Source organism: Hydractinia symbiolongicarpus, chromosome 5 (assembly GCF_029227915.1).
Source record: "Hydractinia symbiolongicarpus strain clone_291-10 chromosome 5, HSymV2.1, whole genome shotgun sequence".
Lineage (NCBI taxonomy): Eukaryota > Metazoa > Cnidaria > Hydrozoa > Anthoathecata > Hydractiniidae > Hydractinia > Hydractinia symbiolongicarpus.
Window position 1 is genome coordinate 12,850,280 of NC_079879.1, and position 72,089 is coordinate 12,922,368.

A 72,089-nucleotide genomic window follows, 5' to 3' on the forward strand; every position below is an offset into this window, starting at 1 on the left:
GTTTGATTCATTAACGCCCATAATATCGTAAAGCCGTTCGCTAAACAAATCATGCTCATAAATAGCCGTGTGGATAAAATTATCCTCAAAAATATATTTTGAAAATGAAAATAATGCCTTGATAGACGTGTTATATGTGAAATCAAAATTGTTATATTTAAAACTCTAAGAAATCGATTTAACGGAAAAGTAATTTGACCCGGTAGAACGTAAAAATGATCTCCCTAAATAACATGTCTAAAGTTCGCCTTGACCCGGTTGATTTCTGATTTATTCTATATTCCATATTAATATTACTTGCGCCAAAATGGTATCCAAAGTCGCAAAAATGCACAAAGTATATTTTTCATATAGACACGACTGCCAGAAAAGCCTAGAGAGTCAAAGACAGGGTATATTTCCTGATGTTCTACTTCCGTTCTTTCGTACAAGCATACACACCTCACATCAACAAGGAAAAAGTCGGAAAAAGTCGGAAAAGGTTGGAAAAAAAGGCAACAATTTTGTTTTAGTGATTAATATTTTTTACCGACCAATCATTTTGCCAACTTTTTTTGAGACTAAGCTTTTGTTTTTTGTTCTTCCATTTTTAGTGTAATAAGAAATAAAATGGCCTAAAAATAAGAGGTTCAAAAGATATAAAATGTTCAGTAAAAAGTGCCTAAGCTGTATACAAAAGCCTTTTTTTCCCGCAAAAAAATATTTAACAATTTTTTTCATATATCTCGTTTTTACGAATGAGGTATTTTAATTTAACTTATGCCTAGTCATGTTGCTAAGTGTCAAATAAATCATTATCGTTCCCAGATCTCTTAGAAAATTTAAGATTGGTAAGATACTCTTCGTAAACACAACAAAGAGTGCATTTGAAAACAACAACTCATGTCAAAGTAAAACGGAAGTAACTAACGAGTGAACACTTAACAATTGCTTCCTTGCCATTTCAAAAATATAAAGAAACATTTTTAAAATATCTGTTTTATCTAATTAATACAAATTATTTCTAATTAATCAATGGGATATCTTTATACACAATAGTCACATATGTGGAGAGGAATTCTAAGACGGAAAAATTTCTGTCGAGAAGAAGTCATTAAGAGTAGCGACGATTGATTCTTGACAAAGTGTCGTAAACAGAATCAAAACACTCTTTTTGTTGTGGAAATCAAATTATGACATCATCACTTCATATTAAAGATTTTTAAAACTCTTTTTTGTTGTGTTTTTAAACCTATTTCTTTCATTGACTGTGAAAATATTTGAGATTGCGATTATATTACGAACAGATTTTCTTTCAGGTTTTTAGGAGGGAACACGCATTGTTAGTTAGTCTTATGTCATTTAGTTCTGATGTGATTCCCTAAAGTTACCTAACAAAATAGATATTATATGATTCCTATTTCAATTTTTCATTATTCTTTCCCTAGTTTTTAGTACTAACTTTTCCTCGCGCGTTCATCTTAAAACATTTTGGCAAGGCCGTATATTAATAATATTTCCATAGCAACCATCTATTCAAGAGGCATGTTTAGATATCGGTCTGTTGATTTTCTGTCGCGCCAATGTTACTGTTGAGTTGGTGTATATGCACGCCAAGAGTTTGTTGTATTAAAAGTTTTCAATATGTTAACGTGTTACATATAAAAATTAATGGAAAAGCGGTTAACACTTTCGCGATAGCTGAAGGAGAAGGAACTTAGCAACTGTAACAACAATAACAACAACAAACAATAACAACAAATAAACAACCTCGCAAATTATCTTTAGTAAAATTGCAAAAAACCTTGAAAAGTTTTCGCTGACTCCCTTGACTTTTAAATGATTTTTAAAACAATTTCAGACCTTACTTCAAAAAATGCAATCCTAGTACAAAAAAATCAATGCTGCTTCAGGTTGAGATAACGGTATTTCATCTTGTAAAATCTTGTGTAAAAATTAAAGAGAAACTTGGTTGCAAAAATAACAACAACTTGATAATGGACAGCATCCAATCTCCATTGACGACATACTGTTCCCTTTTTGAATTATCTAGCCGCATACTTTCGTTTACGACGTAATGTATCTAAGAGGTTCGTAAACATTTTTTGAAACTTGAAAGGTTTTGTGGTACCGGAAAAAGCTGGAAGATATGTCTGTATGTTTAGCATTGGACCTGATGCTAGCTGCAGACCGTCCACGTGAGCTTGATCTAACATTCCCAGCATTTATCACTGCAAGAAAGAAGAAGCCGATGATCGCAAATGTAAAAATAATTGTTTCTTGATGATTAAACTAATCAAGTATCAATTAAATCAGTCATCAGGCACATGCAGTAGGTAACGCAGGCACATCAGTAGGAAGACAAAACACTTCATATTGGCACCGATAAATTTTGAATCGTTTAAATCTATGTTACCAAGGAATGGTAATTATTATCAAAGGTTGAGCGAGGCGTAATTAAAACCGTTATTGACACGTGGATGTGTATTCTCGTTTTGAATATAGCCCACGTTACTAATTTAGTTCATGTGATCACCTAAATTACATGTTGAGTTAGGTAATTTCATTTTCACTGTTGCAACATTTGCACATTAATAAAAATTTAGCTGCACTTATGTTGGTTGGACGTTGATGTTGTTGTCAAAGTTTTGGTTATCCTTATTTTTAGTTGCTGTTTTATTTTTTGTTATTGTTTCTTCTTTATCTTTTCGCAATGTTTTCATTCTGATTTAGTTAAAGGAGATCGTAATTCGATAATTAACTGAAGTTCAGTTCCTGGGGCATTGTATTAGAATGCATGTCCCATACGTTGTTTCCTTTGACACTTTTCGCTTTGTAAAGAAAAACACATTAATTGTTGAATGAAATACTTTGCATTAACATTTGTATTATACATAAATGTTATATTTAATAATTACAGAAATCGATATTAAAAACTTGCAGTTTTATAATAGTTACGTTGCTTTGGATAAAGTTCATGTTGAATGCTTTTACTGTTTGTTTGTTTGTTTTGTTTGTTTTGGACCAAAATAAATTCACCTTCAAAGCACTATCCTGTCATAGGACATTCACCGTCACAATAGCTGACAATACTTAATTCATGTAAGCGTTCACATATGACTTTTGATACATAGACACGCCTGAATCTTCAACTTGATTGATAACAAACTCTATTAGTTCATAGGACTTTTTAATGCATTTTCCGTCATATATATATAGCATAATTCGTGCTGTCTTGTGAGGAGATGCCTTTAGCTGTGTATTTCACGTCATAAGAGGAAGGAACTTACACGCTATTAGAGTGAAAAGGAAACGGACTTAGAATTCAAAGAATACTGGGAAGATATAATACAAGAAAAAGTATAACTACTAAAATTAGAGATGTACGCGTTGTAAATCATTTTTTTACATCCTATATAAACTCTTGTTGTGTTAAAAAATTTTAGTTGAGTGAAAAGTAGGATTGAGTTAACGAAGACAAGAAGTATTACTGGTTTCTGTCTATGGAAGGAATAGCTTTTTTTTATAATCGTTAATATGTGGCTACGGGGAAAAACACAACTACTGACAAGTTTGATATTGTTTTTGATCGTCAGGTATGTTTGGATTTTTATTTCTACTCGTTTTTTAACCCTCAACACGCGCTGTGGTTAGAGCGTTTGTGTTTACCTTGGATGGTATACATGCACTTTTTAACAAGGAACGTCTGTGCAAAATCAAGTGTGTTATTATTTCGCTGTTTTATTTATCTACTGTTATCACTGGGGACCATGTTAATAATAGTTGACTTCCTAATTATGTAAGGAATATCTACACGAAATATGTACGGCTGCCGAAAAGCAGGTAAAATGAGGGAGCTTATATTCATTTTATAAAGATGCTTTAGACAGGCTTGATCCCAGGTATGAAAGGAACTGGAGGACAGGGTATTTTAAAAAAAATTAATTGCGCATAAGTGGACGTTTCCACAGGCCTTACAGCTAGTCTGTTGTATCTATTTATGCATTTACTTAATGTCTGCTACTGTGCAAGTCATTGTTTATGAAACTTGTTTTCTTCCTTCTATGATAGTAATAAACTTGTTTTTTTGGACTAATTTTTTTTTCTTTCCGCAATTAACTTCTCATTAGCTTTATTTTCCGTTTTATTCAATGTTAGATGATATATCGGTCAGCAAAAATTAAATTAATGATAAAAGCGTAATCGCTTTAATTGTTCGTGGTAACGAGATGCATGCGCTTGTACTTAAAAACTAATTAATACGAACCTAAAATGTTTTCAAAGTGTTGATTGACAGGTTGTATGATTGACAACTGCTTGTCTGACATTTCCACATTTTATGTTTTTGTATAATAAGAGTTGTAATAGCGTTGGTTTAAAAATCATAAAGTGGTGTAATTGATATAAAAGATAAAAACATATGTATATTGAAAGAGACAATTACAAAAAAAGGAATCCTTTTAAGATAGAAACATTAAACTTGACTATGATTTTTTTTATGTCTTAAGCCTTGTTTACGCTGATAGACTTAGTGTTAACAACATTAATTAACCCTGAGAAATACCCATCCGTTTTTTGATAAGACTTTTTTTAGCCAAAAAAATAATTAACTTTCTAAAATATGAGTTGCAATTGGTGACTAAGGAAAAGACCTGATGGCTCACGTGTGATACTGTTGGGTATCCCGACTCATCCTTATTGTATAACATGGGAGCACGTTTCAACCTACTCTTTGGTACTGTAAGATTGCCTTGCCAGATTTTTGACCGTTGATCTACGTGATCCGTCATCAAAAAGTTAAACGATTAATACAAGATTTAAAGCATACATGACCATGACATCAACGCCTTTAACCCGCATAGCCCTCGATAGCGCAAATAGCTTAAAAAGGCATAAAAATTTTTACCATTTACTGACGCCTTGGCGCGGGTCACACCTGTACCGCCTTTCAATATATCATTGTTCGTGTACTTCAATTTCCATGGCGCAGTGTTTGATGGAAAGAAAATTGGAAATAACATGAAAAGTCCACGCTTTGACTCTTGCCGGCGTTTTAAGAACCTAAAGAATAACTAATTTTCGTTCACGTTTTTTAAATAAACACATCTCTCGTTTTTATTGTTACTATGGAGCGGGGTTTTTGTAAGAACAAAATATGTACATGGTTCTAGAAGTCCAAAACTTGAGAACATGGTAAGACTTTAAGGCCTTCTCAATACCAAGACGTACTGAAATACTCCTTTAAACTTTAAAAATTACAAAAGTGGAAAATTAAGAATAATTTACGAGTATTTGGAGGCTTCAAATTCAAAAAGTTAAGAACATTAAGAGAAACTATTCAAGTTGAGTGTTGTATGAAAAGCCAATATACATTTTTCGTGCCAAGAAACTTGTTGCACTGATAATTAAGTCTAGGTACGTGTCTGTTAAAGACACTGACAAATGATGCTTGTGACTGTACAAAAAAAAAACACGAATTAAAATCGCATTACTCGAAAAAAAAGAGGAAATGTTCATGGTCATTAGGACATTCCACTCAAAACGATTAAATTTATACACGGCAAGAAATTTTTTTTTTTAGTTTGAATCTGATCTATCCACCGCAAGAATTAATTACATTTCAAATTAAAATTCACATTCTTTTATGCTTATCATTCTCGTTCCCAGTGTTTATCAGCAAGTTGAAATTAGAGAACTGGAAACGAAATGAATATCCTATCGCTGGTTTAAAGCCTTAATGGTACTATACAAAGAAACAAAATAATTTCGCAGGTATAATTTTCTGGGACGCAAAATTTTTCGGATAGTTATGAAATAAAAAGTATTATAGAGTAGTTAATTTAGCAGAAAAAAAATTTCATAACCATGATCTTCTGATTTGTGCATGTCCTAGCCTAGTTGTGCCACATTTGACCGTTTCTACAACAGTCACGGGTGATTAAAACCATTCGCTAAAACATCAGAGAAAAAACGAGTTCACTGATAATGAAAACACGTTTATGAAGATCAATAGAAATAACCAATCAAAAATCACTAATTTGTTTACGACCGGACATTATTCTCCACATTATTCTTCCGTTATCCTGGTGGTAAGAAGATTCAAACTCAAATTCAGTCTTCTGGCTATTTACTGAGTTGGTTAAAGGAATTTTTTATAAGTAGAAGGAATTTTCTTTTGTAGTGTAAATAAATTGACTTTTTTTGATTTCTACTAGTTTTCTTGAGTGCTATTTTGAAAGATGAACTTAATGTGGCGACTTTGGCTGCAATCCAGCAAAAAACGCGATAATTGGCCGATTATGTATACACTGTAAATTTGGACAACAGGGCTTAGTTGAATGCGGTCGGGACTTTATTTATTTATTTTACTATTTTTGTTGTTGCTATTTCTATGACAATATTTTTTTGATTATACTGACTAATAAAACCCAACAAAAACAACAACATAAACTATCCAAAGTCGTTACAACTTGTATTTTTAAACTTTTCGGAAGTTCACAAAAATAAAATCGTGTTGTTTTTTAACCTCGATATCACGTTGTGAATACAACTACAAGACATAAATGTCAAGCTGCCACTTCTCCTTAAACAACAATTTCCTGTCTATAAATAAATCAAATACAAACTCAACCTTCCTTTTTGACATTTGGGCAGGCGATAGGTGTCGATTTCACGTTGTAAATGAGCTTTTTAAGCGATTTAAATAGAGCGTATTGGTTTTTGTTTGACCTTGAATATCCTTGAGTACATCCTGACAAATCAGAAAGGAAGAAAACGGACTTAACAGAGCTTCCATGTTGTTGATTTTACACCACCTACCAAGTATTATAAAATGGAAAGAATGCTTGAACAAAAAATCCACCCAAGGGATTCTTCATATTGAATTTTTTTTTTAACAAACTATGGAACTGAGACTGACCAGTAACTAGAATATAAATCCTTTAGGATGAAAATTTAAGTTTCTTCTTATTATTATTATTATTATTATTATTATTATTATTATTATTATTATTATTAATGGGCCAAAAAAATAAAGAAACAACCTTGATGGAAAGACAAATTTCTTGTCCAGCTGATAACACTAAAAAAATATTGTAACAGGAACCGGGATAAAAAAGTTGGAACCAATCACCATTATTTGCGTATATGTGATTTTTTTTTTAAAAAAAGAAATTTTAGATTCTTTCGATTTTGCGGTCAAACTACTGGAGCTATAGTAGTTTTTGTGTTCTACGGAAAATAATAGCTATGTCCAGAATTAATTAAGAAAGTGCTAAAAAAATATAACAAGTACAATACCATTTTGAGCATCTTTTATCTATTTTCGTCAATTTATCAATACCTCCATAAAAAAATTTGTATTGCCACAAAACTTGACAATGGTGGTTGTTAGAACATTGGGGGGAATGTTAGTATGAAAAATTTTGCATGACGTCACTCAGCCCAAAATGACGTCATCATGTTTTTTTGAGCCTAGAAAAGACTAAAATGATGAAACATAAATTTGGGGATGACAAAACCGTTTGCAACCGTTTTAAATGTGTAAAACCTACCTGATAGAAGCATGAAAAGGCTAAAGTATGGCTTCTCAGGTCCCCTCCTAAGCTCAAAGAGGGTTAAAAAGTGTTGGGCGGAATCTTCGGAAAAATTGTTTTTAACTTTGCAATTGGGAAACTTTATTCCATTGGTTACAAATAGAACTGCGCATAAAAAAATTAAATGAGCAGAAACTTTACCAACCATAAGTGTTTAAAGGTTTTCACCAGGCCACATATTCCCCAATCAAAGTGATTTCAAGCATAGTAATTGGCTGAGCAGCATTTTCGTGTATATATCATTTCTGTTTCTTGTTCATCACGATAGAATTTTTTTTAGAAAGTTTTTTAGTTGAGCGATTACTGTTCTTTCACAACATTCGTAGCTTTGCAGGACTCTAGTTGATAGTAGTACTAATAGGAACTAAAGAGGTTATCCTGGGTAAATAGTTTTAATAATAATAATTGTTTCTTTTATTTCTTCTAATTTCATGTAAACTTTAGCACATATGTTCCACATTAATGGAAAACGTTGTTTGTTACGCTTTTTTCAATGGTTTGTTAAGGAAAAATACAAAAAAAGCCTTTCTGCCAGAGACAATACGTGGGACGGTCTAGCCTAAAAGACCCCTGTCTGTTACAAAGTACATCGCGACGGCGAAAGGTCAGTCAGAGCATACTTAAGCTAGCCACAAATTGATTAAATTTTGACCAGTTCAAATTAAATTATGGTTAGTACTTAAAATATTTTGGCAACCTGTGCCAATGTCTGGGAAGTTTGAAGTAATGAAATAAGCATTTTTGAAAATAAGCTAATCACCCGTTACATTTACGCAAAAAGGCTTTTTACTAATTTTTGCAGGAAATATTTTTAAAACCGCGAAATTTTTACATGTCCTGATTAAATATCTAATTTTCTTTTAAAAAACGATGCATTTTGTTTTGGTCGTTAAAAAAGGAAGAAACGTCAAATCAAATATCTTTCTATTGACGAAGATTTTTTACGATCTAAATCACCCACGCATAAAAAGTCTCATCAATTTGACATCGTTAACCCACAGCATTGATCAACCCGCTAATACTCATTTTTTTCTGATTTTTCATAGCTACTTTTTTTTGTTTTTTCTCACATAATTCAATCCCACTCTAATTGCATGTCATCTAATGTTTCTGTATCAGCACGAAAAGTAAATTTAGCCTTGGTTAGTATCCGTTTTATTTTAAACGCAGGAACAGTTTTTCAAGTGTTATTTAGGATTTTTACTTTACAGAAAACACACCTGAAGTCACGGGTTTCTTTCTCCACACATTACTGGTAAATCCTTATTATTATTTCAGACTGTAGACAACAGACAATTCTTATATTTTTGGCACTGCAAACAATTATTCTTTCACATGTTATAAACTTGTTAATCAAAGCTATTTAGTTTTTGATTTGCTAATCTCAATCAATCAAATCGTCTGGCTTTCTTTTTTTTATTGTCCATAATCGGACCATCTTTTTTTTCAGACATTAAAATGTAATTACTTTAATTACTGGACAAGATCGAATAATTCTGCAACCTAAAACTTTCCTTGTTAGGATATGATTTTTAAAAACTCTATAGATTGAACACAGCTTTTCAGCATTTACTGAAATAACCAAATCTTTAGAGCGCGCGAGCTCGTATGAGTTAGGGAGAGGAAGAAGCGTAAGGGAAAAGGGGTAAGGGGTGAGGTTTAAGAAATAATGGGTGAGGGATGAGGGATGAGAGATAAAGAACGAGAGTATCTGTAAGTCGAAATTTTTAATAAATACCCATGATCTCAATATTAAGAGACATCACTATTGACGTCTACTTTTATGCTCCCCCTCCCGTTATAACCACGAAGCTACTGACAATTCTGCTGAGTGTATTTTTCGAAACGGATACCTGCTAATTTCTTCCCGGTGTATGATTCAATTTCTCAGTAAGAAGGTTCGGGTGGGTAGCAAGACATACCTTGTGTTCTTTTTGCGTCAATGTCGCGTTAATGCATCCGCAATTTTAGGCATGACTAACTTTCTTGTTGCATAAGCTCTTAAAAGTCTCATTTTCTAGGTATTGCATTGTATCAAAAATTTGTTGTGTCACTTAGGTTTATATTGAGATAAACTTTGCGTATGGTTTTAGCGCTATTCCAGAAATTTCTTTATTACATCCTTACCGCTCTTGATTGATGAAGGGAAACACTGTTGTATATATATATATATGTATTAATCTAGATATGATTTGATCAGTTAGATGAGGTAAACGATCCTAAAATAGCAGAGGAGTAATAGTATCGCGGAAAGATTTAAATGCCCCTTCAATTTTTTTCCATGGCTGCAAATTGATGCGGTGATAACGAGGAAAGAAGAATCGGGCAGAGATTTGAGGTCGGATACGCATAAAAAAAATTTTTCATTTCGCAAAATTTAAAATTTAAAATTAATCATTTTTATTTTTGAATTAAATACACCTTTTCCTTATGGAAATTTTATGCTTAACTTTTTATCAATCCCCTTTTAAAAAAAATTGCGCGTAGTTCTTTCAGTAATACGTGAATACAAGTTCTTTAGACCCTAACAAGACATGATTTAAAATCACGTATTCATTTTGGCACAAGTTTCTTCAACACTGTTAAGTTACTTTTTGTGGTTACAGTTTTGGAATGGAATACTTAGGAACTTTTCCTAATGAGGTTGAAGGTCGTATTGCCAGGGAGGAGCATTATCCCCTCTACAAATCACGATGACACGTTGACCTCCCTCTCTCTTCTCACCTTTACTCTACGTCATTTAAATTTCGTTTCCAAATCAAAAAAATTAGAAGGAAGATTTCCTAATATCTATACCATAGATCTGATTCACCATTCTAGCTCTTAAGGACGTCCGGTCGTTAATTACACGTAGTATATGATACAAGTATCAATGTTTGAAGTGGAAACACACACATTACATATAGCTGGACTATACACAGACACACATCAAACAAAACTTTACATGATGTGGAGAATTTTTTATTTATATATTGTCTACTTTGTTTGCAGGTCAACAACGTACACGATTCAGAGAAACAAAACACCTCCATCTCAAGTAAGTATCGTATTCCTTTTTTATTAATTGTTTCTTTCGATTTTTTTAATTGATTTATTGATATGTATTGTATTCTGTCTTATTTCTGATACAAACTTTATCAATGCAGCTCTTGACATTCAGACGTGACTTTCATCCGGTTCACGAATAAACTTTTTCCCACCTTTAGTTTAGAAAGCTTATAGAAAATATGCAGGGCTCAGCGTTTTTAATTTTTTTTGTGACACAGATTAATAACGTGATAAAGGGAGGGCTGAGAGTTAAAAAATGTATAATAAACTGATATTGGTTGTGTAACGCTATTGGTTAGTCATTCACACCTTGACACGATTGGTTGATGACGATATATAGGTATCAAAAATTGCGTAAAAAAATAAAACTGAATCAACCATGATTTTCACATATTGCGTTAAACATGGTAATATTAACTTATAAAAATTCGAACGTCTAATTCACCATTCGATAACTCAAACATTCGAATTCTGAAAATTGATAATTTTAACACTGGGAAAGCGTATACTGCATGTTCACCCCCCCATTCTTAAGAAACCATGATAATTATAACGAAATTTTCATTAAGCCAAATGAGATTCTGACTGTAATTTTTTCGTAATAAGATGCATTAGATTGTGGTTGTGTCTAAATGATAATACTCCTAAAATGCTTAATATACACGTTCGGAAAGAAAAATAACAAAGAAAAACTGCATTGTATAGAGTTTCGAAATGACCGACTCAAAAAAATGACACGGCGAGAAAGGAAGAGAAAATATGCAGTAAATAAAAAGCGATGTGTTTTTTTCAAAGGTGAAGGCTACGACATTGGGAAAAAATTACGACAAATTGTCTTTTGCCTATACAAATCCATTTCCCCTTCGTTTCAATCACCTTATACTTTCACACAGGATAAAAATTGTATTTTTGTACTCAATTATAAAACAAGACACGATCAGATCAATACTTACGAAAACAACAGCTATTTCCGGCAGTGACGTCACTTAATTATGTCTTTAAGCTCATAAATATAATAAAAACGTTAGAAGGTATAGCTCATTAGCATTTATTGATCCAAGATGAAGGTTGCTCAGTATTTGATTATAATTGGATTTCTGCCACTTGCGGTAAGTAGCTGTCTGTTTATTGGGTACCTTTTAACTTTCGTGGTTCGCAAGAGAAACTTTTTTCTTCCGGGCGATAATTTTCGGATTAAGTGAACACGAAGACCAGATTATCCATGTCGTAACAATCGTAATCCGTCGTAAGATCGGATTTAATCCTTTTAAGCTGGTGACTAATTTTGAAATATGTCGTTCATACACGATGTGTAAAAACAAAAAAAGTTAATTCCATATTTCATATTTAATTTTGTTATCACAACGAGTTATGACATTTTATATTAATCGTAATCAGCATCATAATAGTCAGTTATTTTTATTTCATAAATGCTGCTTTGAGAACAAATTTATAAGAATTTTTTTTTTTTTTAATTTTTAAGTATTTTTTAATGAGTCTTAATGTTGTTTGAGTTTTTTAGAAACTCAAACAAACACTTCACTTTGTTGCTCATCCCCTTGCAAAGTCATATTTAAATGCCTGCTTGCACCGGTAAGCTAGCTGCGCTGGCCTTACATACCTTTTAAAACAAGAAAAATTTCAAAAGCTATTTCTGTTGTTATAATTAATTCCGTTTTTTGCTCTTTTTCTTTTCAAATTTGCTCGCTTCGAGTTAGATTGCGTCGTTTTTAAAAAGATTTGACTCTCATGTTGGTTGTAACGATAGCGTGTAGTTAGCTAATCGTGTGTGTCCTTGTCCTCAATGCAAGAAATAGAATCATGAAATATTTCTAAATTTGACTTAATCTTAAACTTTAAAGCATTATATTGACATTATCCAAGCATCAGATCCTTCGAAGATATATTACTAGAATTAGGTTTAAAAAATTTTCCCATCCTTAAGTAATCTTCAGTGGTTGCAGTGATGAGTAAAGATGTTATCTTTGCGTGTTTTATTTACAAGAGGAGAAACCAAAATATCTAAAACAAGGAACAATCAGGCCACAACTCATTTCATCATTTATTGTTGATCGTATATATAGATAATTTACATATCCTGATTTTAAATCCTCCCTTTTCTTTCACAACTCAATGCCTTCCTCAATTATGTTAATTGACATTAATTGCGAAATGATGAAGCGAGGGCGTCTCCAAACGCATTTCAAGACAAAACAACACATCCCAGTTTCCCTTTATACCTTTGTCAGTCCTTTGTTTGTCCGACTTTTTATAGCTTCCTTAGGCTGGTCTTCTTCTGATTTCTCTCATATTTTTGCACAGCAAAAAGAATAATGATGTGGTCAAAAAATAGTGGTGTTTGCGATATAAAAAGAAGTCCTCGAGTTTCTCAACTTTCCTACATAACCACCTAAGGAATCGCTAAGCTTGAAAAGGTTGCAAGCATTTTTAAAGGGATTGGTCTCTATTCTAAAATAAGGTTATTAATTTTCTTATTTTTCTTTTTTATTTAGCAACTAGCTTTCGTCAGCCTTTTACGCGATCATTTCTACAATTCAAAAAGCGACAATGTCAGCACACCGTTTCGACGAATCACAAGACTATTTCATAAGCACGGACGCAGCCGGAAACATCTTTCTATAAGAAATCAGACGGTCGACACGAATGCAAATGATCGAGGTAAAGTGTTTGCTTGTTTATCCAATTAATAAAACTCAAATCGCAAGCGATTTTTTTACAAGTTATTTTTATCCATCCAATAACTCTTACATTATTCCAACTGGGTCAGTGTGTCAGAATGTTATTTACTTATTTATTCATTTATTTTTACAGCTCACTTAGTCATCGAGTCTGATTCATTTGGAACGGTAAAAATCCACAGCTTTAAGAGACCTGTGCACTACTTGTGTATAGGACCAGACGCCAGACCGACAGGAGTTCCAGAGGTTGGTTAAAAATCACTTTGTTTATACAACCCTATATTTTTATGCACCTAAGTTAAAGTGCAGTTTTGTAAGTCCGTCCTCTTAACATCTAGGTGCAACTTGATGAGGCATCCTTTGACATCAATGATTGTATATTTCGAGAATACACCCTGGGTAAACATCTTCAGTTTAAATCTGAAAAATACTACAATAAAAAAAACAATACTGGATGCTTGGCTTTCAACAAGTTTGGAAGGGGACGAAATGTGAGGATATCGAAATGTGGAAAGAGAAACACGTTATTTATGGAACGAAAACCACGAATTATTATAGATATATATAAGAATGGAAAGTTTAAGAATCAACTCTTCAAATTTTTGCGTAATCAACAAGGATAGAAGTGAGCTGTATTGTTACACAAGTAAAATATACTTCACTTACCTCCGTGTGATTGCAAGCCGTTGAAGTCCTGTAATATCCTGACTCGGCACCTTTTCAGCAATGTTAGTCAAAACACGCAAATGTATGATCGACTCGATATGCGACGATAAAAAAACGAAAGAAGCACGAATGAGGAAGAAGACAAAGATTATTCTGGAACCACTGCTGGCTAGTGGTTAATGTAGTAATTATTTCCACTTCGGTACCGAACCTTTTTAAAAAACAGGTTTTGGTAAATCACGCGGAAGTAATATTTATTTAAAAGACTTTAAATCCTTGTTTTTTAACCGTGGTTTTATCAACTTCATCCCTAGGTTTTTTATCAAATTCTGGGAAGAAGGTTGTAACACGCAACAGAAAGCTTGGCTTTGAAGACGAAAAATTTTATTTTAATTTTTTTTTTATAAAGATATAACTTCAGTGAAATATAATATATTTATGATCATTTAGACAGACCGTGGTGGTAGCTAGCGTAGTATTAATAATTATAATTTTACCCCCTTTTGAATTTCTCTTGAGGTCTCGGTACTAGTTGTTTACGAGTTCTCGATTTGGATTGGAGGTTATCTTGACAGTTCTAAAAGACATATGTCCGGCCCATTTTGCTCGGTTTGTTTTGCCATAATTTATTTTCATTATTATGTTTTTATGTTTTGTATAAAACTATTTATTTTTACTTGACTACATACTTCTTGCTTTATTTTTTATGTTTACAAGTAAATATTCGATAAGAAAATAATTTTCACACAGTAAACATTGTTGTCCGGTTGTTGTCTATCATTTGCACATAAAATTCTTACGAAAACATATAACTTCATAGGGAAATTTAAAAAAGGGTTTATCCCTTTATTAGACACAAAATTTATTATAGAACACGATAAAAAAGCATCTTTTAATCAATCTGGGTTTGAGTGTAACATTTAGGCTCTTTCTGCTACCAACTACCAAAGAATTTGCATGAAACCATCTTTGCTATGTTTTACTATCTTTCCAAATGCTTTGTTTGTGTTCAAACCACGGATGTACCTCCAAGATCTAACTCAAATCTATGCACGACATTTTTGGGTCTTCCAAAATTCGAAAACCCCCGGACCGAATAGGGTTACCAAAAGGAGTATGTAAAGAATACGTGGAAGGTTCAAAGGTGTTCGCTTTAGTTTCAGAATATTAGGATTCGATGGGCAGTAAATAAAAACTGACAACCCTACCGATGATTATGAAATTATAAACACCACGTCTATTAACATGTTGAGATCACATTGATCATATTTGCAAGTATCCCAGGGAGATTCAGAAATGGTTGGAGGAAAAAGTTTTTGACTACATGGATACCAGACATAATGCAAACAAATGCATCAAGGCGTTCTATGGAGGTAACTAAGTTACAGTACCTGCTAGGGATACGTATAGCATTGGCTGGTACATAGCCAATTTGCAGATAGTAAATGGTTTCAAATGGTTTAACAACCCGAACAAACTCCAACCCGAAACCCCATGATTACAAATTGACAGCGCTACCACTACATTTCCCCTGCAAAAAGGTTTATGGTCTGTAAAATGCACCAAACAGCGTGACTAGTTGCATCTAAGGCTTACCATAGGTGAAATAATTTTTGGGGAATTGATTTTCGCGAATAAGGCTAGGCTCCTGCAGAAAAAGAGCCCCATTTTGCCTTCAAGCATGCAAATTTCTAATGAGTTTTTACGGCATTATTTGGTTCGCGAATTTGATAAGTTAATTGTTGTTTTCTCGAAAATTAATTTTCGCGCATGACCGACTTTGGTATGTTATTTTCGCAAGAAGAAATTTTAATCAGATAAAAAAAAAAAAAACTTTGACAATAAGAGAGTGAACCTTTCCTGAAACAAAACCACAGTATTGCTAATAGGGCTTATTCAAAAAGGAACCTGAAGGGCGCTAAATCAAAGAGCGCACTGAAGAAGCTCATTCATTTCCTGTAACATGTCCCAACATCGGAAGAAAAAAGAAACAACTGTTCAATTATGTATATCTTTACGTTTTATAAACACTTTGCAAAATCAATAAAGTATTTTATCTGACAATAAATTCTTTTCATGATTAAAAATTACACAATACGTGCATCGTCACACCATCTCCATGGTCACGACCGTCCTTCAGTTACTACAACACCCTTTAATTATAGAAAATATTCAAAGCTTTTAAGCAACTTGTAAGAATTAGGCCTTAACTAGAAAAATGAATTATCAAAAGGAACCCTGTACAAAAATTTGAAGGAAAACCCTGCTAAACAGGTTAGATGGTTCAACGACTAATCAACTTGGTATAGCCCTTCAAAGTAAAAAATATAAAATCCCGACGAAACATAATCGTATCCATAGTAAGTTAACTAGTCTCCACACAACCTTATTAGTTGCACAAAAATACAACAGGCTAAAATAAAAACAAAATTAAAACCAATCTCCCCAGACCTGGCAAAGAAGAAAAACGATCTCCTAAAAATCATGAGCATCGATCTACAATACTCCAACAATCGGAATATAAAAAAATTGTTGCCTCGTGTACACAATACAATTATAATAAAGAAGGCAAACTTAAAATAGTTGATTTTTTTTCTCTGAACTTCTTCTCTGAGCTTTTATAGCGTATTTACATTTTCATTGATATGTGTACCCAGAATTTTCGTGTTGGTTGTACGGTGGAGGAGGGTTATGATCATATCTAGAGCGAAACATAAGATTTATGAGATGACCTTAACGCTTAAAATCCTAAGAAAAGTGTTCTTTTTTTGTGTATAAACGATGAACATATAGTAGAATAGCAGCGAATCAATTAACATTTTTACTGAATAAAAAATCGCTGAAAAATCACGTTCGAACTTTTTTAATTAAATGGAAGAATAAGAAACATTCCGTATTAACCGAGAAATAAATGTCCAATAAATAAAGCATGACAAATTTTGGACACCCAAAACCCTGTTTTAGTCAAAATTTAAGAATTTGTCGCAAAAACGAAAAAACGCTGTGTGTCGGTCAAAAAACAAAAATTCATCATTTTGATATTCAAAAGAACAGAATAAAGAATTCAAAATCTTATCTAGAAAATTAATAAATGAAACTTCAGCTTAGAAATTCGAGTTTTGCCTAAAGGTTTTTCGAGAGCTCAAATTCTAACAAATTAAGGATTTGGGATTTCTCAAAGAATTTAAAAGTCTTTTATGTAAAAAAACTACTATATATGTGACAAAGCAGGTTTCGGACAAGATGTGTGTAATAAGGTAACAAATCACACTAATTAACAATGCTCAAAATCATCCCCATTGCATCAATTAAAAGAGTATCAGGTGAATACACTTCAGTCAAATCGAGTTTGCCAACAGACTATTTCACACATTTCTTATGGTATACATCAATCATACGCCGAATTTATTGGTGCTGTGAATATAAGAAACAATTACAATTATAAGTTAATAAAGATTTTTAGTAGCTAAAACTTATAATTAATTCAAATTTTAGGATGAATACAGTTAGTATCTTACGCGACGTCGTCAAATTGTAGTGCATGTGAAGGAGTGTTTACACTGTACATAGGTGGTTCTTGTGCAGGTTCGTTAGGTGGAGAAGTGTGCTGGCTAGTCATTGATGTCGCATTGTCATCACCAGTTGAGTTGTAACTCATTTGGCGCGGTCTGTTTCTTGAAAAGTTAACCCGAAATTAGTCGTCAGTACAAAAAATATTAATAACAATAAAGACAGATTTTCACCGTTGAGCCGGCAAACAGCGAAAAAAATTTGTCATATAGGACTTATTATTTCAAACCACTCAAGATAGTGAATCGACACTAATAATCAAACTTTCGTGCAACCAGGCAATAGGAATCTGTCTAGACAAAATAAATACCTCATTCTTCTGAAAATAAGCCCATCCGCGTATAGGTCCACCCGCGTATAGGTCCACCCGCGTATAGGCCCACCCGCGTATAGGTCCACCCGCGTATAGGTCCACCCGCGTATAGGTCCACCCGCGTATAGGTCCACCCGCGTATAGGTCCATAGTTATGTTTTGTTTTATTTTTTGGCTTGCCTGTGAAAAAATACGGTATTTTGTAAATCCAAAGAATTAGAAAACAAAACAAAACAAGCAATCACTTTTAAAAAAAGCAAAAATGTCAAAATAGGCAGCCACTTATCTCGAAGATGTGCTAAAAAAATTTAACAATTACAAGATGGGTGCAGAAAAAAAAATGACACAAGCAATCAGTTTTGCTTCACCAGACGTAACCAAAGCAGTCAGGTACATCAACATGTTAACTTAGACAAAGATACAACAAAAACACAAGTTTGTTCATGTGACACACAAAATTATACGTACTCCAAGTCTCCAATAAGTTGTAGCTGTTCATCTAGCGATCTGCTTTCCTGAGGCGAACGTCTATTTAACCAAACAAAACAAAGCAATCAAATCTACGACAGTCCCAAGCCTCAGAATTATTACCATTGCTATGTTACGTTAACAAAAGTGACTTGTTGAAGATGCTTCTTCTTACTGACCGCTCTCTCAAGCACTCGTTTCTCATCTATGTACACACCGTAATGCCACACTTAAAACCATGTGACACCAAACCGATGGTTATGTTTTTTTGCGTTTGTGTGGCCACGCATACGACAAAATGATGATGAATGTTTAGAAACTGATAAGGTTAGAGATTTAACTGGTTATCCCGAAAGTTATGCCTACCTGATTTATAATGTTTAAGCTTTTATAGCAAAAAGTACAATACAAAATCAATCTCGACTCAATTTGACTCAAGCTGACCAGGAAAATCGAGACATACATGATCACTGTTTTTTTTTGTTCTATTAGCACTGTCCAGCCGAATTCCTGCTATGTCCGAGGAATTTGAAACATTAAATAACAAATAATAGCAAAAACGAAGAAAACATGATAAAAACAGCAACAGCAACAACAACAACAACAACAACAACAAACAACAGAGAAGTGCTATACCTACCCTGGCGGTGCAACATACGAATCACGAGGTGTGGAAAAGGGCCGCGGAATAAAATCATTAGGCTGTATACTAGAATACAAGGCATAGCTTTCAACATGGTTGAAAAAAAAGTTTTTGTAACATAATAATTAGTTGGTTTGGTGATATGTTTTCAAAAAACGGATCATGCATGTCTCGTGTTAGCTATAATTACTGACTGTGGATTCTACAAGAGAAAACAAGATGTTAGCCCCATATTTTTTTATAACTCCAAGGAACAGACTTTGTTGGAGTTTTAAAACGTGTGCTTTCAGAGAATAATCATTTCATCGCACAAAAGCATGTTTATCAATTCCGCAATGCCGAGCTATATGTAAAATTAAAAGACATTATACCTAAGCTAAGTTACTACAATTGAAATATTACGATAAAGTGTCTGTACAATAGGTTTGAAGTTACATTTATAATGTAGGATTGCTATTGTGTGGTTTTCTGTTGTGATATGGTGTGAGTGTGAGTGTGAGTGTCAGGGTTATGGTTTGTTAGTTTGTGTTGGTTAGAAAGTGCAAACTACGAACGTCATCAACTTACGAATGCAATGGAATTTTATCGTTGTAAGGTGGATGCTGGATGTTATCATCATAGCTGTAGAAAAATCAACAAAACAACAATTATTAAAAAAAATAAACGAACACATAATTGCATAACTACAAATGACTTCATTTGTAGAAAGTTCAAAAACAAAAAAGGACAAGCAAAGCTGATTTTACCGAAATGTTATTACATAACCAATATAGGGTTTGATTGAAGTACATGTTCACACTTACCCTGAATCATAATCCATTTTTCTGAAATATTTTGCCAACTTCACGCAAAGTATGATGGCTGGTATAAAGAAAAGCAAGCACCAGCCCAAAGCTAACCAAAAACCATTCTACAAAAAAACAGTTCGAAAATACAACTTGTTGATAATATGTGAGACATTAACGTAAGCAGAAGTACTGCACATTATTTAAAAGTATCAAATTAATTATAATTAGCTATAACATAGGATGATAATGGACTTTTTTGTTACACCGGGAGCCGCTTTCACATGCTTTTCCCTCATCACGCAAATGCGATACAAAAGCACCTTTGGCTGTAATATAAGTATATTCGCATCACAGAAGCTTAAAGCCCTTTGTTACAAACAAACAGTCGTGAAGGGGACTAAACCATGGCTTGTCGGGCGTTTCTAACAAAAAACAGCAAAGATAAAACACATCAATAGTACAGAGTACATCAATAAGTACTAGTTCCCTGTGAAGTACCGAAGAAACAAGCTGTGTGATATATACTTCTTTAAGAAATACAATATATTGAAATATTTGTGTGATTTTGGTTGACAAAACTTTGGGGGACGATTTGTAAGTAGAGTGGAATGTAGGTAGACCACAGAAGTCAAATAAATGTATTTAAAAAACGGCATATTTGCTGAAAATTGCTAAAACTTTGTTAAAATGTTAATTAATTTCAGTGCCTTTTGAATCTTGTACTTCAAAAAAAAAAACTGTATAAATTTCAATGTCAGTTATTTTCATATGGTCCTGTTTTTTTCCGTTACTTTTTCCTCTTGTTGTTTCATTTGTTTCATACTAAAAGTTTTCTACACATTTTCTGCAATAAAATTAATTGTTTTGAGTGCCTAAAAAGCATCAACAAATCGTAAAGTTTTTAACATATAGGAAAATTTCTTTTTAGAAAGCAACTCATATTTACTGATTGATACACGTGGCGATTAGTAGAAAGCAAATTAATCGACTCGCGTATTTTCAGCTCAAAGCGCACTTTAAATCAAAATTATGTTATTAATCTGCATATTAACAAATCACGATCAAGATCTATGCAAATTACGACATAATTAAAGTAACTGTTGTAGCAGTTTAATTAAAGATTCATTAAGAATCAGTAGGTGTCAAGACAGATACTCGAAACATCACACAAAACGCAACAAACTTGAAAAAATAAAATAAAATAAAGTATATAGGCATGGAACAACCCTCACCGTGTTCTGTACAACATTGTCGCATGCGAACGTGTGAACCCCATCATACAACTGTGCAACGGGTTTGCATTTAAACCAACTCTCTTTAAGCTACAAAAAAGAAGTGAGCTTTTCTTGTGTTAACCAAAAAAAAGACAATAACAAATAATAGCAAAGGTGCATGTTATGTTTTCTTACTTCTTTTGTGATGTAATCTGTTCCCTGAGTCAACCAACCCAGGATTCGGTCAGACAGTTGTTGCACCATCTAAAAAATAATTTAACTTAATTGAGAGACGAAATATACAGAAAAAAGAAAGTAAATAAAACAATTTTAAGAAATGAACAACTCCTTGCAACCACATACAGCATGGCATAAATCAGAACAACTTCGTACAATTATATATGAACAATATTGAGACAACAATTTAACTATGATCAACAACCACACAACTACGCATAACCAGCATGCAACCACATATCAGAACTACATAACTACGCACAGCCATCATACAACTACAACTAACCACCATATAACTACAAATGACGATCACTTAACTACAAATAACTAATATACCACTATGAATAACAACCACTTAACTACAAATAACTAATATACCACTATGAATAACCACCATACAACTATAGATAATCACATCACAACTACACATAAACTACCACACAATAACGCATAACCACCATACAACTACAAATAAACCACAGCACGAGAGCGCTTTCACATAAACATGCAACCAATAACATTACAACACCAAAATCATTAACAACAAGATATGACATAAATGTGCTGGTAAATCTTACTACGATGGAGAGCTTATTTCATAATAGCTGAAAGTTTTTGGCTTAAAAGTCTTATATAGCTGGTTAGAATTTTTGAAGTTGCAGCATACTTTCACAATTCTTAAACTAACCTTCTTGATTTCATCTTGCACATATGATGACGTGAGGAAAGTTTCTGAAGCTTTCAAGTCATTTAACAGTGATGTAGTTCCATCCTAAAATTTAGAAATAGGAAAAAATGATAAGTAAATGTAAAAACAAAATATAGTTCTTTAAAATAGTAAGCATATCTGGTTTCTATTAACAAGCAAAATTGAAGGATATTGGCATAGAATTAAAGATATCAGCATCAAATTAGAAGACATCGGGATAAAATTAAAAGATATTGGGATAAAATTAAAAGATATCGGGATAGAATTGAAAGATATTGGGATAAAATTGAAAGATATTGGGATAAAATTGAAAGATATTGGGATAAAATTGAAAGATATTGGGATAAAATTGAAAGATATTGGGATAAAATTGAAAGATATTGGGATAAAATTGAAAGATATTGGGATAAAATTGAAAGATATTGGGATAAAATTGAAAGATATTGGGATAAAATTGAAAGATATTGGGATAAAATTGAAAGATATTGGGATAAAATTGAAAGATATTGGGATAAAATTGAAAGATATTGGGATAAAATTGAAAGATATCGGGATAGAATTGCAAGATATCAGTATTGAATTAAAATATATCGGGATAAAATTGAAAGAGTAGAGAAAACTTACCTTGAGATTGGTTGCTTTTATTTCCACCTCCGTTACATTTTGTTTGAGAAAATTCTAGTAAACATAATGTTAGAATTAGTTAAGACTGATCAAATTAACTTTAAAACTATATACAGGGCAGGAGAGTTTAGGAGGCATTGAGGTCAAATTTTAGAAAAAAAAACACTGAAAACATTGTTCCATTTTAAAAATTTATTCCAACAACTTTAAAAAAAAAACATCATGTTCACCATAAACGATTTTAGGAGATTTTTAGACAAGTTATTATTTTGGGTCAAAATTTTAAGTTACTTGGGAGTTTTAAGGAGTGGCCACGATAGCCCAACAAGAAATCGACAAAATGTCGACCTAGATCCTTTTAGTTCAACTTACATATGCCAAAACTATGTTTAATGGAAGGCCTCTCCGGTTTTATTTTCACGCCTAAGCGAAAACCTATCTGGTATGTGAGCATGGTCGAAATTGAATAGTGAAGCAACACAGCAGATTTTAGGAAGAATTAAACACACAGTAAAGTCAAGGTGATTTAACCAAACTAATGTCACTGTGTATTCGTGACTTCACGTAATAATTTGTTTAGGACACTGCAATCAGGAGGATTAAAATTTTCATTACCATTTTCTGTTGGATGGTCGCTAGTGTAGTATGCTGGACATTTTCCACCTTTTTTGCTACATCTTCTATCTTTGTTTTCACGCCCTTAAAAAAACCGAGGTGTATGTTTACAGAGAAATAAAAAAACATTTACACTTAGAACATGGCCAAAGGAAGCCATCATGTTCCAGTTTTTAATTGTCTCATCTTTAGAAATATCACCTCACAAAAGTTTTGCTTTTGAAAATCAAATATCTCTTATACAAAATGCCCCTACATTTTCGTCTACAAACGAGTACACAGGCCAAAGAAAAACTATAATTTCAGACAGAAAAGTGACAAAAATTGATTTCAAAACTTTAAGTTATGGAACTAACACGTCAGGTTTACTACTTAAACACATGGCAGTAAGACTATTGGAAAAAATAGCATTTACAATCATAAAATTGCACATACTCTTAAAGTCGATTTGCGTTAACATATAAATTATTCGAACAACTGTTGTTCAACAATCGCACAACAATTGCTGTTACGACGCTGATGGAAACACATGCTGTATAACAAAGCGAATCAAGTTTCGCAAAAATTAAAACAAACTTTAACATAACAAAGTTGGGAAAGTAAAGTAGTAATTTTTATTTAATTCAATCATTCCAAACCTTGATTTAACTTTTAAGGGTATTATTAATATAAATATTGACTTACTGTATTAGAAATGCCCGCAGCAACTGTAGAAAGGTTTTGTGAAACTACAGTCAAGTCAACGTCAGTTATTTTTTCTTTTAACTATAAAAAATAAACATAAAATCAGATAGGAAGATTAAGATATAAAAATTTGACATAAATTTCTCTCTTTAACACACAAAACAACATTTTTTCTAATTTTTTGATCATTAAAATAGATATTGTGTACAGATAAACAGTAGCTTACTGTTGCAAGGAACTTTGTATAGTTTAAGTCATCGACACCAGAGTTAATAAATTGAGTTATACTGCTTTCAGCATCATTTGTTAAGATAGTTTTATCTGTCAAGTCGATGTTTATTTTCTTTATTTCATCATTAATATCTGGAACATGCTAAAAAATAAAGCAACTTACAATTTATAATAGCATTCAACGAATTATGCATGTGAAATATTACAGTTCTTACAATAAGGCAGATCACTTTATATGCATTATATTTTCCACAAATCTATTTTAAATTTTTTTTATAATAACTTTAAAACACAAATAAAAGTCAACGAGTATATTTCCATACAATGCAATTTTTGATTTTTTACTTTTTCTTTTACTCAAACTGATTTAAAATCTTAAAAAATGTGTTACATATTTTGCTTATACTTTGCTAAACTGGCAAACCTTTGCTTTTAATTAAGTTATACATAACTGTATATAACTGGTCCTATAAATCAATTTAGTTAATCATATGGCATAAATATGGAACATTAATAATACACAATATTTTCAGCTTTTCGGAGTTAATAGTTTTACCTCTTTTATGTCAAAATTTTTAGTGATATTGAAAAAACGGTCTCCATCCAATGCAGCAAAAAGAGGCATGTTATTACGGCAATTTTTGAGTGTTTGTGAGACCTTTAAAACTTCATCACTATCAGTCGGTTTAAATTTGTACAAGTCATCGATTAACTCTCCATCTTCCATATCACGACACACAATATATAGATGAATGCCCACCACGTACCATATAACACAAAACAGCATGAACAGGAAGGAGAATATAAACATCAATCCAACAGCCCTGAAATGGATTTCAAGATAAAGTAATGAATCACTATTTTAGCAAGGACACTTTACTAATTTGAATCAGGAACTACAAAAATCTTCAAATTATTTTAAACCGATTTGACAAAATACTCCTAACATATGAGATATCTGCAGACAATTTTTCTTGATTAAAAAAACTAAAATTAGATGTTTTTTGTTATACTTAGTTTACATCAAACAAAATAGGCTTTTCTGTCTTATAGAAAAATCATTCAGGGATGGTTGTCAGTTTTCGAGATAGAGAAAATTTGCCATTTGAGGACATCTGTTCCATCAAAGCACTCATTTAAAGCTTAAGTGGGAATTGAGGTAATTTTAAAATACTCATTAGATTTTAGCTTTTTGCATTCAGACATTAAAGTTATTGATAACTTTAATGTCTGAAAACTTGCCTTTCATCTTGTCCTTAATTATGGATACAAAACGAATTTCTTTGTCTGATAATTCAGGTATTTATTTTTAAGATGCATTTCTGATGTGGTATTTGGCTGAAAAGTGTGTTATATTCCTTATTTTTTGTTAGTCATCCATTTTTTCTGCACAGTACTATTAATTTCAATCTTGTAGCTATCTCACTAACCATTGATGTCCCAGGTTGCAATTACATCATCACAGGTTTAAATTCCATTTCAAAACACTCTCAAAGGATTTTTCTTTGAAGGAAGTTTTACCGCAAGCTTACTTCTCAAATTACTAGCAAAATATGCTACTGGTATTTGTGAACAAAAAATTTTTACAAGCAGTGAGCTCAAGAAAATAATTAAACTTATAGAAAACTACAGAAACTAAAAAATTGCTTTTGCTTCTACTACTTCGTTTTCTATATCAATGAAAACTAGACATTAATGTGTTAACTTACTTTAGACAAAGATTTTAGGCCAAAATTTTGTTTTCCTAAATTAACTCATACTCACGACATTAAGCAGTTCCCTCCACATGTGGCTACCTTTGTTCTTTTTGATGGCCGTCGATCCTTCTTATATCCACACGCTGCAAAAGTTAGTCCTAAGCCAATCAGAATGACTATCAGCGCCATTAAGCATGATAATCCAATATATGCATGCCACCTAAAGTCGTTATATTGTGTAATTACTACCTATCACTAGACTGCAGAAAAATGGTACGGTGAAAATGGTTTCAGACAGACAGGCAGACAAAAACTATATCAAAAACGGTTAATTTACATAATGATCCCAAGACTACCTTTCTAATGAGCAACAACATACACTAACCTGTTATTTTCATACTTATAATATTTTGAAGTTTTTGACGTGTATTCATCCTTATGTTTCAGGTGGTCTCTAGTCAAGTTAACAACTCCCTGTCAAAGAAAAAAAAATAAGTTAAAGGAATTATGCTCAATCTGAAAACAAAATAACATTTTTATTAAATTAACACTTAACTCAACTGAATTGGCAACATAAATTATAATAAATTAGTTACAATAACTTAATTTTATCATTTTCAAAGTCATTATTTTTAGAAAAAATTCACGGTTTCATTTCTAAAAGCACTTACATCAGTTATATCTTTGATTACTTTATTAAGTTGTGTCTTAACTTCACCCTCTCCCTTATTAATTTTGGTTCTTGCATCTAAAAAAAAAATCAAATACAACCAAGAGGAGTCCTTGATAAACAAAGGTAATGTTCTTTTATGAATGGTGAAGCCTTAATGTATCAACTTCATAGTTAATGATAGTCAACAATCCATGACTTAAGTAAATAAACACCAAAAAGTTAAAGCATTTGATAAGATGATAAGTAAATTTTTGCTGGGTTAGGTTTCTTATTCTTATTCATTCAAGATATTTTTTCTAATAAAATTGCTATAACAGAGCGTTTATAAAAAAACTCTCAGTGCATAATACTAATTTAAGCTAAGAAAATCGTGCAAGCACTGCCAATAGAATATTAGCAGTGCTTGCAGAATTAAAGAGACATTGATTCACACTATTTCCCTTTTGTGGGACAAAAACCAGGGATTAAGAGAAGCGAACACTTTGGCACAATACACTTATTTAGGAGATTTGAGTTTTCTTTTAAATCTGCTTTTAAAATTTCTTACTTTTAGAAAACAGTATCTTATTTCAGTTCTTACAACTAAGTTTTTTCTATTTATTTACATTATATTGTGTATATCACACATTTTATTCCGCATTTAAATTAGCACAGCATGCCACAAGAAAAAAATGAATTCAGAAAAAAACCCCACAAATTCATGTTTTTGATTTCCATTTTCTATATCATATTTAATGAATTTAAGTGTAAAGAAAGATTTAAACAATACAATACATATCATAAGTTACTACTTCACAACTCTGCAATTTTCGAGGTCCTATAAATATATTTCCCAATTCTACAGAGGATTAGAATAAAATATTTTAAAGTTATTTTAAGCTGAATTCACACTTAAAACGCAGCTCTTTTCAGCACATCATGACATTTGCGTTTTTTTTGTGTAGATTAATTTTTAAAATACTATGTTTTGTTTTTGAATACAATAAAAAAAAACATGCAAAGTGAAGGAAATTTATTTAGTTGCTTTATGGGCAGTGAAAAAACATTTTGGGTTATTCGGTTGCCAAAATAAAAATAATGGAATTTTGTCTGAGGGTGTAATTCTGAAGGAATAAAAATTTATTGAGCTAAATAACTAAGTGAAGTAAGAAGATTCCTATTGTTTTGGTGTGGGAAACAAAAATAATGTAAATTATAGCAACGATAACAGCCAGGAATTTCAACAAACATCTAAAGAAATTATAAGCAAAGTCTTGAATTAAAATTTATAGCAGAATATAACTTTATGCAGGACACAAATATTCAAATTTAGTCAAACGACAGCTAATAATGATATTCAATATCAACCTTGTGCTTACAAATCTTTCTTAGTTATTATATAGTTATTATGGTTATTTAAGCTTAAATGATGCTGTGTTTCTCTTAAACATTTTTAAAAGCAGATCATACAAAGAATAAATATTAATATTAAAAAAAAAAAGATAAAAAACCCACACAAAACCTAAATAAAGCCATACATTTTTCAGGAAATTATCAAAAAGTGAACATATAAAAACCTGAAAATTCACAAAAAATTAAGAAAAAAACTCCTCTGAATGAATTTTATATTGCCATACTTTTTAACAATATTTAATAAATGCTGGACTTAAATTTTTATTTGGTGCAAAGCCCAGAGGTATAACGGGAAAACATAGCAAGAGGTATGAGGCCCATGCCAGCATGTTACAAAGCAAAACACTGTGGCAAGTTTGGATTCAGTCCAAACTTGCTGCAGAGGCATGCCTCAAACCAAAGTATTATGTAACTTTGCGGCCATGCTATATAATAACTCTAAAACACACCACAATACGTACAATAATTAAGAATAATTGTAACCAGATATAACATGGGTCTTAACGACCCATGTTATATCTGGTGGCTAGCCACACTAAACTTCACAACTTTGATAATACTGTTTGAATGAATGTATTTGAACTACATAGCTCGAGATACTAAAACTCGGAATAACACACTGGACATTCTATAGTCAAATGAAATGTTTTTCCACATGACAATTTCTTGTAGCCAACACAATTTAGCCACTCACACAAGCGAGAAGTGTGTAATCCATAGACACACAAAAAATGAGGTAATCCATTTGCCATAAATTTACTAAAGCAAGGCCTGTTAACTCACCTTCACCTGACTATAAATTTCTGCAAGAACTTGTGACATCTTTTATCAATGACATAATGAAAAAATTGGGGAACAAATAAAGAAAAAGACTATTCATTGTTGTAAGTTGAATTAACGGGAAGGTCCAACATGAAGTAAACAAACTAATTTGATACATACCGTTGCGAACACTGTTTGATTTGTCAACGACTGTTGTAGGAATGTCATTAATTGTCGCTTGTCCCTGTTAAACGAAATTATTATTTGCATTGTAATGAATACATTTGATACATTTGACTAGACAACTACAATTCATTAATAAAGACTGAACTTAGGGTTCTTAGATCCCTTAAAGCAGTTCTAGGTATGTCAATCCATAATGGTTTACATTTTATGACTATTACCATTAATAATCTTACCTATTTTCTATCATAAAGATGAAAGTTTAATAACTAGTATCTAACCTACAAATTAAAACGTGATATTTGGGCAAAATGGTACAGCCTATAATACCAGTTCTCTTGTAATGGGTAATTAACAAAAGAACTACCATAAATACTGGTTACTCACTACTAGCAAACAATTGATAAAATGCACATAAAAATGATGAATTATATCAGTATTTTTCTATTCCAATACAATTAATAACACTCTTTTGTGTTATCTCAAGGTATCTTAGCTATTGGTAAAATAGTATTAAAGGCATTACGAGGAACACACATCTAACCTTTCATAATATTTATGTATATGAACTTCTAGTGAAGGACATCAATTGAAGTTTCTGGGGCAAAACCCACATATCCACAGAAAAAGACTAAGCAGGAGTAAAAGGACATTTACTGCAGGAAAATTTAAGTTTAGATCCAATATAAACTAGATCCAGAACGAAAGGTCATTGACATACCCTGTCCAACTGCTAGCATGAAAAATGTGATCATATGAGTGATAAATTTTATATGACAAAAACAGATTTCCAGTAGGCCATGTTGTTATTTAAATAGATGTAGCATTTCTAGAATTCATATCTTTAAAAATACAGTAATTAAGCAAAAAAAAAAGGGGGAGGACCATGTAGCAAACATATTGATTGTAAAACAAAAAATACCTTTTAAGGATACGGTAAACCCGAGACACATCCTCGGTATATTTAAAATATCTCCTCTGCTCGCTATATTAACCCTAACAATATATATATTCTGAAAGCCAAATAAAATATCTCCAGAGTGATGATAAAATATTTCCATAAAAAAAAATCCAAAAAGGAGATAAAAAATTATCTACATTCAGCCTTCCAGTTTATTTTGTTGAACACTCCCCTCAGTTTTTTCGGCTCAATTTGTACACATGTGTAGCACTGGAACTATATTCAGCAGAATTAAATAATTATTTATAAGGTTTTAGTTTTAAGAGAAATCGTTGAAATTAAATATTTTTGGTGAAAGATAATAGTATTATAGCTATAAAATTGTGATAGTGTTTCAAGAAAAATATTGTTATTATAGTCTAAAAATAACTCTTAAGTAATCATGTAAAAAAATTATAAGGGCTCTGCCACCTTGGACAATTTTTAAAATGCAAGCTGCTAACTTGAATCCTGACTATATAAGCTGGAAAAGCATTGTATAAAGCATAAGCAACCCTTTCTTTGAAAATTAAAAAAATAGAATCAAAAATAAACACAGCACTTACAATTTTTATGTTTCCAGTTAGGTCAAAGTCAATAGCTGTTTTAAGATTGTTGAGTTCAGCAGTGGTGTCTGGTAGGGTAGTGAAATCAATGTTAACGTTCAAGCTATCATGGATTGCTTGGATAGGATCACATTCAGTGGACATGCCAGCATTTACACAATCAGTCATAATTGTATTCAAATCATTTTTGATATTAGTCAAATTATTTTTCAGTGTATTTGTATGTCCTTCCAACTCATTTTTTAATCTGTCCACATCTTGCAACTGTTTATACATTGCATCCAGCTCTTAAAAAAAATAATAAAACAGATTTACATACCCAGCCCTAAAAAATTTTGATGTATCATTATTAAATGCTAAATATACAGTGCCAAAATTGAGCTCACACCTTGCTCGCTTTTATGAATAAAAGTTATAAAATAAATAAAGTAGAGTAAGAATGTTAAGAAAAAAGCAGTGAAGGTAAAGTCAATTGTTGTCAGCATGAATTACATGCTGAATTACATTACTTGCATGCACAAAAAATTGTTGTGCATGAAAAAATGCATGTCAATTTACGTAGCATAACATCTTAATTTATAAAGCCTTGTAGTTTCATTCTGCTATGGCAAAAAAAAACTGTTAAAGCTGTTCAGGCTCTTTTTTAAGTTTACGGGGCTCACAAATCTACTATGAAGTCCTAAAATTAACCTGTATTTTAATTATGTATAAAAAATTAAACTAAAACTAGGTTATAAAATAATGTTCGTTGAGATCTTTAGAGAACTTCTTTTTTATCCTTTAGCTATATCCCTGATTTTAAAACAAAAGTAGTAAAGTTATTATTGATAATATTAACCGACAAAAATATTATTTTATTATAGATTTTATATAATTATCAGAAGTCAAAAACCTTGAAATTCGATCAAAATTATTTAAAAAAAAAATTAAAGGATTCTATTCAGGCCTTTTTATACCTGGGGTTCCCTTTAAAAACTAGTTGATAGGGACTGTAAAAAAAATTAGGCAAAAAAAAAAAGATCTGTCATTTAAATTTTGATGTCAGCAATGACCCATTGATGGTCATAAATTTCTTTCACGATTCTTTTGGCCTGTACTTGTATTATGTGGAGTTTGAAACACTGAACAAAATAATGTGTAGGGTCATGGGGTTCCGACAATTCACTTGTTGCCTCTATTATGTAGAGCTTGAAATGTCTAACAAAATGGTGTGCTTTAGATTAGTGGTTGAAAAGATATGTGATTTAAAGGGTTTATTATGACTTCAGTAACCTATCTATACCGAAACGTGCGTGTTGACCCATCTTTAAAAAATTAGTGCTAATTTGGTCCAAGGTTATCAATGCAGGAGATGATGTCAGTTATTTTCATACGTTTCCAAGTTATTTAGCCTTAAACTTCAAAGTGCATTGCAATAGTTCCACTGATCATAATATACTTTCCTTTGACGTCAATATTGTTTTAACATAAAAACTTGGTAAATTAAAGAACAATTTTATAGGTGTTGTTTTATAAACTTTATTAAACGAAATTATAAAAAATTAAACATACTTTGGAAAAGTCAGAAACAGACACATGGAGGCTTAGGTAGTCCCTAGTTACCTGCAAAGGAGATGACATCAGTTATTTCTACCCATTTCCAAGTTATTAAGCCTTAAACTTTAAAGTGCAAAGTAATGATAATTCAGAGTTACTGACGTCAAACTATATGTATAACGGCAAGAAATAGCTAATATTTTTCAGTAAATAAATCAGACATAAAACATCCCCTTTGTAAAAGCCACAAACTGGCACATGAAAGTTTTGTATTACTATAAGAGATACTTTTTCTTTGCACAAAACTTTTATTAGATTATATGGGACAACTCTCAATAGAGGATAAGGATTGAAATATGAAAACCTTTAAGATTAGTTTAACCATATCTAAGTAAATATTTCTTTTAGAACATCAGATCTAGTCCAGGAGCTCTCAACATATATCAACATTTTTTATGTCACTCTTTTCTCAGAATTGTAACTACAATCCGTCTTCTGTATGACCATAGGAGTTTGAAACAGAAAGTCTGTAAGAATTTGAAAGTTACCTCCCGCAAAAAATAAAGTTAATTGCGTATGAAAGAGCTTGAAAGATTGTCTAGGAATTTGAATAAAAATTCTTGATTGGTTTTTTAGAATTTGGAATAAGAAGATTCACTAATTATGCATGATGTCATGAGTATGCTCTGCGATGGTGTTATATTTAACATTTTTGACAAGCCATATAGAGTTAAAAATGTTTACCATTCTGGTTGTTCACTTTGACGCATTTTACAAAAATTTCAATATTTAGTTACCATAATTATGCTCAATGTAACTCATGACGTCATAATTTCACATAATTAGCACAGCTTTATAGACAAATAAAAAGATTTATAGAGAACTTTCAAAGATCTTTGATATGTGCTCAACTTGATTTTTCGCAGGAGGTAACCTTTAAGTGGTTCCTTTAACGTACAGAGACCAAAGAAGGTCAGATAAAAAAGCTTTATTTTTATGTCATAAGCCCCAAGCCTGAATATTACATCACAACCTTTGGAAAATTTGGGTCTCTGTACATATCTGACCAACAGAAAGTCTCCTAATGGTCTATTTTCATGTTGTGAGCCTTCATCATCATCATCATCATCATTCTCGGCTTAACGTCCGTTTTCCATGCTAGCATTGGTTGGACGGGGTATATTAATGACCCTCTTCCAATCTGATCTAGACTGTGTTAGATCTAAACTCAACTTCCTCTGTATCAAGTCTGTCCTTATAACCTCCTGCCAAGTCTTTCTCGGTCTGCCTCTGGGCTTTTCCCCAGGAACTATCAAGTCTCTACACTTTCTTACCCAATTATCCTCCTCCATTCTTTCCAATTCCCTCAGCCAATTCAATCTTCTTATCTGGATAACATCTTTAATTCTACGAAGACTTAGCCTGCTTCTTAACTCATCTGAACTCTTTCTGTCTCTCAGACTGGCGTTACACATCCACCTAACCATTCTCATATCATTCCTTTCTAAACGGTCAAGATCTTCCTGCTTCACTGCCCATGTCTCACTACCGTACAACATAACACTTCTTACACAGGCCTCATACAACCTACCTTTTGCCTCAATTGACAGGACTCTGCTAGTCAACAAAGGAAGTAACTCTCTGAACTTTTTCCAAGCAGAACCTATCCTGCAAGTAACACTTTTTCCAACAACCCCTTCACTGCCCAACATATCACCTAAGTAACAGAAGTTCTCAACTATCCCTAACGAGCCACTGTTGTACATCATTAAATCTGGAAATACTTCATTCTCTATAATCTCACCTTTGCAATGCTTGCATAAAAACTGAATGTCAGCTCTTAACCTTCCACTAATACTACTGCACTTCTTATGTACCCATGCTTGCAAAAATTGAGTTACTACCAACCCCTTTCCTGCAAACTCCACAAAGCCACTTTCCAACTACAAGGTCACACTTGGCTGCAATGCTACTAATCATGACTTTAGACTTTGCTGTGTTTACCTTTAGCCCTTTCTTTTCTAGTCCTTTCTTCCACTTCTCAAACTTATCAACTAATTCTTCCATCGACTCTGCTATGAGAACCAAATCATCTGCATACAATAACTCCCATGGACAACCTGTTCTGAACTCCATCGACAGCGCTTGTAAAACTAGAACAAACAACAAAGGAGTAAGTACAGAACCCTGATGTACACCAACATTTACACTAAATTCATCACAAGTGAATCGTTAATCCTGACACGACTTCTAGCATTGCTGTACATAGACTGTACCATCGTAACTAGCCACTCATCCACACCTAATTTTCTCATAGCCCACCAAATAACTTTACGTGGCACTCTATCAAAAGCTTTCTCTAAATCTACAAAGGCAAAATAGAGATTCCTTCTCTTACCTAAATACTTTTCCTGAAGCTGTCTGAGTAAAAATATTGCATCTGTAGAACCACGCCCTGGAACAAAATCAAATTGCATCTGTTCTATATCAATTCTTTCTCTAAGTAACTTATCAATCACTCTTTCAATAACTTTCATTACTTGATCAACCAACTTCAAACCTCTATAGTTACCCCTTTTTAATGCATCACCCTTGCCCTTGAAACAATTCACTATTACACTCGACTGCCACTCACTCGGAATAGCACCATCCTTTATAATCTGGTTAGCAAGACTTGTAATAAGCTCAACTCCAATATATCCAGATGCTTTCACCATCTCTGCAACAATATCTGATACTCCTGCAGCCTTGCCAATCTTAAATTTTTCTAATAGCCTCCACTACCCATTCTGTCTTGATCTGCATAGCTGGCCCTTCTACAACATCATCATCAGACAAATTATCCTCGTCCCAATCAAACTTAGTGTTAAGCAACCTCTGATAATGATTCTTCCAAGCTACCCTTTTCTCCTCCTCTGTGCTAGCCAAAACACCTTCATCATTATGTATACACTTCTCACCTACAACATCTTGATTAGTCTTCTTCATTTGCTTTGCTATCTTGAATACCTCATTGCACTGGTCTTCCCTTCTTAACAAATCTGCAAATCTGTTTCTCTCTGCTTTTGATTTTGCCTTATACACTGCTGTATGAGCACGACGCTTAGCTTCTAAGTAAATATTTTTACTACCACCTGACTTCCCCTCTTTCAAAAGTTTCCCCTTTTCCTTTATACACTGGTCAACCTCATTATTCCACCACCAGGTCTGTCTATGTCTAGCTGGTCCTTTCGTCAACCCACAGGTATCATCAGAAGCTTCTAGAAGACAATTCTTTAAAGTAGTCCAAGTACTTTCAACATCACTATCACATTGACCATTGTGGGCTAACTGCTAAACTTTTGCACTAAATTGTCTTGCTATCAGCTTCCAGACTTTTTGATGGGGCCTGTACTTTCCCTTGGCTTCTTTAACACTCTTCAAGATAATATCACAAACCAGCAACCTATGCTGGGAAACACACTCTTCCCCCGATATAGCTTTCACGTCCTTCACCACTTTCTTGTCAGACTTTCTAACCAGGAAGTAATCCATCTGTGTCTTACAACCACCTGACTTATATGTTATCAGCCTACTCTGTCTCTTACTGAATGATGTGTTGCAAACCACCATGTCCGTTGCCATTCCAAACTCAAGCAATCTCTCCCCTTCCTTAGAGCTAAAATCACAGTCTTATCATAAGGGAATTCCAGGAAGAAAAGAACATGCAAGCTATACATCGCATACGTAAATCTATTATAGAGAAGTTGCACGTGCGTTTTATTTTTTTATTTTTTTTGGTTTATTTTACTCTTAACAGTCCCGTAAGTGGTGTAAAAGTGCTAAAGATATTAACAAAACACCTTGGTTTGTTGTAGGAAGTAATTTATAATAAATACCATATAATTAAATTTAAACAGCGAACGAAGAGATGCTGACTCGTGCCACGTTGCACTCACTGCGATGGTTTGCCATTTTGTTCGCAGTGCTGTTTACCCCCAACCTTGTCTCCAGGATTATATTTTCTCCATAGGTTATCTTTTATTCATAACGATGGTAAAACTGGGGATCGTTTTTTATTTATTAGGAGCATCTTCTTTTATACGGGTAAGAATTTTAAAATAAAATGTTTAACACACATTTAATTTGGCACACAGAGAAAAAACACAGCATTTAATTTACAAACATTTATTATTTATTAACGTATTTTTTAAATATAGTTCTTAATAGTTAAATGCTTTATGCATTGCTGTAAGCGGGAAATCAACATCTTATAATTTTTTTGTTATTTTTTCAGCTTTTTACGGGAGTAAAGAGCATATTTAGCACGTGCGATGAATCGCAAGCCTGGATAGTTGTTGCGCGTGTGACTGCATGCAACTTATGGAATTCCCTACATAGAACATAAAAATGACAGAAAATTCAGGTTCCTTCAAAAATCTGATCCAAAGAAAATCTCCAAAGAAAATCTCTAAAAAAAGGGTGACTATTTTTTTTAATTTGGAAGGAAATATCAATTAAAAAAATATTATATTTATTAAAGAAAGTATATACATAACACAAATACTTACTTTGGCTTTCAACTAGTGCTTTTGACAGAACCCCGCTGACATTTGAACTAATCAGGTTTTTCAGTTGTACTCCAATATTAAGTTGTATCCCAGGATTAGAAATATCATCAATCGCTGGCCGGATAATGCACGGTATAATAGTGTCACGTACATGTTGTGCAGCCTAAAAAGAAATGAGTTTTAAACAATTGTATATGCTTTACTCCATTCTTCTGTTTTACTTGCAACAACAAAAACATACAAATTACAACATTTAATACAAGGAGATATTCTTAGTAAAGTTTTGCCTGTATTGTTAAAAGACGGTGTTGGAAGCCGATATGAACAATAATTTGTTCCGATCTCAGAATGCACTATTTATCTTTCTATAAAAAGCCAAACATTGACTTCATTTTTAAAGGACACTAGTAAATTACCTGTAAACGATCTTATTTGTGACATTCCTTGTTAATGTTACTGTGTGAGGTTTCACCTCAATGAAAATAATCATCACTAATTTTAAATTCCAGATACTTAGAGAATTAAGAGGTTTTATCTTTAAACTTAAGTTTGGTAGCAAGTATTTTAATGTTCTTTGTTTCATCCTAACAGATTGCTGTTCCTCCACTTAAAATGTAGCCAAGCTATATTACCCAATACAAATACAGCATTGGAAGACTATAGAATACTAAGCTGAGCATGTGTGGCTTAAAATTTTAAATTAAATCAGATTTTAGTTGTAGATTATAGATTTGGTAAATCAAAAATTCTGCTATAATCGGTTTGAATTAGTTTGGAAACTAGCCTATTTTCGTCAAATAAAAAGAATAACTTATTAGACTTTTTGAAAACTGAACTAATTTCTAATGGAAATAGCAGCACTCTTATTTACCATGTTTATTTACCATTATTTTTTTATTTATTTATTGAAAGCATTGGACTAGAACTTCTTTTGGACAAATTTATTTTTAATAGGAGAGATCTATGGTGTGTATTAATTATAGCAAAAGGCAAAAAAATTGCTTTATGTCAATTTTTTTTAGTCAGATTAACTCACATCACAAAATCTTTTCGAGAAACATGTAGCATTTTTGCTTAGCCTCGCTGCAATAACTAAAGTACTTAATAGAGGAAAACTTATAGTAGATTGCATAACAAACATTTTTTGTGCTATGAATTCCTTACTTCAATGGTTGAGTTGGCAACACTTCGAACATCATTTAATGCCTGTTCATATGTCAGACCCACATCTTCAACAGTGGAATGAATCCTGTTATTTGTTACAAACATAAACAGTACACCACATCTATAAAGAACAAAGATTATTTTACTGTAGCTAAAGAATGTATGACAAAACAGGGGGGGCATCACATGTACAGGAATGTGCAGTCAAACCTACCTTCCTGCTTACCCCTGAAAGGCATAAGAATCTCGTAAGTAGTATAAAAGGTATAACACCTGAAGTAGATTATTTAAAATTTTCTTTAACGACTTATGTAAAACGTGAATAAAAAACTGTTCTGTTGAGAACAATATGTCATATAAAATTGGATTGGATTTTTAAGTTTGATGCCAAAAAACTTAGAAACAGGCTGATGTAACTGACGTCATCTCCTGAAGCCAGGTCAATCTACAATGTTGTCATCAAAAAAGTATTTAAATGTTAATATTTTGTCACCTGCTAGTCCAAAGTACATGTTCCTATAATGTTTTTATCAGTGTTTTAAGCCCGACACATTAGAGAAACAGGTAAACAAATTCCTTCAGTCATTAAATCTGCTAAAACATCCTATATTTTTTCAATTGTTCCTCTGTTTTAGTGGATATTTCCTTGGGTTTTATCGACTAGTTTTTAATAACGTTGACAAATCTCAAATAAGTATCATAGAATTTATTATATGTAAAATCATGTCATTGTAACATGCATATAAAGTAAAGTGTATTGAAAACAATGTGACATGGTAAAAAATAGAGCATTTGAAATGTAATGCTACAGCACAAAAAGCAAAATAGGACTATGTTTCACAACACTCTTCTTCAAACGTCAAAAAAATGTATAAGAAAGGTTGTGCATATCATATACTTACAACATGAAAATAGTTACAACAAGCAATATAAACGCCATTATGCCACATTTGGTGTGTTGTGTCGAACTTTTTGGATCTTGAAACATTTTTCCTCCACAATTTCCTGCACATCGACAGCAACAGAAACAAAACCCAATAATAGGCATAAACAATGCAAACAGCAATCCAAATGCTGCAGCGATAAGAATGGGTACTTCATAGTCTTTTATCTAAAAGTTATTTCAAAAAGGGCAAAATTTATTAATTTTTTAAAGAGGCAAGGCATTTTGTCATTAGTTCAACTGCACCATTGTTAAAATTCTTCTTCTTACCTTGTCTTTGTGATCCAAAATTTTATCATATTCAACTATAAAAAAATTAAATTCATTTTATTATATACATCAATAAATAATTATAGATGTGATGTAAGTAACTTAGTTTATATGAAATCAAATTCACCTAATATATCCAAAAACTAGATGTTACGAAGAAAAATTTAAACAAATGATTATTTCTTAAAAATTTCAAAGAAGGTTAAATTTTGTGACACAATTTTTTTTTTGGAAAAAAAGCTGGAAAAACGTAGGTAACCATTTTTTTAGATGTTTTGTCTACAAGTTCGTTAAATGCATGTGTTGCTGAATCGAATATTTTTACAGTACTAATCATATCTGCCTGCTTCATATATTCAAATGTTAGAAAAAGAGGGCTTTGCATGTGCATTCATGCAGATAATCCCATGCTCAGGTCACTATCAACTCTCTTGATACTGTACTTACTAATTGCTTATAAACTTTTTATCTGGTTGTTACAGAAAAATAGAGAAAAAGGTTGTGATTCCCACAACAATGTGAGCAAAAATATTCTTTTTTCAACTATGAACTAATCCTTTCTATCAGAAATCAGCAGAAATAATTTATCTAACTTTAAGGGTTAAGGCCAGGGAAAGTATTTTTTTGCACAACCTTGCACTCAGCTTATTTGAGGGTTTTGTTGCTTTTATACTCAAAACAATGCATTTTTTGCTATTTCCCTTTATTCTCCATTCTATCATAAAAAAGTTCACTGTTTGTCAATCTCCCCATGTATTAAAACCTGTTTATGGCAGGCCTAACCATGGTTATAGCTATAAACAATTAAGAGTTTTTTCAAATGACAGTTTCTACTCCCCTAGTTTAAAAGAAAACAATTAAAACTGCAACCTTTGATTTTTTTCAGTTCATAAAATGCAGGTACATTTACATTCTGTTAAGTGGGCATTGTGTTTTGTAAAGCTATCACGCAAAACAGATAAGCAGCTTTTCTTGGCCTAATCAATCTAAAAATGTTGTAATGTAATTTGGAATGCTATAAATATCTTTATTTCATATCAAACTGCAGCCTATAAATTTGGCAAGTAGAGAGAAGTCAAAAGATACTGTCAAATGAAGAAACTAACTTCTCTATTTAATCAGAAAATTAATGCTACAATAACTTTTAATAGCAAAATCACTTTTCCAATAAAAAATGTGACTTTGGACTTATCATTGGTAATATCAAATTGAACCCAACAATATTTCTTTTAGTTAACTCCAAGTTTCTCCACATCTTAAAAGAAGGCAGAAGGATGATAAATTTTAAGTAGTTTCTACAATTAAGATTGTCCACAATGAAATTACAAAAATTTTATTTTCAAAAGAGAAAAAAAAAACAACCCATGCAATATTAGTGATTAGTCAACTATACATGAAAGATGTGTCCCAGGTTGGAATCAAAATTATATTTCCAGATAAATTGATGACAAGGTCACATAATAAATAAACAAAACAAGGGAAAGAGCTTATACTATGTTAGGTATGTTCACTCTATCTATCTATCTATCTGTGTAGGACCATCATATATTTTAGCACAAGGAAATACATGCTTAACAACTCTGTGCTAAGTTTGTATACAGGAAATGTTTTAACGACTGTGGCAACTGATGAAATTACTATTTATTATTTCACTGTGGAAACACCCTAGCAAAGTCTTTAATGTAAATAACAAAGAAAATATATTGTTTTTCAATAAATTACTACTATCCAGGTGATAATTCTGGTTTAATAACAAAAAATCATACAATAGTGTCTGCCATTGTTTTTTATATATGCTAGAATATTTTTACCAGTTTAAATAATGAATGTTAAATGAAATAAATGCAAGTAAATGAAAATATCTTATAAAAGTGATGTTCTTGCTAACCAAAAAATAAGTATAGCTGCATAAAAAAATTGTGAAGGATTCAAAAACACCAGAAGATCTTAGGTTAAATTAAAATCATTTTCTGCTGGAATATGAATATATAACAAACATTATTGGCACTTATTAATTCTATAAGACAACCTTCAAGTAATGGGACCAGAATTCCATACAAAAATTAGGCTCTATTATGAAAATTCAAATGTCAAATGAACAAGACATCTTAACAAAATTATATTCATGATTTATAAAAATGGCACTTAAAGATCTATTCAATGGAATGGGATAATCAGCCTTGATTTGTACAAGTGGGTTAATGCAAGCTTTACAACTTCTAATTATAGTACTAATTTGTACAATTCAAGAACATAGAAAAGATTGGAGAAATAAGTAAACCTGTGACATTTTTTCTGTTAATTTCACATAAAAATGCAAGGTATTTAGAACATGGCCAGAACTTTGAGCCACTATTTTGACCATTTAATATTTCATGGATCTATTTGAACAAATCAGTAAAATATCATGCAATAAAAACTTACTTCCTTTAAACTCTTTACCAAAAGATTTTGGCTGCACAGTGTTCATAAACGAGTTTGCGAGATTAAAGAACGGTTGAAGACCTTTGGAATCATACTCCAGTGGTAAATGAGGTGATAATAGTTCAGCTTCATACTTTTTAAAGTTTGCTGTGTTATTTGTTGGCGTCTCACATGCCAGAATAATACCCGAATGTATCAGCACCAACAAGACATAATATTTCATGTTAACTTTTCTAAAAATAAACAACAAATATGAAAAAAATTTAATCCAATAATGAATCATGCCAATGATAAATCAATAAATGTTTTAAAAATTTTTCTCTTCAATGGTAAAATCTTCCTTCTTGTTTCCTTCTTTAGTATGGCCATAATTAATCGCTGATGTATTTTTAGTTAAAAGGACATTGTGCGAGCCACCTTCTAGCACATCCAGCCTGTGACAGCTGTTTTTTTTCAGCACAAATGTTTGCGAAAAGACTTTAAAACAAGATATAATTTTTAACAAACAACTTTAAAGTATAGGAATAATTTAATATCAGTTGATCTACTTGTTCATGGCTTTCAGCTACTGTATGAGAATATAACAATATAGTGTAAAAACACTACTTGAGACAGTCAATGATGCAAAACTTTGGTTGTTATAACACCTGTCCAACTTTTATAAAACAAGAGTTTATTTTGTAGGAATATATCAAAACATACAGCTTTTAACATGCTTTCTTTGAAATGTTATTAAACTTACTAAACCAAATTCAGTCTTTTTTAATTCATGTTACCAATACAAATACTGCCATAATGAAACAGGTATAGCATTTCATGTTAGCAGTTTTTCGCTGACATGAAAAAAGTTGAAGTCGAAATGCTGAAATTATACAATATACTTTTTTGCATGGAAACAATGTGAAAAGTTATTATTTTTTTGTTGTTTAAAATTTATAGAATCTATATTATATTTTAAATATTATTAAGTTAACAATTCCAATTTAGCTTTTAAAATCTATTCCTAAAATTCTGTAACCAAAATCTTTTCTATTTATGTATTCAATTAATAGCTGTATTCAGTTTGTATACAAAGTGGCTTTCAAAATCATAATTATGATAAGAATGCACAAAATAAAAAACTTTTTTTTTCCTTTCTTTATGCAAAGCTTTTGTTTATTTTTTTAATTTTTGTTTCATAATTTTTTATTGGTTAAACAACATGAGTACACCATGCAATTTGATTCAGCTGAAATAGGTAAAAAAAAACAACAACTAAATCATAGTTCCCACCTTTTAAAAATAAAACAACAATAATTAAAGTATATCTACCGTATTTTCCAGTAAACAACTCGCAGGTTATATCTTGATTTTTATGACTTCCACTGTTGATGCGGGTTATAATGTAGTGCAGATTATATGAAAGTTTTAATATTCAGTCATTTATTGTGAAATTTAAGGTTTATACATTTACTGGTGCAAGCAAGTCAAGGTTTCTCTTTTTTAACAGAATCTTTTGGGCGTTGTTTTTCGTGTATTTGTAGTACTGAGAGCCTTATAAAACAGAATAAAACAAAGCAGACATTGTGCTATTTGGACAGTATATATGTGTTGGTCTGGGAGAAAAGTAGGATACACAAAAGATTAATATAACTGCATGCACGATTCTATATGCAGTGACCTAACTTCACGCAATAAGGTTACTTTCACGCATTGAAATTGCTTTATATTTCTATTTCCTGCCAGTCCCTATTACAAGCTTATGAGCTAATTAAATCTGAAATTCTTATATATCTCGAGACTGAAAAGAGCCTTTTAAAATTTGTTAACTAAATTTTTAAGCTCTCTATATATATAACATAAATCTAACGTCACTTAATACCTCAGGTTCCCTTTAATATCAGTTTTTCTGATTCCACCATATTTTAGACCTACATATCTTATAAAAGAAGATATGTCAAAACAAAACACATTAATCTCATCCCGTTCTTTATTATAAGACGGTAAGTATTTCAACAATAACTTTTATAAAAATGTCAACATAATGAATAAAAAAAAAACAGAAAATGGTCTCTAATTTTTGCCATAACGGACCTCAGTTGTAAATCCTCTATAATTTGCCATAGTCACAATCTCAACACATTAAACAACCCACTCTAGCTAGTGTCCAAATGACATCATATGTGGAATATGGGTACACCTTAGTTTAAAACCTAAAGACTAAAACAACCCTTCACAGTATGTGTTGTTCAGTCATTTTTTGTATTAAGAAAAGGAAGTAAACAGACTGAATTTAGTAAGGGTTTTGCTGTAGGCATTATGGATATTTTTCATTTTCTGAAGAGATGATTAGTCTCATCACAGCATGAAAATTTAGTATGTTGTTGGCAGTAACCCTAAGTAAAACATATGCTAAAAATTGTTACTGTTCTGTTCAAAATCTTTTACAAAAAAAATCATTCCACTTTTCTTCGTTTTTAATTCATAAGATTTTCAATTCTCAATAAGAGCATTGTAACAAAAGAAGGATTTATTTAAACAAGCATGCTAAAAACATTCGATTTTTATGTGATACACAATGTAATTCGTGAGATTTGATCATAATAATAATAATAATAATAATAATAATAATAATAATAATAATAATAATAATAATAATAAATATTTAAAGTGGCTAGCCAAGAAAATCACAAAAACCTATAGTTAGTGGATTGTTTCCACTGGGGGCCACTAGAACAAAAAAGAAACAAAAAATGATAAACCGTAGACTGCCTCAGCTCAATCAAACATAGTAACATTTATAATCTGTGAAAATTGAAAAGAAAAAGAATAAAAAACAAAAATTAAAAAGTTAAAAAGTGATCTCCATTAGCTAGAATTTGCCAAATACATTAGAGATGGAAGTCTTAAACGAAAGCAGACTTCCATCACAGGTCACTTGGTCTGGAAGATTATTCCACACTTTTGCAGCTCTAAATGGGAAGGCTTTTTTGCCAAATTCCGTGTTGACCAAGGGAAGTGTGAACCTGTTTTTTGAAGCTCCTCTTGTGATGATTATGACAGTTTTTTGTCATGATTGAATTGGGTATCACCACATACATTCAGACCATTTGCCCCTGCCCCCATATCACACCAAGCCTACAAAGCATACCAGACGTTTTTGTTGAATATTCTAGACTCTGAAATGAGATGACAGGACACAAAATCGTTTGTTTTGTGCCAAAAAACTAAGTCAAGAAGCCATCAATCCCAATACATCACATATTTAGTACATTTAACCCAATCAATCTGTTATTATCTCTTGATATCCAAATTTTACACGCTGTAAAGTCCCTTAGTTAAAAATAAGTGAATCACCATTACGTCATGGCATATAGGACATGATATAAACATAAACAAGAAAAGAAAGCTGACAGAAAGTGTTTCGCTGCTGACCTCGGTTTCTCTTTTCTCGGAAATATATCTGCGTTTGTTTGTTTCGATATTCCTGGGCAGCCTTAGCATACTAGACTTTTTAAATGAAGATTTACGAGATTGCAAGGTATACATGACCACAGATACACTTTAAGCCGCGTTGGCCACCACTAAAAATATATGAATTGATGTATTTGGGGTAATTGCCTACTTGGTATATTGGTTAAAAAACGGAACAAAAAGCATGATAGACAGTAATCATAACTATATAAAGTTTCATATGGGGGAGGCTAAAGGTTAATTCAAGATGCCTGTTATCTGGCTAAGTAACTGCATATATAAAGTCCTCATTGTCAGTTATCTAGCTAGCTATATCTCAAAATAAAAACCTTGGTGTTCTAAATTTTCTTTGCCAGATTTTCCGCATGTATACTATATTGTAGGCACTAGTCGATAAAGCCCGTGAAAAAATCCCATTAAGCCAGGATAAAAATAAAAAAAAGCATCATATGAATTTTCATGTTTTCATGTTGCCTCTATTGTGTAAAGCTTAAACTGCTGATCAAGAAAATGTATATATATATGATGATGTGCTTTTGATGAACGGTTAATGAAATATAACAGTTTAAAATTTTTGCTGACGTCAGCAATGACCAATTAAACCCTAAAAATTTTTTTTGGAAATTAGTATGCCTGTTGCTTTCATTGTATAGGTCTTAAAAGGCTGATCAAGAAAATGTATAGGATCATACTTTTGACAAACGGTTGGACATAGGTTTTTTGATGACATCATCAACCCGTCCATTCCGAGAAAGATTCAGGGGCCCAGTTTTAGGAAGCTTACCCAAATTGGTCCCAGGTGGTCCCTAGTTACCCACGCATTTAATGCTTGGGTTCTTTACAAATTAGACCATTAATTAAAAATATTTTCCAGATGATTTGCACAAGTTCAGTTTAAACAAAGCTTTCCTGATTTGTCCTTTAGAAATCTCAGCAATTACATTCTTTTAACAAGAATATAATCATCCCTGCAATTGATATGGAGGCTTATATTTAGACAGTGTTTTAAATTTATAAAGATATATTACGTTCTCTTGTTTTTATTTTAGTCTTTATTCAAAGGAGCATTTTATTTGAGCATGATTTTATTAACTATTTTTGGTTTATTATTATTATTATTATTAGTATTGGTATTAGTATTATTATTAGTATTATAGTCAAAAAAGCCCGTTGAAAAATCCGCTAAGGCGCAGAAGAACAATGGAAATATAGGTTGCTTTAGATTTTTTGCTGACGTCAGCAGTTTATATGCAAAAAGAAAATTGGTGAAATTTAGTCATTTGTTGTCTGTAATGTGTAGAGGTTGAAACGCTGATCAAAATAATGTATAGTATCGTATGTTTTTGACAAACGCCTAAGGAGATATAAGGGTTTAAAAATTTTGCTGAAGTCAGCAAAGTCCCTACCAAAAGTTTCATATAAAATTTCTTCACAAATTCGTACACACGTTGCATTCATTATATAGATCTTGAAACACTGATCAAGAAAATGTATAGGAACATGAACTTTTGACAAACGGTTGCAGAGATATTGGGGTTTGTAGGTTTTGTGATGACGTCATCAACCCGTCCATTCCGAAACGGATTCGGAGACCCAAGTTTGGGAAACTTATCTAAATTGGTCCCAGGTGGTCCCTAGCTACCCACGCACTGAAAAATCATTGACGTCGCCACCTCGTTTCCAAGTTATTTGGCCTCAAAGTTTTAAGTGCACTGTAACGGCTTCATTAATTTAATATAGGATATTGACGTTAAAGTAGTGTTATTGACGTCACACCTTAACGTCAGAAAATTTAACATATTTGACATGCATTTTTCGGTTACTCCAAAGAAAATTTCGGTAAGATCAAAGGGAAATGAACATATCCACTTTGCCTGTTACAGAGACACAGAACTGGCGTATTATTATATAGATTATTATTCAGCTGTCAAAAAATAAGAAATTTTGCTTAGTTGTTTTAACTGTTGTAGTTGTAAACAGTGTGGACAGCATTTCCAACCTTTTTAGCCGTATCTTTAAAACTTTGGAACTTACTCGCCTTTCAACATAAATATTGTCTTCTTTTAAAAAATAGACAATGTCAATGAGAAAATTCTTTCGCTAAAGACACATCAGCCTAAGTTATCTGCTTTAATTTTAATTTAGTATTTGTTGTATATATTTATACTTGCTATATTTTAGATTGTGAAGTTGAATTGAAAGGAAATATAAACAACTTAAAATAAGTACTATGACATATCCACCATTTTCATTAGACAAACAGAGATATGACCAGGTGAGACTTTTAATGATGGTTGTAGAAAATAGTGTTAAGTCATCTGCGTTTGTTTAGAAATTCTCTATTTTATTTCTGTACTCCGTAAACTAAACTGATGCACTTATTACACCTTTCTGTTGTTTATAACAATTCTTATTTTCACAGGACGACATCAAATTGCTGAGTTTCTTGCTTTTTTGTTTGTTTTTTATAAAATATATGACTACAGCATAGAGTATTAAAAGACTGATAAAATTACCGTTGTATAATTTTTATTTTCCTTTTCTATTTAGAGTACATATTTTGGACGTGTTCAAAGATGTTTTAGTATTGTGGATCCATCAACACTCTTTGTTAGCTCTGTATGTATATTTCTTTACAGGTTTTGTGACCTTTTTTTCTCAACCCAAATCCACTGGTCAGCTGGAAGTGATACAGACTGTTTTTTTTATTCTGTTTTTTTTTTTTTCAAGAGTCTTAATCTTGTGTTAGACAAATGTCATTTTCAATTTGTAAGATCAGGTAACTCAACCGATACTGAAAAAATGCCTTATAAAACAACAAATAACTTAAATGCTTGGGGATAAAATTTAGTTCCCTAAATTGCATTTGTTTTCTTATGATTGCATTTTCATTAACGCTTTTCTTTTAAAGGCATGTCAAGTTGATGACTGGTTAAAAATAGTTGTCTCTCTTTAGAAAAAGTTAACAGATTCCATGGCTCTTTTAAATGACTTTAATGAAGGAACATTACCTGCTGGTGTCACAGATGCACAGGTAGGAAATTGCTAAATAATTTGTTTATATTTAGTATTTTTCACATGGATATTTAATTTTTTATTTTTTTATTTTCTTAGTTATGGAAAGCAAGAAAAATAAAAGAGGTAAGGTGTTGTCTGTTTTGTTCTTATCTGTCACTTTTATTTGGTTTTGACTAAACATCTTTTGTTATTATAACCATAAAAACCTAATTAAGTTTTTAATGGATTGCTGTAATGCCTTGTCTAAAGGACACTGTATTTAATAAACATGTTGTTTGAGCTACAAGAGTCATAAAAGTGACTGAGCACTCAACTAGTATTAAACCACCTAAAACTGCTTACATTATTTTGAATGGTTCTATACTTAGCCATAGTTTGAAGGTACAACCTTCCATACAGGATTTAGTAAATTTCTGAATTTAGCATGTACTATTTGAACTTTATTGTTATACACATAATATTGATATAACAGCAGTCTTTGTTATATAAATGTTGAAAGTGAGTGACAAGCCACGCGCTTAAGCTTTATTATATGAAGGCAAAGCGTGTGATTTACAGCACGTTAAAATTACCAAGGCGTGCAATCTAAAAGAAGATAATGCGGCTGAAGATAAATTGTTCATCTTCTTTTATCGGCCATTTAGATAACTAGAAGGACACAACAAGGCTGTTTAATTCACTTTCGTTTTACTTATGGCTGAACCATACATTGAATTAAAATGGGAAATTCCCTTGCCCTCTTTAAAATTAATGGGAAATACCAAACAAAAAAATCAAGAAATGTTTTTTAAAAGTTTTATAGTTAAAGTTATTTTTTTTTAAAGTTATTTTTTTCATAAAAACTGATGATACACTTTCTTCACAGCCGTTAAAATTAGATTTTTTTTACGTCTGCAATAGAACTGCCGACGTGAGATACATTTTAACTGATTTATGTCGGCTATATTTTTATGTATTATTTATTATTATTATTTCTTTATTTAGAGTTGGTTTACATGCATAGTCAAAATAACTAATCTACGCCAACTAATAAAAAGTAAAAACTAAATACAATGTTAAAAACATTTGCAAATATATACGTCATTACCGACAAATAGAGCATTGACAGTATATGCTAGTGTTACCTAACAATGCTTTAAATTTATTCAAAGAGGACGCTTTTTTTATGGACACTGACAAGTGGTTCCATGCTTGTGCCGCTCTGACGTGGAAAGAATTTAAACCATAATATGTTGCGGACCCAAAATATATGGGTTAAATAAACGAGTGACTTGCAGTGGATTGAGAAAATTACGTATACGTGCAAGAGCTTTCGTTTTTTGCACACTTCTTTCACATGTAAGTTAAAACATAACTTTAAGTCAATATAAATCCCTAAAAGGTTGACGCTATCAGAATTCAAAATATTAACCATTCCTACAGAAAGAGATATACTTTCTGGTTGGTGTCGTGGAATGATCATTTGAAATTTTTTTGGATTTGCAACCATTCCATTCTGACCAAACCATTCAATAATACCTTTTACATCAAGATTTAGCTTTCTAATTACATTATCTATAGTTATCACAAACATATAGGGTGTGAAGTGAAGAGTAAGAAACAATAAAACGAATGTCGTTGATGAAAATATTAAACAAAATAGGGCCTAATACAGAACCTTCAGGAACTTTAAGCCAATCACTAAAAAGACTCCCCGTTTTCACTCTTTGTTTCCTATTTTGTAAATAGGGAAAGAGAAATCTAATACTATCCACGCGTACACCATACACTTCAAGTTTGGCAATCAATAGGTCATGAGAAAGAAAATCAAAGGCTTTTGAGAGATCCATAAGAACAGTACCAACTTTACCAGAGCTGTCCAATCAACTTTCCCAACTTCGTAACATATTGAGCAAAGCATGTTGAGGACTGTATCCCTTTCTAAATCCACAGAGGAATTTAAAAAGGCGAGGCTCCATAAAGGTGTAAAGTTGGTTTGGGACAAGCCACTCAAACACCTTTGACAAGGCCGGTAGCAAACTGATGGGCCTATAATTGCACTTTTCCATTGACAAGCCTTTTTTTGGACTGGAATAATGTCAGCCATTTTTAGCTCATCAGGAAAAGTTGAATTGTTTAATGCCTTGTTGAAGCAGTTTGTTAATGCATAAACATAATCATTAACAGCTAGTTTTAAAATTTTGATTGGAAATGGCCCACTCACTTTTTTATCATTCTCAAGTTTTATAATCTCTTTGCACACATGGTCTACAGTAAACTGAGAAAATTCAAATTTATTAGCACCCAGAGCACATTTTTCTGGGATATGCCTTATACTGGGATGAGAAGAGAAACTTTCAAGGATATTCAGTAACGTGCTGCTATTTGTTGACTTTTATTTTGGAACTGAAGGAATGTTAAGACTGTGAGTGATGGTGTTAAAATATTCATTAAATATATTAGAGATGGTCAGTTCATCTTTGATAATTTCACTATCTTCTAGCAACTGTAGCCTATTACCAGCAATGGCAGATTTATCGGAGAAAAAAGGCTTAACATGCTTTCCAAGAATCTCTTACTGTTAAAATGTCTGCCTGATTGAAATAGGACGCCTTTGCTTGACAATTAAGTTTAACAACCAAATTTCTCTGTTTGCAGTAATTTTGCCAGTCTACAGGATTTTTTGTATGATTAGCCATGTTTTTTAATTTTGATGTAATCATGATAGCCTGTCTGAGACTTTTTGTAACATAAGGTCGATTATTTGCACGAAGAAATTTGGTCTTTAATAGAGCATGCTTGTCTAAGATAAAGGAAAAAGTGCATTCAAAATCACTATAGCTGGAAACATTATTAATCAAACTATTGGAAAGGTCATATAGAAATGATACATTGCTAAAGTTTTTGTAGCATCTATAAGTAATCTTTTTAGGAGGCAATTTGGAAAAAGTCGTTCTTAACATTGTATGCACAAGCATAACCCTGTTTGAGTATTACAACACATCAAACTAGACCTCCTGTTTGCTAAAATGAGGTCTATACACGTACCAAAGGGAGACTTGAAACTGGTTGGTTTGTGCATGACATTGCTGAGTTCGTTATTCTCCAGAAAGTCTACAAAAATTGCGGTTTCAGGCGTACAATTAAAATCTCCCATAATTAATAAATGATCATAAGACGCAGAGTAAAAACATATGCATCGGATAAACTATTAAAAAAATAAACTAAATCTTGATGAGGAGGTCTGTATATTGACATAAGGAGCCATTTGCACTTTTTTAAATTCAATTCTAGTATTATTTGAAGATTGCAATTGAAAGAATAACTACTGAGTAATCTAGACGGAATATCATCCCTCACATATGTTAAAAGTATGTTATACATATGTTAAGGTTTTCTTGAAGTAAACGGGTACCAGTAACATTGAGATGCAGCTTACTCCAATTAAGGTGTTTTTTCGAAATAATATTCATAATATCAATGTATCCGATGTTTCTTTGTTGACATAAATGTTTCAAAGTTTTATTTACTAACTTGACTTTATTATTGAGATTATTATCTCTTTGGACTATTAAAGAGACAATAACATGTGACGTTTTGGAACATGTGCAAGCTCGATGATGTTATTTGCAAGTTCATCAGGACGTGATGTTTGTAAGTCATTTGTACCACAATGTAATATTAACAACTCAGACTTCTTATCTAAAGTTGGCTTCACATAATGTTGCATACACTTCACCCTAGCTCCACTGATAGATTTTAATACAACTAATTCATTTTTTGTTGACATATGATATCCCGCAACGTCTTTAACCACCGAGTCACCTAAGATTGCAACAACTTTGCGATTTTTTTCCGCAGTTTGATTAGATGAGTTATTTGAACTTAAATCTCTATTATCCAATGATTTATTCTTTTTTATTCGTTTTGTTCGTTTAGTAATGTTCTCCTAAGAGAGTTGAGTGCTATTCTCGCAATTATCGGTTGTCTGTTCTGTGTTCATTAAATCTGCAATTTCGCCGGTGTTAATGTTTGATGCAGTTTTTGTAAAATCACGTTGGGAATATTTTTATCTACATTTGTTGAATTGCGTAAATTTTTGATGGAATTTAATTTCTCGGTGTCTTGTGAAAGAAAATTTACCTTGTCAAGGATGATTGATTCCGTCAATGATTTTGTAGACTTTGATAATAATAACAACTCATTAATTATGTTGTTTTTCCTACTCGTTTCTTTTTCCGAAAAAGCCTTTGGTTTTCCATCATAGAGAAAAGTTTGCCGCTCATATTTGTGCATTTACATTGATGATTACCTGTATTTGCACTAGATTTATCAATTATCAAGGCTGACTGAATTTCACTCTTTATGAAATACCTGATTTTTTCAACAGCCTGATCAATTTTAACTTCAGCAAACTTGTTGTTGATGTATTCCATAGCACATTCATCAATACTTTCTTCTAATATAGATTTCTCATTGCTAGAATTCTCCAAAACTTTATTTATGATTAATTTTTGAAGATCGTTTTTTATAAAGCCGCCGTCTGCCATTACCATGTACTCAGTAAAATTTTAAGCTGGCAATAATCTAGAAAAACATTTATATCGCCGTTCTTCTGTCTTAAACTTTTAAAATGCGATCTAAAACAGCATTTGTATTGCTGCTTTTCGTTTCTAAGCTTTTAAAATGCGATCTAAAAAAACATTTCTATCGCCGCTTTTCATTTATAAACTTTTAAAATGCTATCTAAAAAAAATATTTCTAATCTAAATGATTAAATTTTTCTGTTCGTGAAGCTCACGAGCAGAAAAATTTAATCATTTACGAAGTATAATATTTAAAAAAATAATATTTAACTCAGAACATTTTAAGAGAAAATAAAATGATTAACTCAGGCGTGCTTTCTTTCTTTTGTCTACGATAAAAATGAATACTTTAGAAGTGTCATATTTCGCACGTTTAAAGTAAACTAGGCATGTGCCTGGTGATCGCACGCTTATATGACAAAGCCTGAACAGCATAAACCAGGGTTTAGTTCTTATGTTTCATTGAGATTAGCTCAAGCACAGAGTATTTAAATGCTTATCTTAGGTTAACAGATTTATGTGACTTTCATTAGTTTTATATGGACTATAATATTTAATTATTCTGTTATTTAGTGTAGTCTAATTTAGTCCTCTAAAAACATTCCTACAAAACCATGCAACCTTAACTAATATATGACCTATGCTAGGTTAGGTAAATGATTCTTTTAAGTTCCTAAAATTTCACTATCCTGTTGATTAAATCAGGCTTAACTACTAAGTCAGACTAGATAAGCAGTGACCTTAACATGTAAATTAGCTTTACTTTAACTCATTTTTTGTGTGACTAAAGATTTGTACCAAGATAAAACACTTATTTGCTAGATGCATAATCAAGATTACTTTTAGCACATTTTAGATCATGAACAGAATAGGAGGGATAGTCAAAAGGGTGAAGAAATGGGATGAGCTACTTAACATGCTTTGAAGTTTATATATAATTAATTGATGAGTCAGAAAACTGTAAGGGTCTTACGAATTTTGTGATTTACATTACCAAGGGATTTTAACGAATACACCTCTTTACAGTTTAAGTTGCTCGCTCATTTTAGATATTGAAAAAAGGAAGTAAACAGGGTGAATTTAATAAGGCTTAATAAGGAATATTTCTCATGTTCTGAAGAAATAATTAGTCTGACAGCTTAAAAATTTAGTATGTTAATGGCAGGAACCCAACTTAAACATATTTGAAGGAATTGTAACTTTATTTTTGAAAATATTTCACAAAAAAAATATTTCACTTTTTTTCATGGTCAGAGCCTTCCTAATTCATAACAGTTTACTTCCTTTTTTGAATTCTCAATAAGAGCGTTGTAACGAAAGAAAGATTTATTGAAACAATGGTTTACTGAAGCTGTGAACTTGTGTATTGTGAATGGTAAACAAAACGTGGTAAAGCACTCTTGTAGGTATCATAAATAAATTATTTTATACTTTCCAGTAATGAGTTTGTCTAAGAATAAAAACTGAGTGAATAATGCGTTCTGATTAGTTAAATTTTGCCGCGAAATTAGGTACTTTTCAACAAACCAAATTATTCAAAGTTAAAATCAGAACCAAACTGAAACTTCCCCATTAAGGATAAAATGCATGCGTAAGTGAAGATTGAAAGAGGAATAATGTGGAATTAATGATTGCGAATTTGCCTTGTACTTGCAAACTAAGTTCGCATTTTTTAAACTAGTTGGGGAGATCTTCGTCTTTTATTCCATATTTTACCACATGTTTGACTTATTTCCAATTGTCCTATAAATTCAGTACAAAATTTAATTTAGACTTTGAATGTAAATTCCACAATTTACACAATTGTTGAAGATCTATTCGCAAACTTTATTCCTACAAACTTTTCTTTCGCAAGTGATTTCTTTCCCCATGGTGTTACGATTTTCAGTTTCTAAAATTTTGGAGAGATTAAATTCTTTCTTAATCACTTTATGTTAAACTCTTGTGCAGGTTTATTTTATGCTTAAAATTGTAATCTCATATAATTATTTTGTTTTGTAATGATTTTGGAAATTAGCAAGGAGATTGGGTTATATATTTTTTATGCTACTTTCAAGAAAGACACACATGCTATTTTCTTTCCTCGACACATTTTTTTTAACATGATGACTTGAAACAGAAATAATATAGGAATTTTAATGTTTGTTTGATATTTCTGTAACCATTTGTTTGTTTTGATTTTTTTTTCCATTATCTTACTTGTCAAATGACTAGTCCAACTTTTGTTGTTGTAAAATTGCGCATATGCTAAATGACTTCACTAAGTAAAAGGTAGATGTCTAAAGATGTTAGAAAAAAATGTTTGCCATCATGATTTTTCTTGTAAACATGAATTAAGTTCCAATACTCTTCCTGTACAAGCATAGAAATATGATAAAAGGGAAAGAGATACAACAGCTATTCCAGATGTCGTACTAAGGTGCATCCCTGGATCAGGTGGTGCATTTATGAAAAATTAAAGTTCTTGAGGCTCGATTGTTTGTTTTGAGCCAATTAAGATAAAGAAAATGTTATTTTGAAAGGGTCAGGAAAAATTTGCAAAACTTAAATATTTTGTAATAGTTGCATGTGTTGCATAATTTAGTTGTTGAAACAACTTTTCTTTGTTTGGTAAATTATGCAAAAGTACCAAAAATTTGGGCAAGGCATTGAAAGAAGAACGTAAGCAAATGTCCATGAAAAGCATTTAATTTTGAGTGATGGGTAGAATAGTTAAAGGTTTTTCCCACATACAATGTAAACAGCAGTACTAAACAAACATACAGTGAGCTAGCTACCATGCCCATTGCAGTCTAATCATTTGCACATGTTTCAGAGTAGCTTCTGAAACATAAAAATAAATTTAAAATAACTTGAAAATAAGATAGATCACCATAGATCTTCAAAGACAGCCATTTTTGCATAAAAAATGCTTGATAATACAACACCAGGTACATTTAATGGGACACTTCATCAACACCAAACATGAACAGTTGGATTTTGTTCTTAAACTTTTGCTAGCCATATTCCTTAAGGGTTATTACAAAAAGAAAGAATAAACCATAAGTTTTGTATATTTATAAAGGATTTGTGTTCTGTGTTTCTTAAAAAAAAACATGTTTGTTTTTAAAATGTATACAACAACAAGAAATTTGGCAGCTTGACCTTTGATCTTTTTCTCCTCTTGAAAATTATGCAGGTAAATTAGTTTGAAGGTGAGGATAACTTATAAACTTTGGCAGAATTTATTGGAAAACTTAATTATTTTCCCAATCTTTTACGAGCAAAATTGTCAAAATTATACTAAAAGAATCAGTAGTTAGTTGTTTTGCTAGAAACTTGCAAAACGAACGGGAACCTAGTCACGTGCCTTCTCCCCATTGCTTGTTAGTGTTTTAAGTGGAAAAATATCGCATTGTGCCTGTTTCTCTTTTCTTTATTTCTATGGTACAAGTGAAATTTCAAAAGTCACTCTACCAAAAGACTATTTGTGCGTTTGGATACAGCTCGATAACTCTGCAAAATTGGAACTATTTGCCAAACTTAATGATTGCTTACTTTGGACTAAATTCTGAAAAATAGACTAATTTTACATCTGATATCAGTTATTTGGAAAGTTTATGTGAGCCATGAAATAAGACTTCTGAAGTGGAAATTAACATTTCTATAACAGTGGTAGGTAAGTCAGAAGAAAAAAATATTTTAGGAAAAAACATTTTACAAGAATTAATTTTTGAATTAAAATTATTTTGGAAAAAATTAAAAGATTTTACAAGAATTAATTTTTTCACAAAAATTTCCCCTATTTTTTAAATACTTCTTTTACAGGCAATCATACATCCTGATACTGGAGAAAAAATATTGATGCCATTTCGCATGTCTGGTACTATATGTTTCAATTTATTTTATTGTCTTTGCCTGAAATGTGAGGTGAAAATGCACTAAAAGTTGCATTTACATGGCCCTTAATAATAGTCTGCTCTGAAGGAACAGCAGAATATCACCTAATGTAATTAGGACAGAGAAATAGTATTTTTTAAAATTAATAACAGCTAGATTTTTTACAATTTTAAATATACAATTTTAAAAATGTATGAGCAGGACTTTTGATTGTTCCAAACTTTGAGACAAAAGCAAAGTTTTACACTATAAATCTCAACTACCCACATTCTTAATGATCTAATTGTATTTCCAACCTTCTTGTTTCATTAGCAGCTATTGTTATTTAAATTTTGTATAGTAATAAGTTGCTTTCATGTTTCAATCAAAGTGTGAACAGGGTTCCCACACCTTTTAAAAATCCTAAAATTTCCAGACATCTTGTTACTATTTTAAAAATTGTCAAAAACTCAATTTTAATAATAAATTTCTTTTGTGGAGTAAATGTCCATTATAATCTGTCTCAGTTAATGTAGAAATAAACAAATTGCATTGATCAGATTTCATGATGCAGAATATAAGTATTTTCCCCGTTAATCAAATAAATCTTCTAAGAAACAGCTAAAATTCTCCTGAATTCTTCTACATAACTTTAGAAAGTTTTGCCTAAGTAATGCTGTGTGAAGTAAATTGTCACATTTTATGCCCACGTCCACTCAGAGTTATAATTTTTTTAAAATAAAACCAAATTCTACTGTATTTCTGATGTTTTGTAGGATATGTCCCGTTTGGTACAGTGTCGGTAAGTGTTACTCACCTATAATTATTTTCATGAAACCCAAGAATACTCTCTTTGCATTGTCAGATTTTCATGACAATTTATTAGTCTCTATAATAATAGCCGTCATCTGTCTGTTTGTAACGGAAACACGAAATGCTATATAAAAAGGATGGGCAACCCTCTGGATTTTTTTACGGGTTGACGACTAGTTAATTATAATAGGATTGAATTGGGTTTTCAAACCAAAGGTTTTTCTGTTTACAAGAGAAGATATTTTACACGTTTGTCATTATTTGTTTAGCCTCGTTTCCTTACTAGTATTTTGGGAGAAAGTTTCGATGCCTTTTTCAACATAATTGATCAAAACTCTAAGAATTCAAAGTGCTTTTTTCATTTTCAATGAGAGATCAAAAAATGACTGTCTATTTAATTTTTTATTTTCGTACGACATTCAAGCACTCAAGCATTATCTAGATTGGAGCTCTATCATACATAGAGAAGCTCTATAAACAGAATAGGGTTCCAAAAATTAATTTTTGTTCTGTTTTTGTTTTAAAATTTATAATGTACTTCCAACAGGTTATTGGTATGCTCATACCGGGTGCATCTGTAAAGCAAGTCATTTTTTGGCAGGTATTTTTTGATTCTTTGATACTTTTAACAGACGTTTTTAGCGATGATGGATATGTTGTTAAAATATTTTATTGGAGATATTTCACTACAGTCGTATATTGCCATTTCACAAACAGCAACCGCAAAAACGTACCTTTGAAAACAATGTTTTTATACTGTATTATACTATATTTTCATCAGCAATAACCCCCCCCCCCCCCCCACCCAAATATGTTTTCTATCTAACCACAGAGGGGAAATGTTACAGGTGCATCCTACTTCGTTTTGATTTGATGTTTTTAGTTCAAATAACTGTACATGCTATAAGCAAAACTGCAGGAAAAAAAGTAATGGCAAAAATAATCAATTTAAAGTTTTTCTATAAATTTAATATCTGATGAAAATGGAGACTAGGCTAAAATCTGTTGCAAGATTTTGTAAAAAGGTGCTGCAAAAGTTCCTCACCCCAAAAGTTTTTCAGAACGAAATATATTATGTGAGAACACATGCTTATCTCGAAGTAACATTTTCTATAATCGCTGTAGACAAATTTTTCTCAGTTCTAACAACGTGTTGACTAGGTGTTTACATTTCTGCTGCAAATAGCAACGTCAAGGTTTCAGCAGAAGACATAAGGCATTATTGGTTATTTCCAATTTTTTATTCTTTTTAGTGGTTAAACCAAACGCATAATGCATGTGTAAACTATTCCAACAGAAATGCAACTAAGGTTGGTAATGTCATTTTCTCGTTTGTTGTGCGTAACACTACAGTGAGTAAAGCTGCATGTTTTTTTGCTTTTTAGCCAACACCCACAGCAAGATTTGTCATGAGTTATGTTGGTGCAGTTACAAGTGCTGTTGGTATTGCTGTAAGTGTTTTATAGTTTGTGTTGTGTATAAGTTATACGCTACTGATTTGGTAGCCTTGTTGAACATTCGCTTTCAATGTGGAATATTGTGAGATTAATCCTTACTAATACCATTTCCAATAAGGCTATTTTGTCTAAATAGCTCTAATTTTCCACTGCATGACCTACCTACATTGATGGGGATTTTTACTTTGTAATACTAATACATTTTGTGGTGTAAGATGAAAGTCAATAAAATACAGTCTTCTCCTTTTTTGGAACAATTTGCAATACCTGTTGTTATTAAATAAATTTGATCTGTTCAGGAGTATTAATTGATAGTATTTATATTTCTATGTATAGTCTTATAAATGTCGTTAAAATATTTGTTGGCATTTCTTTACAGGTTGGTATAAGTATGCTGATTAGAAAGACAAGCTTGTTGTCAGCTGGTCAGAAATTATTAGCATCAAGATTTGTGGCTTACCCTGCAACTTGTAAGCAAATTCATGTTGATATTATTTTCTAATACCTGTTTTGCAGTGTTGTATTTTTTTACTCAGTGTTAATTATTGAAGTATGCATCATGTAGTTATTGAGACAAATCTGAGGAATGTTTTTTCGTATGCACTATATGTATTGATATATTTCTATATTTATGGTGAAGCTGGCATTATGTCACGACATGTTTTTTATTTCACTTAATCACAAGAAAACATTAAAGTTTGTTTTGATATAATGCTAAGAATCACAGATGGCCTAAATAACATAAAGAAATAAAAACCTTCCTAAAAATAACCTAAAATTCAGACCCAAAATTTCGATTTCTTTTAAAATCTCCTAAGATTGTTTATGGTGGCATCTATATTTTTTTTTACGTTCAAGTGACAAAAAATTGAGCATTATGATTTATATGCAATTCGAAAAAAATAACCTCAAAGTTCGATTATGTGAAACTTCATTACTTCCTAAAATTTGGGCGAAACGTCCTAAAATACGTTTGTTTGTACTTTCTTTAAAAATTTGACCTCGAATCCTTCTAAATCTAGGAACTCTGTGACCACCCTGAAACAGTGTTTTGCATTTAGCTGCTGCAAATGTGTGCAATGTATACATGATGCGTCAAAATGAACTTCAGGAGGGGGTTGAAGTTGAGGATGAAAATGGAAACGTGGTCGGATCATCTAAAATTGCTGCGAGTAAGGTGCGCCATATTGTTCTTTTTGTCTTGCTGTGTTTTTCATCACAGAAAGAATTACGATGCCATTTAAGTACATGCCATTCTTGTTGACATCTTCTATTACTGTAAATGCTTAACCCTATTCAGCAAATATTTAAAAATTAAGGAAAGATTTTAAAATAAGCACCCATCTTGGTTTATTTAATGGAATGTAGTTTTATCACAAAATTATTTGAGTCTATTGACTTCAAAAGGGCGCTTTTTTGATCTTGATTTAAAAATGAGGCGGTTTGTAACTCGTTAGTGTCTTCTCACACATTGGAAAATATTACCATGTGAAATATGATAAAAGTGGTTAAATAATTCCTCTATTTCTCGTTAAACACTTCTCTCGCCCTCTACTTTACTAAATGAAATATGGTAATTCTTGAAGGTAAGACTGAAAATCCATGTTGTGCAGCCAAAAAAATACACTTGAATTGAAGGAAAAAGCTTCTTTTTTCTTGCCTAATTTTGGACTAGCCTATTTAGCAGTGGTCAAAACATTTTTTGCAACAAACTTAACTGTGGACATTTTAAAAACTATAAATACTTCACATTTGAGTAAAATATTTTTTAAATGGTTTTATGTTTTTCATTCTTTTTTATTAGTACCTTCCCAAATATTTGTTTTTTTAGGCCGTGTATGAAACAGCTATATCCAGAGTGCTTCTACCTGCTCCCATCTTAATCTTCCCTCCATTGATTATGGCGTGGTTAGAAAAGTAAGTCAACCAAATAGCTAAACATGTACAGTTTAAATTGTACTCAATAAATCACGAACAATTTTATGAAGAGAATTTTGTTAAATATGCTTTCTTTCTTTAGATCTTTCAGAACAGAGAAACATACTTAATGAAGTTTTCCCAAATATGTAAATGAGATAGTTTAGAGGAGTTACATAGAAGTTTTTTTTAAAACCATTGCATGGTTTTTAGGCTAACCTCAGTGTAGCTAAAACTTTAGTTGATTTTAGGTTTAGTTTATGTTGCTACGTCGGTGTTTCTTAAATTTAGATGATGCACTAGAATTTAGATGTTGAAGATAAATTTCAGTCACGTTTTGTTGTGAGAAAGGAATTTACTTTCATGTTAATGATTTTTTGTGTCAAAACAAAATAAGACCATGCCAAAAATTCGGGTTTCGCGCTATTTCTTCGAACTACCTTTATGTATTTCGCAAATCTTTAAATTTTTGCGAATCAGCCATTATTGAGATATTACGGATTTTATGGACCGATTTAGTTTTTTTGCAAAGAATTATTTTCGCGAATTTGCTATAACTATTTCGCAATTTTAACATTTAGACTTTTATTGAGGAGTGGTACTCCTTAATAAATTGAATTTGCTCATATCACAGAGGCTGACTGTTATTTTTATCAGCTTTAAAATACGAATAGTAACAAAAGCCAATAAAAGACGAATAGTAACAATTGAGACGATTTCCCGAAGTTTCCCCAGTGAAAAATTTTCGCAAAAATGGTTAGTATTCGTGAAATTAGGGAAAATTAATCAGCATTAGGTATTTCTGTCTTGAAAAGTGTAGAACAGTGTTTGTTGGAGGGTTTCAGCCATTGGTGGATGAGGTTAACATGATAAGGATTCCAACATTTTACGACATCTTTTCTTGTTTATCTTATAACATCAGTTTCTGTTCTTGATTTTTTCCTTTTTGCATATTTTTTCTAAGCTTAAACTTTTTTTGTGAAAAACTATTCAGATACCATTGACTTTGTAGAAAACAATTCCCCAAAAATATCCGTGTCGCATTATCACTGTGTGTGTTAAGAAATATATTTTTTTGGCCAACAAGAAACTGCAACAATGCCAGAAATCTTGTTTTCTTTTTCATTCGCTATTTGTTACGTTTTGTAGGTTTGTAGGGAAAGTAATATGAAGATAGTTTTGCTCAGCTCAGAAGTCTGCAGTCAACCTTATGTAGCAGTTTTATCTTGATCATGTACAGTGTTTCGGTTGGTGATTCATTTAAAAGTTGTTGTTTTCTTTGAACATACGTTGAAGCATATAAGGCATGTATTATGTATTAGGTAAAAAGTATTTCTAGAAGAAATTAACATTGGGTCAATTTCGAATCTGAATTTCTTACTCTCTTTTTTTTTAGATAAAATTTTTTATAAGCAATTGTACAAAAATCTGCGAGATTTCTAAGCAACTTTGATAAACACAATGTGGGATGCTACAATGCTTGTTTTTGTGTTATTTTATACTTGTTTGTGGAACAGCCCCCCTTTTTCCTGATTTTGAATCGAATAATTATTTTGTTTGGTATTACGTAAAGATTTGACATTGAATTGAACAATTGTGGTTGAACACTGATAATTTAACCAGGGTTTTAATATTCTAGAAAGTTTTTTAAATGTCTGCTAAGCAACCAGTAAAGAGCGTTTCTATCAAATTTAAGGTAATTTTTGAGGAACTAAGGTACTAGATCAAAAGTTGAGTTGCTTATAAAAAATATACGAGTATATGTGCATTGATTGACTGGAATTTTTGGCTAAAACAGAAGATCTATTGTTTAGAGAATAAGGGAAATAAAAATAATAACTAGCCGGGTTGAATTTTGGTATTGTTATAATTAATAAAAGCATAAATACGAGATTTTAGTAAATAAAAGCGTGTCGTGTTATCCACACATAAAAATTTAGTGTTTTTTTTTTTACTAGAACGAAAACGTTTAGAAGAAAACCACGACTTAATATGCCCATCAATGCTGCAGTGTGCACACTTGCATTTGGATTAGCTCTACCTTTCGCTATTGCAATGTTTCCGCAAAAAACGAAGGTAAATAATTGGAGAGTGACTTCATTTTCTTCTGTTGTTGTATTATGTGCTTATAATTAGAGGGTGTTGTCACCATAATTGCAACGTTTATGTGACGCTGTTTTTAAATTGGAAACTACTGGGGGTTAAATTTCAAACATTGTCGGTAGCTGAATGTTTTAACTACCCAAATGATTGTTTGTTCTTTTTCTTACCAATAAAGCCACAAAATTTTAGGCTATCCTGTATTCTTAAACATTTAACATGTCGGATGTACAAATTTTTAAATATACTGTCCACAAAGCAACATATTTTTCAATCCGCTTATCTTAACATGTTGTCTTTATTACTCCTAGAGAGAAACCTCCGGTTAGGTTCTTTGATAAATATACCCTCTCTAGAAATATACAAAATTGCTAGTTGTTTTTCCGACTGATTTAAACATTTTTTAGTTTCTATCAAGAACATTGAAAATGAATTAGCGAAAATTTCAAACTGTCGACGTTCTTCATGCTTATTTTTTAAGAAAAAGGCGAAAACACTGAGCTAGTTCGTATTTCCATTGCTGTTTATTTATCAGAGCTTTTAGCTCCACTGCATTTTTTGAAGTCCTTTGAAAGTATTGACATATTTTTCGATTAAATACAGCGCCATGTACGTAACCAGAAGGAAACAGTTGATAGCATCGTTTCAATTAGCTATGTAGTTCCTGATAGTGTATATTGGTTGCACCACCATGTCACTTTCGTGCAAGCAATGTCTTCAAGAGAAATGTTAAAGGAAATATTATAGACTTTTCATATTTTACACCTAAAGTAGCTATTAATCCTAAAATAATCTTAAAATTTCAGAAATTATGCTTTGATGATTCTTATCAAATTAGAATCTAACGCTCAATTCTTATATTGTGTTGTTCTTTATTTCAAACCTTAAAGCATCCTAAGCATGCAGTAATATTAATTTTCGAGACAAGAAGCAAAGCTGACAAATTTTCTTTCTTTTTGCACCTTTTGTTAGTGAGTAACCACCGCAATGGTAATTAAGGATGACTGTTGTTAATTAATGTTTCTTTTGATGAAGAATTTTAATTAGGATAAATACACGAGTATGTTTCTTCGGAACGAAGTTCTTTGAAATGTGTTGACTGGGGTGTGAGCCGGAATAACGACAAAAACATTCTTTTCTGTCATGACTTGACTGATACAAAAAAGGAAGTATGGAAATTTTAGTGATTTTATGACAAAACAGCATTCAATTGAGAAAATCATATCAAGTGTGTTGTCAAAACGCACTAACTAGTCAGTGATGAGCAATTTAAATATCGCCTGTCTCGCTTAACCCTTGAATGTTAGATTTTGCGTCTGATAAGAGGTGTATTGTGTTTGGGAAAGGAATTGACATTAGTTTGAGTCACCATTTCATGATACTCTTTTACGCACAAACTTCTCGTTCAGGATATTAAGCATGCTTCAAGGAAACATCACGTAAAAATCCTTTTGACACATGAAACTGTTGATTCACCTTTTGCATAACAATATCCTTTCACGCAATTCCCAAAACTCTTTGAATATTTTTTTTTTCTGTATTTTTCTCCATTTAACTCACGTCTGAATTCTGACCTAATTTCAATGACTTTATTATCCATTAAAGGAAATATATTCAGATTATTATTGAAAGGAAAGATATTTTTATAAAAGATAGAAGCTCATCGCTAATTACTTCTTTAAGTCTGACGTCAATACAGCATTGCTAGCAATCAAATAATTTAATGACGTTCATTCATGTTGACAATCCAATGTTTTAGCCCCCTCCTACACGTGAGCAAAAATAAACTGCATGTTCACTTTTTCTTTTTTTCTGCGATATATTTATATGTTTCCGGGTGTAGAAAAATTTGGTAAGAAAAAGTTCTTTTTAACAATCATAATTTTCTCTCTTTTTAACCTTTTATGTCCTGTTTATTATCTTCAGAAATATTCACCGGAAATTATTTTATTGCTAGCCTACTGAGGAGTGTCGTGCTGGCTTTTTTTCTGTATTTTTATATTTCAGAATGAATTTAGTTGGACTGAGCATAATTAAGCTGTTAATCGCTGCACATACAATTAACTAATGAAACATCCTCACTGTGTCTTACTTCTCTCACAATTTATCGTTCATTTTTAAGATCATGTCACATATTGTTGCTTTTAATGCGTTTTACAAAACTAAACCATCTTTCCTAACTTTCAAGCGAATCTCAAATATAAAGAGAAAAGATCTAACAGTTAATTTTTCATTGCTAATTTTAAGGTAAAGGATCACCTATTAAAATAAGATTTTGGGAACATTAAATACAATGCGTCTCATTTAGATATTTGCACTCGGTCACTGTTCGCGAATGTTTGCGTTAGAAGACGAACTATTTTAGTCTTGATAAACGACACAAGTTTTAACCTGGAAAAATTCTGGTGGATTTTTAGTTGTAGCATTTTGTGAGTCCTCAGCACGATTCAGTCGATTAAAAAACTATTTTGAGCAAAATATGACTGTTAATATAAGAGAGAAGAAAAAAGAAAGAGCCGAATTAATAACACTCGCACTAAAGTTAGGGTCTCTGTAAAAACGGGCAAGAAAGGGGGTATAGAAATAAGGACGAGCTGTAAATTTATAGCCAATAAACTAATTCGGCGAAAAGGTCATAATTTGCGTTTGAATGACAGTTGCTTCTTCCTGATACTTTTAATGTAATTTCGTTTCACCCTCGCCCTCGCATTAAGCATCAAAGGACAATTTCACCCTCTACCGAATGTATGGATGCTTGCGGTGAAGTAATGAAAGCCGTGGGTAGTTTTAGATACTAATTGATCAACCTTTAAGTTGCTTGCCAATTTCTAACCTGATATTATTTTCGTTGATGGTAATCACCTTTACTTGAATGAAAGTAAAAAAATGGAAACGAAAGCTGATGTAAACGAATCAATTAGCCAGGAATTTAATGGCGATGACAAAGCTTTCGTTTAAGTTTTTTAGTGTTATTTATAAGTGGGCAAGAAGCAATGGTTCGCATAACTTTTAGATATCTTTATGACATTAGCAAAAAAATGTACGTTGACTATTTTTCCCGTTATTAAAGCTCTATCAAAAAACAAAGGTCTGGAACGAGGATAGAGTATGACGTATACTTTCGCCAACGACAATATTCGAGACATTTTTCGTGTTGTTAATTACACTGGGGAATATTATGATTAAAAAGAAAAATAAGGGGGTTATTAGTGTCAATACGAAAAATAAGAAACACGTTAGTTTGCGAGGTTCCTTCATTGTTTTTTTTTTTGTATTCTTATCTGTGACTTACCAGGGCGGAAACTTCAGTTGCACGACAAACGTAAATTCTTAGTAAGGCTTGACGATGGCGTGATTGTTTTTATGTGAGTACTTCCTGTGGAAAGGCAAAACGAAATTAAAATGTTCAAACAATTACGTCATGGAAATGTTGAAAACAACAGAAATTCGTACGAAATGTATTAGTAATATTTTTTTTGATTTGCAAAGTCTGAACAAACTGTAAATTTGAAACTTTTTCAAATGTTACTGTCTTTGGTTTTGCCAGTTTGTAAGACTAGTTTTTAAAAAACGGCATATTTCCACATTCTCATGCACATGTTGGAGACGCCTAAAAAAGAAATAAAAGTTTGAAACAGGGAAATATAAAAAAAAATTAATTTAGGGTTCTAGCAGACGCTTTTTCTGGCTAGCCGGCACCTCGATATCATGTTTATTTGTTTGGACAAAGTTAAGTTCTCCCAACGTTCTTGTGAAACGTAACACAGCGAAAAAAATACTTAAAAAAAATATGTCATTGATGTAACTCTTTTTGTGTGTTTTTATATTTGTTGGTTAAAAAACGTTGTTTGATAGACGGGCATGTGTAGAGATATCTCTCTCCGTCAAAAAATGTATGTTCAATATGATAGATCAAAATTTGCGCTAGCATTGCATAAAATGTAGGTGCTTGGAATATGTACGAGGGGAGAATTCTTGAATTATTTGTTGCTTTCTACGTGTCCATTACATGTTAGGTACGCACGAAATATGTTAAGTCAAAATAAGGAGCACTTTAATCTTTTACGATTTCCGTGAAATTTCTACGAGCTAACGACAAGCATATCTTATATTTTAAACGCCGAAATGATTTTATATTGTTTGTTCTTGAGTAAATATACACATTATATTCGAGGCTAAAATTATATATAGAAATGTTGTCATGATTGCTCAGAAGTAGTTTTTTGTTCGCTTTAGATTGAAGTGTCGAAGCTTGAGGCTGAGATCTCATCGAAGACTTCGTCTGGTGTGGTTTATTTCAACAAGGGTCTGTGAAATTGTTCAACTTCGAATGAAGTGATAATAAGAAAAAAGAATCATTTTAAAGACAGTAGAAGAAGCCACTTTAGATTAACACATATCCGGAATGGAAAAACAGGGACCGCCCTTTGCTTCTCGTTGACACAGGAAAGGATTTCTATTAGGCCTATATTTTTCGCGTTTTTTTTTTTTATTCCTTCTGAATGTTAAAAACGTGCACAAAATGGTTTAATAATGACCCTCTTCCGTTTTTCAACGAGGTGTTGAAAATGCAAGTGCGATAACCTGACTTAACCTTGCTTCCAACGCCTACACATGTTGTGTAGTATTTAGCTAATAAATAATACTTTTTTACGTCGTATACTGTATATTGCTCGATTAAACGCCCACTATCGAATAGCGCCCACTTCTTTTGATATTTGTTATAAATAAGCGCCCTTTTTAAGTACACGCCCCGGGCGATTATTCGGATATATTACTAGAGCCAAAGAGATCGCTTATTAGAATATTTAGAAATTAGAAAAAAGGGATATGTTTTATACTTGTTACATATATATCATTTTTTATAACTTGCGACCATTATTGTTTCCTAAAAAAAAGCTGAATGGAACACAATATTTTTCAATAAGCGTCCTTCTCGATTTACTATCCTTCTCGACTAAGCACCTAACTTAAAGGTCAAAACTTCAAATAAGCGCCCGGGGCGCTTAGTCGCGTATTTGTAGTATTTTGAAATTGAATTGTTACTCGTTTATTTTGTACGCAATTCGTTGAGGTGTAGAATATAGTTTTACGCCCTTTTGTAGTTTGTAATTAGAATTGTAGTTACTATATGTCATTTTTTTTTATATAGACTCTTTCCTTCACGCCCAACGGAGGATTATTTATTGTATGTTGTATCCGGGGCTTATTATAGGAGAAGGTATAATCGTAAGTTACATCGGAAATCCATAGGATTAGACAAAAAACTACGAAGAATTTAAATGTTGAATTGATCTTACACCTTCCCTTCACATGATTTTATTATAAGAATATGTTTTTCAGTTCGGCCTAAATATTTTAAAGGAGATTTTCTAAAAAAGCTGTAGAGCCTGACTCCTGCTTCATGCCTTTCTTATAGCGCATACGTTTTTAGGTGCTGCAAGAAGAGTTATCTATCAAGGGGGCGTTTTGTAAAAATAACAAAATACAAGGTTTTTAACTAAGCGTTTTCTGCTGTATATAATGAATAAACTTACGAATTTTTGAGAGAATTGGGAAATTTTTTGGTTGACACGGTTCGTGCTAAAAGGCTCTAACTACAAGTATTTACATTTAGGAAAATTCTCTAATCAAGGCTGAATCCAAAATGTTTCCCATTTGCCTTTATTGTGATCAAATGAGAAGAATTATCAAAGCTGTACAGCTGTACAGCTTTGATAATTCTTTTTATGTAGCTATTGTATTTTTTTGTCTCTACAAAATTTCTTATCGTGTAAATTTTATAGATAAAATAAGAAGTAAAAAATTCAAAGTAGGCTAAAAAAATTTCAAGAATGTCCCAAGAGAGGCAATGAATCTATTATAAATCAACACACTGAAAATATTTTTAAAAGCCACATTATGAGTTAGTCGTTATCTTTTATGACAACGAGGATGTCCATATTAGTCGTAGTTAAAACAATTGAATTCAACGATAATGTTCCGATTGTTCTCGTGGTCAAAAATATTTAAATGATTAATAAACACAATAGCAATTATTCATTCGAAAATGTGCCGTGTTAGCAGAACAGCCAATGAGTAACGAGGAATATAATATAATTAGTGCCCAGTCCTTAGACCGCGTTTGTTTATATCTGAATATAAACACTGCCAGCACATTTTAATAATACGTTTCTTGCGCTACGGACACGAGTGTTAAACTAGAAATATAATTATGAAGATGTTAGCGAAGCGTGTTTGTTTGGCTGTGGATTCGCAAATAATTGCTGAAAGCAGTGATAAATCAAGAATACTTTTAGACGTGAGAGAACCTTCATCTTATGGAAAGTCTCACATTAAAACTTCAGTAAATTTATTAACATCGAACTTAATATTACGACGATTACAACGTGGTTCATTGACGATAAAGAGTTTAATGCCAGAGAGTGTTGTTACTGAGCTTGAAACTGATATGTACCGTGATACTATAGTTATTTATGACGAAAGTTCAACGACCGATAACGAATCAAGAAGAATTTCTGTTATTGGTAGTGCCTTAAAAAAGGATTTCCCGAAAATGAATATATTTTTCCTCGATGGTAAGCTTTTAGATAGCTAATATTAGTATGTTATGATTTCGCGTTTCAAATTTGTGTTTTTGTAATAGTTATATTATGTTTATTCTTATCTCATCATCGACAGAGGAAATTTACATTATATAGAGGACCGGATTTCTTTTATAGCAATAATAACTTTAAGGAAATAATTGGTCGTTAATCATTGTTTTCAACTATCCGTGGTAGCGTTTGAGTAAAGGAAGTGCCTTTCTTGTCAAGGAATTAAGCATATCCTGCTGCCATCATTGAGGCATACGGAAGAAAAATGTCCTAAATTTCTAACTATTTTCTAAACTTTTACGCTTTGGGTTAGTGGTTTAATTTGAAAAAATAAAGAGTCTTTTCATTTTCATTTCTTTAGCTAATCAAAAGTAAATGTTCTTTTAAAAACTACGCTGATTCTACTACGATTTATAAACACTATTTTCAAAATTTTAAGCCAGGTAGATAGTGCTAACATGTGTTTCCCGCCATAATTTTTCTTACAACTTGATCTCTTGGGCACAGCTTGAGCATGTTGGCGCCATTTTTTTAAATTTGTTCAAATTTACTTTTTTAATAGCCTACCATAAAAAAATCCTAAGATGAATTCTTCCGCCAGGTGTTTCTTCTCGGTTATTTTATTAGCTTTAATTTAATTACATTTCCAGGCTGGCGTAGAGTTAACGAAAAGATTGTATAAAAATTGTTTTTATCAATACCTGTTTTCATTGAGAGAAAAAAGTATGCCGAAAAATATACTACGGGAATTTAAGCGCGAAAAAAACATACTCAAAATATAAACAGATGGCTCGATTATTTGTTGGGTTAATTCTGTGACGTCAAAGCTTTGTATTTGTCACGTGTACAAACAAAGGTCCGGAGCAAAAAAAAAGAGAATTCACATGAGCACAAAATGCTTTTCATTTTTCTTTCTTTAAAAGAAAAAGTAAATCGTTAACAAATAATTAAGGCGCCTATAATATATCTCCTTTGTTGTTTTTCCACACATGTATTCCATATTTAGAATGCTAAGATATTCTTTCATTTTATTTCCCAGGAGGCTTCAACGACTTCTGCGAGACGTACCCCATTCATTGTGAGTTTGATTATCCAGTCGATATTCCGAATCCGTTTCAAATATCAATCGGCAGCCAGCTTGCTGTTGATCCGACCGACAAAATTGATGGTACGCCAGACGACGATGCGTGCCCTGTGGCTATCCTACCGTTCGTGTACCTGGGAAATGCATATCATTCATCGCAAAAAGAACTTCTGAAAAAACTTGGAATTACCGCTATTTTAAATGTTTCGCGAGTTTGCCCGGTGTTGTTTCCAAATTCTTTCGAGTACAAAACGATATCAATCGGCGATAATGCAACTGAAAATATAAGTTGCCATTTCGACGAATCCATCAAATTTATAGGTATGTCGTCTTCATTGTTCAAATTTTTATTTTTGTGAAAACAACGAATCAGTCTTTTTTCCCGAAGTTTGTTTTTAAGTAGTGTGTAATTTTATTTGTTTAAATCTTTAGATGATGTTAAGTCAAAGAATGGCAAAGTTTTAGTTCACTGTCGCGCTGGTATATCGAGATCAGCAACGATTTGTATCGCGTACTTAATGCGAAAATGTGGCTACACATTGGACGAAGCTTACGACTTCACGAAAAAGAAGCGCTCGAATATATCACCTAACTTTAACTTTCTTGGACAGTTACTCACGCTGGAAAGTGAAGTTTTATCAGCGAAAAAACTCGAAGTTAAAAGCGCAGTGACTAATTCCGCGCTGTCGCTTTCAATCGAACCAAAAAGAGTACCTCTGACCAGTGGGATTGTCACAAATTCCATTTTCACATACTCACCAAAGACGTGTATTAATTTTTTTGGATTTTCGTCACCTAGCAATCTATCGCCGTCAACGTATCGAGTTCTGTTGACGCCCACATAAGGATACAAAAAAAGTGAAAATATTAATGTTTTTTATTTTTATATTTATTAAAAATATTTTGTACAGAACATGTAAATATTGAAGAAAAAAGAAAAGTTGCGTTTTACAAAATAATAATGTATTTTTTTTCCTTATTAGGAAGCAAGCGGTCAGCTTTTGTCAGAATATATATCTCGCTAAATATTAAAAAATGTTATGCGTCACAATATGTCAAACTGAAGTACGACAGCTGTGAAAAAACCGCAATTCTGCCGTTCGGAACAAACACGTGATTTCTATTCTAGGCAAATTATTCTAAGAACGCCAGCAAAAACAAAGTCAACATTCATACGTTTCGGTAGAGGTTTGTCAGTACTGTAAACAGATGATAAAAATAGGTGTTTTCCATGTTACAAAAACTCTAAAATTTATACTTTTTAACATTTGTCGGATATTTTTTTGCTCGTTCCAATATTTTCAGCAGCGTTTTAACGTCATTGATACCATCCTCGCGTAATTTCACAGTAGCTAATTCCTTTTGTGTGCGTGTTGTACCAAATTTCGGGCTGCGCTCAGTACTTCTATTCAATGTATAATCATTCTTAGCTGTGAATAACTGATTACAATCACGTTGAAACATCCGCACAGCTTTCTGCAACCCAACAGAATATCGGCCAGTGCTTGGCAATAACAAACTGTAGAAACCGAGGCTTTTTAATGAATCCTAAATATGAAAATAATCAAGACATTATTCTATTTCCAATGCGCGGTTCTGTGTTTTGATTTTCAATGTTGATTTTAACCGGACGGTATTACACAAGTTCATGTTGCAACAAAAGTTGATTAGTATCACCATCCTGCGACAGAAGCATAAGTTTTCACCAAAGCAACCAAATTTTATGTTAAATTTCATTGGATGAATTAACCACTACAGGGAATGGAAATGAATAATAGTTGTCGGTGGCTAAATCTGAATTTCCTTTTCGCAGTTGTAAAGAAAACAAAAATAACAAAAAATATATATAAACGGTAAAAATATAGTACTATACAATGTTAAGATGATGCTATACTGTGTTGGGCTGCGTTTAATCTCCAATAAATTAAAAACGTGTTAAGTTGCATGGCAACGACAAAATTGTGTCATTCATGACGTCACAATATTATGCAATGTATACATAAAAAACAAAGCCTATGATGACGCATATGTAAGTACGGAGTGTA

General features: G+C 32.0%; 5 protein-coding genes across 7 annotated transcripts in view; 3 read left to right on the forward strand and 2 right to left on the reverse strand.

The window, feature by feature from the left end:
- The first annotated feature begins 3,418 nt into the window (after positions 1-3,418).
- Positions 3,419-14,133, forward strand: LOC130644857 (uncharacterized). Of its 3 annotated transcripts, XM_057450626.1 has the most exons (5): positions 3,419-3,575; positions 10,566-10,611; positions 13,136-13,301; positions 13,455-13,567; positions 13,660-14,133. In XM_057450626.1, exons 1-5 carry the CDS (start codon positions 3,517-3,519, stop codon positions 13,942-13,944), a joined length of 669 nt encoding a protein of 222 aa, XP_057306609.1. In that variant the 5' UTR covers positions 3,419-3,516; the 3' UTR covers positions 13,945-14,133. The 3 variants fall into 3 exon arrangements, with proteins under 3 accessions (XP_057306609.1, XP_057306608.1, XP_057306610.1); XM_057450625.1 differs by lacking the exon at positions 3,419-3,575 and having other exon boundaries at positions 9,219-10,611; XM_057450627.1 differs by lacking the exons at positions 3,419-3,575; positions 10,566-10,611 and adding an exon at positions 11,668-11,731.
- A 1,849-nt stretch (positions 14,134-15,982) lies between these two features.
- LOC130644855 (prominin-1-A-like) lies at positions 15,983-44,659 on the reverse strand. Its single transcript, XM_057450624.1, has 25 exons — positions 44,598-44,659; positions 41,184-41,416; positions 38,760-38,794; positions 38,449-38,657; positions 37,547-37,667; positions 36,383-36,545; positions 30,297-30,583; positions 28,788-28,851; positions 26,452-26,528; positions 26,166-26,254; positions 25,848-26,000; positions 24,640-24,907; positions 24,079-24,225; positions 23,853-23,933; positions 23,169-23,252; positions 22,554-22,607; positions 21,909-21,992; positions 21,179-21,247; positions 21,002-21,091; positions 19,785-19,891; positions 19,549-19,602; positions 18,979-19,047; positions 18,339-18,398; positions 17,506-17,661; positions 15,983-16,688 (listed from the first exon to the last, which is right to left on the reverse strand). Exons 2-25 carry the CDS (start codon positions 41,404-41,406, stop codon positions 16,625-16,627), a joined length of 2,808 nt encoding a protein of 935 aa, XP_057306607.1. The 5' UTR covers positions 41,407-41,416; positions 44,598-44,659; the 3' UTR covers positions 15,983-16,624.
- Positions 44,660-46,763: 2,104 nt separating this feature from the next.
- LOC130644860 (sideroflexin-5-like) lies at positions 46,764-67,529 on the forward strand. The gene is made up of 14 exons (XM_057450631.1): positions 46,764-46,911; positions 47,187-47,255; positions 47,593-47,670; positions 47,751-47,777; positions 56,027-56,081; positions 56,854-56,879; positions 57,438-57,491; positions 58,144-58,200; positions 58,276-58,341; positions 58,727-58,817; positions 59,409-59,524; positions 60,179-60,264; positions 62,223-62,340; positions 66,601-67,529. Exons 1-14 carry the CDS (start codon positions 46,867-46,869, stop codon positions 66,676-66,678), a joined length of 966 nt encoding a protein of 321 aa, XP_057306614.1. The 5' UTR covers positions 46,764-46,866; the 3' UTR covers positions 66,679-67,529.
- Positions 67,530-68,343: 814 nt separating this feature from the next.
- LOC130644859 (dual specificity protein phosphatase 1-like) lies at positions 68,344-71,006 on the forward strand. The gene is made up of 3 exons (XM_057450630.1): positions 68,344-68,942; positions 70,000-70,365; positions 70,477-71,006. Exons 1-3 carry the CDS (start codon positions 68,579-68,581, stop codon positions 70,887-70,889), a joined length of 1,143 nt encoding a protein of 380 aa, XP_057306613.1. The 5' UTR covers positions 68,344-68,578; the 3' UTR covers positions 70,890-71,006.
- LOC130644858 (uncharacterized) overlaps positions 70,912-72,089 on the reverse strand; it is a 13,542-nt gene continuing 12,364 nt past the window's right edge. Inside the window, exon 7 of the mRNA XM_057450629.1 lies at positions 70,912-71,592. Coding sequence (XP_057306612.1) covers positions 71,290-71,592 — 303 coding nt within the window. The 3' untranslated portion in view covers positions 70,912-71,289. The remainder of the gene's footprint in view (positions 71,593-72,089) is intronic.

Excerpts from the sequence above, each read along its gene's own strand:
- LOC130644859 (XM_057450630.1), top strand. The coding sequence starts at position 68,579 with ATGAAGATGTTAGCGAAGCGTGTTTGTTTGGCTGTGGATTCGCAAATA. Across the intron at positions 68,943-69,999 it reads GAATATATTTTTCCTCGATG|GAGGCTTCAACGACTTCTGC; the intron begins GTAAGCTTTTAG and ends TTTATTTCCCAG. Across the intron at positions 70,366-70,476 it reads CGAATCCATCAAATTTATAG|ATGATGTTAAGTCAAAGAAT; the intron begins GTATGTCGTCTT and ends TTAAATCTTTAG.
- LOC130644860 (XM_057450631.1), top strand. The coding sequence starts at position 46,867 with ATGACATATCCACCATTTTCATTAGACAAACAGAGATATGACCAG. Across the intron at positions 56,880-57,437 it reads TCCCGTTTGGTACAGTGTCG|GTTATTGGTATGCTCATACC; the intron begins GTAAGTGTTACT and ends TACTTCCAACAG. Across the intron at positions 57,492-58,143 it reads AGCAAGTCATTTTTTGGCAG|TGGTTAAACCAAACGCATAA; the intron begins GTATTTTTTGAT and ends TATTCTTTTTAG.
- LOC130644857 (XM_057450625.1), top strand. The coding sequence starts at position 10,432 with ATGATACAAGTATCAATGTTTGAAGTGGAAACACACACATTACATATA. Across the intron at positions 10,612-13,135 it reads ACAAAACACCTCCATCTCAA|CAACTAGCTTTCGTCAGCCT; the intron begins GTAAGTATCGTA and ends TTTTTTATTTAG. Across the intron at positions 13,302-13,454 it reads CACGAATGCAAATGATCGAG|CTCACTTAGTCATCGAGTCT; the intron begins GTAAAGTGTTTG and ends TTATTTTTACAG.
- LOC130644855 (XM_057450624.1), bottom strand. The coding sequence starts at position 41,406 with ATGAAATATTATGTCTTGTTGGTGCTGATACATTCGGGTATTATTCTG. Across the intron at positions 38,658-38,759 it reads TTTTGGATCACAAAGACAAG|ATAAAAGACTATGAAGTACC; the intron begins GTAAGAAGAAGA and ends AATAACTTTTAG. Across the intron at positions 19,892-21,001 it reads ACAATGTTGTACAGAACACG|AATGGTTTTTGGTTAGCTTT; the intron begins GTGAGGGTTGTT and ends GTTTTTTTGTAG.